Source organism: Pagrus pagrus (genome assembly GCF_965226575.1).
Source record: "Pagrus pagrus genome assembly, chromosome: 10".
Classification (NCBI taxonomy): Eukaryota; Metazoa; Chordata; class Actinopteri; order Spariformes; family Sparidae; genus Pagrus; species Pagrus pagrus.
The window spans coordinates 19,065,168-19,136,218 of NC_140194.1; the positions used below are offsets into that span (position 1 = coordinate 19,065,168).

The following is a 71,051-nucleotide window of genomic DNA, read 5'->3' on the forward strand; positions in this document are numbered from 1 at the left end:
TTAACAGTTAACAAGGCAGGTGTTTTTTATTGCATCTTCTCTGGATGATGCAACCCAAAATGGTCTGTCTCTTACCCCTGGAGTTTTTATATATAAATGAGGAAAAACACTTGTATCTTTGTAATCGTAATCTTTGAATAGAAACTTAATCTAAATTCTTTAAATGTTAAATGTCGTGCGTGTGATGGAGATACTCTGTGACCAAGAAAACTGCACATTTTATTTATTACAACAAATAATTGAGATTTATTTAGGTGTCAAGTGTAAACGCTGTTCAATTTGCAGCTCTGTCAAACACTGCCAACTTCTGTATTCGTGGTATGTAAAGGCCAACAGAGCATATTCCATGCCCCTATTTTGCCGTGGCCTCAAGTAACACAGCAAATATTGCCACACGAACTCATATTTCAGTCATTAGCTGAAATAATAGCAGCCATGGTGGAAAACAGGAGCAATTCCAGTTCTCCTCGGGGGCCTGAGAGAATGTGCTGCTGCTAGACCGGCACTCGAATATCCGAGTGAAGTTTGGCTATCACGGTGCAGATGGAAACTGCCCTCTTGACACGGGCACACGAGATATTATTGTCTGACACGACACTGCCATCCCCCAAAAGAGCCACAGCATTACGACTAACCCAAAATAAAAGCCTCTCTGAGTCCTGCACGCAATGCTTTCCTCTGCGGTCAGACCCCTGCAGCCACTGATGTTTTTGTAGGGGCTTGACTGACACCCAGCCGACATAACAAAAACCCAAGACCACCACATTTCAGGAGAGGGGGCTGTGATCGTGGGTTTGTGGATGTTCAGTGAAAAGCTGCCCCAAGCTCCTGGAAAACAACCAGGAAATTTCTTTGAAATCCCTGTTGTGGTCAGTAATCAAGGGTTGTTAGCATACACACTGATTATAAAATTTGTTTATTTACCACATTCACATGTTTCTGCCATTATGCTCTTCATTTTTTAAACCCAAAAGTTGTATTGTGCCAAATACTGTTTCCAGTGAAACAAAAGAGTCTCGCTAGTGACTCTGTGATGCTGTATTTAGGCACAGTAGTACATTGTGCTGCATGCTAACAATAGCATCAGTGGTGGAAGAAGTTTTCAGATCCTTTCACTCAGTAAAAACAGCAGCACCACACTGTATATGTTCTCCACAACAAGTTAAAGTCCTGAAATCAAAAACGTACTTAAGTAGAGGTAAGTAAGGATCATTTTACTTCAAGTATCAGGTAAACGAACTCATTAGAGAGAGAACTGGTCCCTGTTAGATTTTTACTATTACATATGATGTTTTGGGTTAATATTACTCTTGCTTAAGGTTGTTCTGTGACTACTTTATGTACTGTTGGCTGTAATGAAACCTACCTTAAAATTGAAAAGTAACAAATACGAGCTGCCAGACAAAGGTAGTGGAGTAAAAAGTACAATGTTTGACTCTGAAATGTAGTGGAGTCGGCATATAAAGTTGCATAAAATGAAAATACTCAAGTAAAATATAAGTAGCTTGAATTTGTACTTAAAGGTGCACTATGTAGTTTTGGGGAAGACATTTTAATCAGAAGAGAAAGATCATCATCGAATGAGTTTTATGCCTAAACAAACTAAGTAAGCAAACTCTCTTTGTTTTCATGACTGAATAAGCAAACTGACCTTGAAGGAAAACACAATTTCATGCTGTTTCACTTTGTTTATATTCGGCGGACCCTGCCACCTTTCAAGCTTCAAACAAAATTCATTATTTTCCTCTGAGAACAGCTTGTTTATTCAGTTATGGAAAAAAGTCTGAATTTCTTATACAAAACTACGTAATGCCCCTTTAAGTAACATTGTAGCATGCTGATGATTAGAGTGTTCATTATATTACTTTTGCAAGTTAGCATTAGACATAAAGTACTGTGAAGTCTGGTGGGAGTGTCAATAGTTTGCAGTTATTTGGTCCTAAATCAAAATGTTGGACAAATTAACATTTGACCTGATAATGGTGCCAGGTGGAAAATTAAGGAATCACCAAACTGAATTTGGAGAACATAAATGTCTGAACCACACCACATCCAACAGACAATGTTCACATAGCGGCCCTTTTCCTCTGAAGTCATGTTCAGGGTGGGAAGCTCAAATGCTGTTATCAACAGGATAAGGTTACACTGCTGAGTTCCAGTTTACAAGTTGTTCAAACGCAGGAAATCTGACAAATTACATTGAAGGCAATGAATACTGAAAGACTTCAAGATTTATCCTCTGGGAACCATTAATGTATTTAAAAATTATTCCTGGCAATCATTCTTGCAGTTGTTGAGATACTGCTGTCTGGACCAAAGTGGTGGTCCCACTGACAGACATAGCATTGCTTAAAACTACAATGTATTAAAGGAGGAGCAGCGTTCAGAAAAGCTGAACAATTCTCTGACTTTACACTCAAAAGGCATCTGAAACTCAGTTTGAGTTTGCGTGACCCTGCAAACAGTCAAGTTACATTAATGTTACAGTCACAGCTAAAAGACGATAATCATCTAATGGCACGAATCCCAGATCCGGGATCAACACCAACATCTCATCAGTTGTGGTTTGCCTCAAGTCGAACTCCTCATGCCAGTTAACCCTCAGTTGCCATCCTGTTGTGCTCCACCTTCTCAGTCCTTTCTTACTTTCTTTTCTTTCCATCCATCCACAATCCCACAATGACTGTCCAAACAAGCTGCAGCTCCTCCTGCTACTACAAAGATCAATCTGATTCTGTTCTTCCCTACAAATTTACACGGTGTGGAAACTCAGTTAACGATGTGATGACTCTCACTATTTTCACAATATCAAGTGTCAAAAACATTTTTTCCACATTTGTCACCAACAGAGGTTGAATTGACTCAATTAACTCATCTCTGGTTAAGGTTTGAGTAAAGGTTTTGAATATTTGCATCTTCACTCACCACCGACACTGAACACCATGAATTACAGCTCTGTTTTGGTAAACCCTTCACGCTCAGTCCTTCTCCTCCCTCTCTCATCACTTCGCTGAGCCGTCTTCATTACCATCTAAAATATGCGCTTTGAAAATAGATATGTATCATGGGTTAAAAAAAAATGGCTTGCTTCCTTTTTATGCCACATCGCTAGCATCGGGATGGCAGTGCCGATAAGTCAGTCCACTGCTTTGGTCCATTTCAACTACAGTGATTTACGATTTCAAGAGGATAAATTCTGCTGAGTTTGGTGATCGCCTGGCTTGTTGTCTGGTGCATGAGGTTGACATTCGTGGTTTTAAGTGAAATGTCTCTTTGAGTCTCCAGCAATGAGTCAACTAGCGGCACCAGCAGCTCAAAGTTTTCACATTTCTGTTTCAATATCTCAACATCTACTGAATGGATTGGCATAGTATTTTTGTACAGACACTCATAGTCCCCAGAAGATGACTCCTACTGACTCTGGTGATGCCCTGACTTTTCATTGAGAGCCACCATGTGGTTGATTATTAAGTAAAATGTCTCCCTGACTGTTGAATGATTTGCCATAAAATGTATTATAGCAAATCATTCTCCGCTAAAGATGAATTGAAATGTATTGGGTTAACTTCTAGTTAGCATCTTCTAGCGTCAACATCAGGTCAAAATTAAAATGTATCCAATACTTTAAGACCAAACACTTCCAAAACAAATGACATACCATTTAGCCTCTGCTGTACGTTCTGGTTAGTGCTGATCAGCAAATGTTAGCAATGCTAATATGCGTAACGTGGTAAAGATTTTAGGTGCTGAACGTCATTGTCACTGATTGCCCACATAATCTGGTTTCTCTGAGTAACCTGGTTACTTCAATGCATGCAAACCATAAATGTATGAAACACCTGGATACTAGCGTCCAATTTTGCCCTGTGGTCACTGACGGTATTGCAGCAAAACTTCCCCCATTGCCCACAAAGACTTTCTCCTTCAGACCACCATTATAAAAGAGACCTCGAACTGCAAGCAAGGTCAGTTATGAAGTTCTGATCCATGGAGGTTTTATATTCGTACAACTCTTGAGTTGAGACGATTTTAAATTTGCTGATGTCAGTCTAAGGGCAGTGCGGGAACTTGTGGACCGGGCCAGTGGGAGAAACTCTACCTTGCGTATTCAGTGGGTCACATAACCAGGAAGTAAACCAGAGAGCTGGAAAACTCACCTCGCCAGGTGAGCAATTCTCACTGAAGTCACTGAATTGGCACCATCATAGGGTTCACTATCTAGTTCTGTTTCATGTTGTAAAGTAGCGTGGATTCATGAGAGTTGTCTTCATTGTTAACCAACAACCATTGCCGTGGAAAATCTATCTGACGTTAATGCGGAAGAAATCTGCCTCACAGATGAGGAAATTAAGTAGAAGAAATATGTACCAATTTTGCAAAATGTGTCATAGTTCACAGTACATGTTTTTGACCTGACTAAGAAGGCGGAGAGGATGATGGTGAAGTTAGAGCTAAGCGAGCCAAGTCAGTGACCGTAGTTGAGATATTGAGGATATTTTTGAAGAGGGGCCATGGTGTTTCAACATTTGTAAGCTAGCTCCTTATTTTTAAGGAGACCTGGTGACAATTTCCAGCTGTGTTTTGTGCCTGAAGCTAACCCGACCATAAGCACAGCATTGTCACAACATCATATTGAAACGTCAAGTTGCATCATATCAGTTGTCTCTAGACACGTACATTGCCAGCATTTATTCTGGTGACTGCATTGACTTCCTTCCTCACTCTCTGAAATATCATCTGGTGTTCATGCGAGTGAGATTTCAGATTTCTCTGGGTTGGGACACTGTTCTAAACATTTGGGATAATTTTTTTACTTTTGACTTTAATGTCTGTTTGGATGTTTCTGCTCACAGGACTAAATGAACGATAAATCCACCAACAAATAAACCCTTTTTATATGGATTTCACTGAAACAGTGAAGTTGCTTTATTCCTAAATTAAATTAAACTTAACAGGCTGCGAGGTTAGTCATCAAGGGCTCCTAAAACCCTAAAACCGCCCCTCAGTGTGTCACCGGCTGCAGCCCCCGCTCTCAGCCAGTGTGACAGCCGTTTCCCCTCCCTGTGTGTCTCTAAGTCATTATCTCCCAGTGCGTTTGATGAGAGCAGACCAGTGCTCTTCTCAAAGCCCCAGATGAAAGGTTTTGGCCTGGGGCCCCAAATACCAGCAGCTCCTGTGAACTGCAGGGTGACTGTGGTGTTTGGAGGGGTGTAATTTCTGCAAGGCAGCAACATTCAGGCCCAGAGAGGCGAGCAGAGCCTGGACCTGGAGCCCAGAGAGACAACATGAAAGAGGAAGAGATGACTGAGTGTGCTTACATTTGAGCAGTTTGACTGAAGAGCAAAGCAGTCGATCGTGTCAGTATGCAGTCACACGCTGTCATTAGCAGAGACTCCTCATAGAAAGGTGTGTGAGAGAGTGAGTGTGTGTGGTTTTAGTGTGACTGAAATGATTAGAGAGGAAGGTTTCAATAAAAGACCAACAGGAGAGTGAAGTGCAGGGTTCAGGGTGACAGTTTCCATCTTGATTAAAAGATAGAGGGTAAAATGAGCTGTAATGACAAATAAACACTGCAATTTCCCATCTTTTTGTTACTCAGTGATGTAAGTTTAGCACCGACTAAACATACAGAATGCCAAATAAGGGTGTAGTTATGGTCATGACTATTTTAAAGCCATCATCACCTGTCAAATCAACAGTTTCGGACATTTAATTGAGCAGAAATAACATAGGATTTCCCTTCTTTTAGATGACGTCCCTCGAGATGTTGTCTGTGTTGGTACATACTTGATCTGAAATAGCAGTTGTTTTCCAGGAGTGGATCCTTCCTGCTCGAAACCCGCTGCGGTGCCTCCAGTTTCCTGCCTCCTTTGGCCTGACGCCCTCGGTCCGTCCGTGGCCAGCTGTCATACCAGGAAACCAAATACAGAGAAGCCTGGCACAGAGCTGTTGGAGGTGCAGTCAGTCGGATTAAATTCCTCATATTGTCCAAGACAACTCTAGGAGATATTATGTAATTACAAAGAAAATATGTCTGTATTCGCATTAGCAATTTTGTGTTTAATGACCCTCGTAATGCCTTGGTTTTAATAACAAACTTAGGGAAAAAGGACACTTCTGGTCAGAGAACCAGAAGTGTAAATAAATACTCACAAAATGATATGTTATAGGCTTTTTCACATTTTTTTAGGTATCAAGTCTCTTTTTCCATGGAATATAATCCTTACACGTTTAAACATCTGACACAAGAACAGAACGTTTTTCATTTAATTCAGGGGTGTATCCTATTCTTTTCCAATAAAGTAAAAAGCAGATAAACATAGGCCTATGTAATTTTAGGACAAAAACAAAGTTGTTTATGCAATACTTCTTATACTAGCTCCCCTACAACCTTTTGTTTTCATCAGCAAAAAAAGCAAAAAAGCGACTGATGGCCATCCAATGATTTTATCTGAACATTTTGGTGAAAGTGCATGAGACATTTTTTTCCAATGACAACTCAACAACTCGCTTGAAAAATATCACCAAATGTGGCTGAAATCTTTCACAACAACAAGATGCGTCTTCTATCGGTGTCTTTATTCTTTTTGGTCGTTCAAGCTCTCATTGTAGGAAGCAACTGAAAAAGTTTTCTGGATTGTTTTTCAAGAGCTCCCCAATCGAAACAAAATACTTATAAAAAATGAAATAAAGGGATTGTCCAGCTTACTTGCAAAACAGTCCATGATATATGTAGGCAGTCTGATAATCCGAAGAACTCTGATCCATTTAAATATATATATATATATAAATGTAGTTAAACTACTGTATACCAGAGTGCTGCAAATTCTCAGTCAGAACGCCTACATATAACATGGACAGTCACTGTTTTTTCTTGGTCCTCCTCCTTGAAGAGCACCTAATTCTTTACATCCACATTGCTCCATGTTTACTCCCAGTGCACCACCAGCCGTATTTTTTCAATATTTTTGAGGGTTGGGAATCCAATTAAAGGAGAAGCATATAGAAACAAAACTATCATCCCTCCACTGAATACTGGACCAGTAGGAATTACCCTCCAAGCTGTGCAGAGAAAGGACAATAGGTGGGAAGACAAGATGGAGATTTGGAGGGGACACAGAGGAGAAAGCTGTCATTAGTTCCTGAACACTTTAACTGCCTGCAACTCCAGAGGGAAAAACAGCTGCTCTGTCGGGGAGGGCCGGTGGTAACGAGATGAGCTCATCTGACAACTGTTGTCTTACATGATAATTAGCAGGTATTTGCTAATTGAGCACAAAATGTGACGTAACCAGCCTTTTTTCTCAAATACTACTGCTGTGCTGAAACACGGCACCAACATTATAAAGCGCTTCCTCCATTATTTAACCTTCAAGTATGAATGCATTTTCTGAATATGATGTAGTTCAGAGGATTTCACCACTTTAGTGTGACCTTCACAGACTGTAATGAGACTGCGAAGGAGACTCCTCGGGTGAGGATACCTTTGGAAGATTGCATAGTGGTGTAAAAGAGATTATGCCCCTGGGGTGTTTAAATGCTAAACAGGCAAAACGACCCACAGTGCTTTTGGTCTTTTGATCTCCCACCTTTTTAAATGGAAAACAGCTCCAATTAATTCAGCAATATGATTAATAATATAACCTAAATATTCCATCCATTGACATACAAAGAAGTGCAGACTGCTGTTGTGCTATTCAAGACATTTAGAGTCAGTTAAACATTTTTATTTCTTTATTTATTCTTCATTTTCAGATACAAAGGCCAAACATAAAAGGAATCCTCTTAGAAACACAATACTGGAATAAAAAAAACAACTTCAAATAGAGTTTAAATTCTGTGAGGTCAACAGTCAGTATAGAAAGAAATGAACTCATACCATAAAAACACATCAATGTCATCAATTCTGATAGATCAATCATAGAAAACCTGAACAGCGGGGAAACAAGATATCTACAATACTTTGATACTTTGAATGTTAATGAACACCTAAAGAAAAGAAGCTATGCCACCAATAAATTCAAATCGGTTGAACTTAAACTGAGTAATACTATTCAATAAAATGCATGCATACACGGATAACAGTGGTGACTGCTCGTGGAATCGTCTGCGACAATAATAAATATTGTACAGTGTTTGACACCAACATCTATCCTCGACCTCTCAGTGGCACCGCTATCCCCTCATGCATTTTTTAAGGATATTGAATTAATATTCATTGTTATCAAAACTAACACAGTATAATATTGCACAAGCCCATAATTCATAATTCATGGGGTGGAAAAGGTTTAGAATACTGTGACGGGGGCGGCAGAAGCGGATGATATGGCGGGTCGTGTCACATGTCCAGTCGAACCGTAAAAATCAGTTTTAATTTGGTTTCTCTCTTACAGTCTTATCAGCGGGGCCTCAGCTTTTAACTGGAGGCAGGATGTTGGACCCCAAAAATAGATGGTCGGCAGCAAACATTAACATCTACTAATACGGACAGTTCTCAGTACAGAAGTACTGTATATATGCATGTCACATATTAACACCAAACTCAGACTTTCAAAGCTCAGTTTAATCCAACAAAGAAACTGAACTGCAACTTTATTTTCTTTTTCTCCTATATGTAGTAATGAGTATCTTTACAGTTTGTTCTTTAAAGCACAATACTGTTTTTTTCTTGTTTTTTCTTTTTGGTTTTTAGATATTTCAAATGTCAAAACACGAACATCAAAGTGCCATGAAAAAAGTTTAACTGTGTGAACACAACTAGAAGCACAGCCGAGTGTGTGAGTGAATTAGTAGCGTTTAAGTAGCATTTACTGTACATTAGGAGCAGATCTGCTTTGACCTGAGACGACAACGTACATCATATATTTTAAATATGCAGCCTCTACACTAGTTAATCTCTCAGTTTATGCCTACCAATTAGTGACACAATTATTGGATTGTTATTGATATAATACTGCCATTCTAGTCATTCCAAGAATCTTGTCAGCAATTAAAAATTGATTTGAAATGGAAATGTCGAGATCTGAAGAATTACAGATGGTGAGAAAAATCTCAACGCATGCTTCTTTACAGAATTATTCCACTTCAAACAGCTGTTTAGCCAGACACAGCTATAAACTGACCATAAAGATGATATTTTTTTAACTGAACCAAGTCATGAGATTTGAAACACATCTGCTGTAGCAGCCAGTAACGTAAATACTGAAATAACAGTGCAATGTATAACAAAATTTAGTCAAGAAACTAAAACATAACATTTCAAAAGATGAGTTCTTGTGTCAGATTTTTGTCACACCAGTTCATGTGTGAATCTGTGTGAGTCAATAGCTTTTATTCATTATCCAAAGAGCAATAAAGTGTCTCTTGTCTTTCACTTGACAATGATCTCAAACTCTTTTTGTCCTTTGTTTATAACATCCTGTCTGTCAATGAGGGTGTCTCCTCCAGCTTTGAAATCACATCTGTTTCTCTGTTAAACTGACTGACCGTGAAAGTTTATCAGGTTTATTGACCGATTGTGTCCCACAATGACAGAGATTAATTTATTTTATGACTCTTTTGTTTCGAGTGTCTGTGTCACTGCACCATATACTTTTTTTTATTTCAAATAAACCCACAAAAATAAAAAGATTCAAGGGGGCGTTGGCACAAGATGAGTTTATTACTTAATACTGTTTTGACTTTCAAATGAGTTTGTAGATGACGCTTGGTAAAAGTTTCAATACGCTTCCCTAAACATGTTCAGTTAAAACGAGGAATAGCGTAAATAGTCTGTTATTGGCTGCTACACGTATATGTTTTACTAGCGTGATTACATTGTTTACACCATGGGTGTTAACCTTCTAAAGCAGCGCAAACAAATGTACTTAAGGAAACATGAACTGAGGATTTTACCGTCCAAACCACTGCAGAGAAATACTCTGAATACTGAAGAACACACAGTGACACAGCTTGAGATGTTTAATCTCTTATTTTTGCTCAAACAAAGACAATAATATGCCAAATTGTCTTGTAAATTGATTTGGAATTCAATATTTTTCCCCACTAAAGAGCAACAAGCAAACAAACATGTCTCTTCCCAGATTTAAAGACAAAGGCTTCTTTCCAGAATATTAATCATATTTTTTAATTCACAATTTCTTTTTTTTTGGAAAGAAAAAAATCAACTATAAATGTCAATATGTCTTCTAAAGGTAATATATATTCTGTGTGTCTTGAGCGGAGGTGAATGGTTATAGGACGTGTGCAAGCTATTAAGTGGAGCTTATGTACATCACCAGCCGTGGGTCTTGGAGGTTCAATGTTCCAGGTAGAACTGATCTAGGATCAGAGTCTAGGCAGCACCAACTGATACAGCAGCAGTCCTGTTACCCCTGACCTCCGACACAGGGACGAGGTGGAGTCACCACCTTTTATTTAGCTTGTAGGTGGGATACAAATCTGACCCCAACTGTGCTCAGTGACAAAAAAGATATAGAGTAATTTCTTGAAATGATCACAGATTTGGTTCAGGTGGAAAAGATGAGTGATCGATTCAGGAAATGGATTAAGAAGAGACACAGGAGCTAAACTCAACCAGGGCCCTGATAACAGTGGTTAAGGGTAACATCTCCCACCTCCAACCAGCCAGGGTTGGGGTGGTGGTGTGCTACTCTGGTGTTTGCTGCCCCCTAGGGCTGAGAGCAAGGCAGTGCAGGTGTGGCTCAGGAAAGAGAAGGGAGGGAGGGAAGAGGAGGAGGTAGAGAAAGGGGGAGGAGGAGGAGGAGGGGGAGGTGGGTCCAGGATGGCGCTACTCGTCACAGCCGAGAAGCTCGATTCGCAGGGTGATGCGCTCGTGCCACTCCCATGGCAGGATGCGGACATATCGGCCGTAGAACGGAGGCTCAAAGATGTTCTTTTTGTGAACGTTGTTGTCGCTGTTGCCTGGGAAGATCTGGACAGAGAACAGCAACAAATCAAAACAATACAGATTATAGCTGTTGACAGTTTTAAAAATTCAGATAACAAGACTGTTGATGCTACTTGTTTCCTTAATGACTAAAAATATTGGTCACTTCTGGAGTTAAAGTCAGTTTTTACTTCATTTGACAGCTTGTTTACATTTACTCTTTTGTTGTACGTATATAACTAGATTTTTTTAAAACGTTACTTTTCCGGCTTAAAATAAACTGCTGTCCCAGCTAAATACAAATAAAGTTGTATGACAATAAACTGTGTATATTTTCAGGGATTATTCTCCTATAATAACAATAAGAATGCAACAGAGAGAAACGCATATTAAAGCGCTCTCTGGCCCTCAGGCAGAATGAAATAGGGTTAAAAACTAGTGACCGACTCAAACTTTCTGTGGGAAAAGCAGTGAGAAACAGATCAATCAATAAGTCAACTGAACACAGACATCAGAAAAAATCATGAAATTGACCTTCACAATCAGTAAAACCTTATAAACACATGCAAACATTATTCCATCAAAGACAGATTCAAATCATAAACTGAACTTCAATAACACATATTTCATCGATTAAGTCAGAAAACTGTCACTTGTTCCACATCCTGACTTAATACTTCATCTGGCTGTACTAGGGCGCACATCTGGCAGGTGAATAGACTTTTGGATGCAATATGAAGTGCATACAGAAAACTAATCAAACCCAGCGTCAACCCAATTGCTTCCAGGTGCAGAGACGAGTACGTCAGATAAAAGCCAAGCCCCTTTTTATAGATTCCTTTACAACCACACAAATAAACAACTCTGAAAAAAACTGTATTCTTTACTGTTTTCATCAAATTCAGCAAGATGTTGTTCATTCTATATCAGTGAATATCATCATTATAAGAACATATGTATTTTCTATCAGATGTACAATATTTTTGATTAACTGTATCAACAACATATCTTACATGTCCTCATAATACTGCTATTTTTTTCTTAATTATTAATTTCCACGTGGATCATTTCAGTTTTAGGTTTTTTAATTAACATTTGCAAGCATGTTTCTAAGCACAACTGGACTGACCCTGTCTGTCCTCGTGGTCTCGTCTTTCACGATGGTCCAGGACTGTCCGTCATCACTGTGAGCCACTTTGAAGGCTGTGACAAACTGGATGGAGCCGAAGTCTTTGGCCCCCTGTGTGATGATTCCTGTGATCTTTTTGGGAGACTCCAGGTCCACCTAAAGACACAGACACAGCTTCGCTTAACAAACCTATTAATGGGAAAACAAAAAAAGCAACAAATATCCTGGCCCGTTATGCCTTTCTGTCCTACCTGCAGCCACTCAGATCGGTTGTTCGTGGCGGCGGTCCAGGCGTTGGTCTTGCCCTGTTTGTCCAGCCGGGCGTAGTGTGGGTGCCAGGTGAAGGCTTCGATGCCCCAGGTGCGGAAGGTGCTGGAGGCCGTGATCTGGCGGTTAGACACCAACCGGGACTTCATGCCCATCGGCTCTGAACAACCTGAAGTGTTTGAATACACTGTAGAGGTGAGACCAGACAGAGAGACAGAGGAAGAGACAGAAAAAGAAAGGAATGGAAAGAGAGAGAAAGTATGATAGACAGGGGACGGACAGAAGCAAGCCCAGGCCAGCCAGCGACGATGATGTGAAGTGCGAGCGCAGCAGATGCAGTGGACAGTGATATGGCATGCAGGTGAAACCATAAATGAGCAGCTTTAGGCTTAGCTAAGCTCACATGGAGGAATCTTTAACTGCCTTCAACTGATTTGTTTCCACCATCTGTGGTTCAAGATAATCACACCCACATTATGATATTATGACATTAATGACACAAAGTATTCTCATACTTTCTGTATCATTTCACATGGTCAGTATGAGACGAGTGCAAATCCTTAAATAGAAACAAACTTCTGGAGCTCATTAAAGTCTTCACAGGCAGTAACAGACTTTTTAATGAGTATGAGTTAGTGAAGCAGCCAGGCATGCAGGTCAGATGAACATAGGGTCAAAGACGCATGAAAACTGTACTGTTGAGCTTCGCATGTAGCTGCTATGCAACATCCTTTCTCATTTCCATAACATCATTTTAGAGCAAATGTACTTAAAAGTACAAACATCATTTAAAAAAGGGCCCAATCTCATGCATGATGGCTGTCTTATGCCGGACTGACAGGCGACTGAAAATTTTTGAAACATGCATTGGTGGGAGGAGGACAGACACTGATCTGATGAATGAGACGACAATCAAGAGAGACAAATATTCAGCAGTGTAATGAGGTCGGCGAGTTCAAAAGAATCAAACTACATAAAAGAAACAGCTAGAGGAACAGAAATGTGCTGCATACAGAAGACTTAAAAGAAAATGTATCACATCTGCCTGCTGGGGCGACAATTTTTAGATGTGAATGTGACTTTCAGTCCCTAAATCATTAGCATCCAATGTGCAGTATGCTTGCCAGTATCACTCCAAAATATGGTTTTGATCAATACACATCTGTGTTTCTAAGTTACAAAGTTTAATTACAATCCTCTGAGTAACACCCTTCGAAATATGATCAATCAGTGAAGAGGGCTAAAAACAATTAGTGAGGAAGCATATGACTTGCATACTGGTTTAAAAAAGAAAAAAGACTGTCGGATGACAATTTTTCCCACCTGGAGTTTGAATACTTAAATTGTGAAAAAGCTTGTTTCAGTCACTAACAAAAAGACACTAACAGAAAGATACTGAAAGACAAAAGTGTGTGTTTTGTATGTTTTCTGTGTGAGTTTACCGTTGAGCTCACAGCCCACCATCTCCATGCGCAGGGTGCAGGCCTTGCGACACACCACAGGGACAATGCGGATGTACTGGGCAATGATCGGGGGGTCAAACAGGTTGGTCTTGGTGCCGTCGTTGTCCACGTTTCCAACAAATACCTACAAAGAAAGGAATTAGTAAACTGTGTCAAGTGTACTATTAATTTGTTATTTGAACTGATAAGTGATGCTAATGATAGTCTCCTTACACGGTCCTTCCTCTCTCCTTCTGTTCTGTACAAGGTGTAGGTCTTGCCGTCCAGGCTTGAAGCCACCTTGAAGGCCTTGATGAACTCAGCTGTTCCGATGCGACTGGCACCCTGCGTCACAATACCTGTAAAGCGCATCTTTCTTTGCATATTGATCTGAAATTGTAACGAGAAAGCAGACATTCATAAATGCTGTTTATTTTTCAATGCGACTTCTATCCAAAAGTTTAATTAAAGCATCAAGTGACATACAATGACAGCAGGACATGTGGGGAATGATTAACAAAAGCTTAAGTTCTAATTATTTAATGGTAGACAGACAAGATTTTTCTAGCCTGGTAGATCTACAAACATCCAGACAACAAAGCATTTATCCAACTATGCACTTTACATCTGTCTACACATCTCACCTCTATCCATGGGTTCTTGTCATGTGCAGCAGCACTCCAGGCGTTAACCAGCCCCTTGTTGTTAAGGCGGGCGAGCTCAGGTCCCCAGCGCTGCAGGCCCAGCATGCTGTAACGGACCGATGAGGCTGAGATCTGGGACTCAGCGATGCCCCCTCCCTCCATGCCAAGCAGAGAAATACAGCCTGAAGGGGAGAGGTGGGGGGGCAAATTCTGACATCAGCGGAAGATTTCCTACTGTGACAATAACCTTTCAGAAGCCTAGTAAAAGCACTCATATTTCTTGAGAAAAAATTAGCTTTATTAATTGCTTTACTTTAAAATAAATAGGAATTCTGCTACTGTATATAAATATAGACAACACTTTTACACTAGTAGAGCAGTAGAGAACAATTGCGAGTGCACAATGAGAGGGACTTAGAAAGAGAATCAAAATAATCAAAGTCTAACACACATTCAGCTATAGTTCTTGTGTGCACTACAACCTTCACTGAGCTTTGTAAACCATTAAGTCATTAAGGATGCAGAGCTTTGAATCAGCTTAACTAAATAAAGTATTGATTCCTCATTTGGCAATCTCTCTTAATGCTGCCTATTGATCATCCTAAATTGCAGCAGCTTGGCAGCCTTCCCAGTCCTGTCATCTTCAATGTCTTCCTTCAATCGTACTTCTTTCAATTAATATTTTTCTACCAGCAATAGTACACCATCGCATGTGGATTGATTATGCCTCTGTGTATATGCGTGCAGTTAGTTTACTTGAATAAATGTGAAATTATTGAATTTGTGAAACACATCTAGTTTACACACAGTATAATTAGTTATAATTATTTCCAGGTAAAGATAGTGACAGTGATCAACATGATGTATTTTCAAGGGTTGACTGGTCATACTTACGCAGTTGGCAGTGTTTGCCCACATAAGGGGAGGGACAGTGGCATTTGAAATCTCCGTCCAGGTCCCTGCAGGTGCCACCATTCTCACACGGCTGGCCGGCACAATCGTTTACATCTGCAGAGAGATAAATCACACCGTTACTCACTGAAGTCAAACATAAACAGATTTCCGGTCAACTGTCTTGAAGCCGATCACAGTTAGTGTGAGTGAAGATCACAGGTCATGCTGAAGAGACAAGAGAAGACAGAGGGTTTGATGTTTCTTCAACTGCTTCACACTGAGGTTAGTTGAAGCCATGCCAACAGGACTGCAGGTATAGCAGAGAGGAGGCTAATGGGAGGTGCTTGTTCCTTGTTATTAGACAGTAAGCAAAGTATAGATCAAGATATCAGAGACCAAAGAACCAGCTGCACAAGGAGCTCATTTAGTCAAGATGTGGAGTATATAATGGAAAGCTCCCAGGAGTGAATGTGTTTAGCTGGGTGAGTGTGGAGATGAGCTTTACAAGAAATCCCAAACTGCATGATAAAAGTATAGTTAAGTATTATTGAGGGCCATTTCAGTGCAATGTACTGTACGTTTAATTCCCTTGTAATTCTTTGTTTTGCCTCTTGATGGCTCCCCAACCAACACTATCTGTCCAGCTCAAATGAGTCGCGGTGAGAAAAACAAGTCAGCAGAATGAAATGGGAATCAACTCTAACTCCCTTTCATCTCTCACCCACAAGAACTGTCAGTGTGACTAACCAGCTTTGAACACACTCTGTATTGACCACATAGGACAGGAAAAAGGCACAAATTTAGCTGGTTGTATAGATGACTCCAAACCAAAAGGGGGATTTCAGTGGGTATTTGGAGCTTTAATCCTCAGCGGTTATTATGGAAGAAAATACGCGCAAACAATCCAGACACACCGGTTTTATTTTTCTATCCAACAAACACACACATGGCAGCATCTCCCTACCCACATGCTCTCTCCATAAATAGCTCCGTGTCCAAACGTTCATTTTCACACAGTCGCAGGAGGAATACAGTTATTTTGAAATGTGCATCCACAAACTCTGGATAACGAGGTCCACAGGCATGACACTTCTGGCTCTGAAGCTTACACAAAATCACATTAATATACTTTTTTCTAGCAGCAGCAGCTGAATATTTTACACATCAAGCTCTCTACAAATTGTAAATAAGCTCTTTGATCAATTTAATGTCTTGGAACACATCAGGAGGTAGCAGCTGCCTCTGTCTGAATCCACATATGCTGAATATTCATAATGTCATGGCATCTTTGGGTTTTAAGAATTTACAATGTGAGGGGCTTTTTCCAGGGCTAGAGGCAATTTAACGTGTTTTAATTATTTTAAATTAGGATACTGAATAAGAGTAAAAAAAAAACACTGTTACAAAGTGTAACAAAATAAATTGATTAGGTCAGTTTTGCATTAAGACCAAATACCCTTAGGTCGGAGAATATCATCAGCTAGAAGTTAAAAGGTAACTCATGAAGATGGATGAAATGATTCATTCCAATTTATTTGCTGTATGGGGATCAAATCAAATAACTATTGTAGGTAGTATGGGAGTATTGTTCTAAAGCAATCCTTACTTTAAGAGGTTGACTGGACATATTGTTGACAGGATATCAGGTTACTAACAACCGACCACGTGTTCCTTACCTTGTTGCATACAGACTGAGGCTTCGGAGTAGACACACCATACAACCCAGACACCTATATCAGTAATTGATGACAGACTGATGGAAACCCTGGGCCTGACGTGCGTCAGCTTGTGGTTTTCTCTCCAGTAAGAGGATTGGGCACCAGGACGACCTTATAGCCTGTCTGCCCCAGGGTCTAATCCATTTACCAGAGGAGGGGCAGTTGACGGAGAAGCCTAAAGAGCACATAGCATCACTGAGACAGGTAAAGGAACAGGTGGAGGCAGTACGACTACAAAGGTGTGTAGGTTTGTTTATCAACAGCGCTACACGTGCCTGAAATGTACTCACTCATGGAGTTCTGATCAACTATAATCATGAAATGTCTTACAGAGATGTTTCCGGGTGAAAACTGAGCAACTGTCAGCAACTTCAACCAAGAAAACCAATACTGACATCTAATCAGCTGTTACATACTTAGCAGTATCTGCTATGAGCACACCGTTTGTATATACATATAGATTTTTGGAAGCAGAGCATGTGCTAGACACTCCATGGTCTGTATCCAACAAACCCTGTAGCTTATTATGGAAACAGCACACTACCACAATATTTAGAGCATCAATATCTGTCCCAGCATGAAGCGAAAACCAATACAAATCTCATGCGGCTTGTTTGAAACACAACCCTAATCAATGCAAAGCCAAGGTCAGCTGGCAGTGCATGTGGTGATCAGCAAAGCTATCTACGTCCAGGATCTGTGCTACAGCCGGCAGGATTTGGGACTAAAAAAATGTGTGAGCCTGCGTCTGACGGCCCAAACCTGCTTATGTGTTACTGTGAGAGAAGAGTGTTATACGATACATTCTCCATAACTCACAGTGTGAGGCCTCAGCCCACAAGGTACTCAAACTGAGTTTTAAAATTAAACCATCTGTGGGGTTTGTACACTTTCCTATGAAGTCAAAGAGCAATGACAGTGTGAGAAGTAAAACTTAGAAAAGGTATCTTTTATCCCCACAGACACATTGTCCAACACTGTATTAAAGTATTGAATTTATGGTGTAATTGTTATGAATATCAACGTTCCACATTTTAGATGCAACATTTGTAATGGGACTGTTGCAGAGAAGAAAAGTTGGTCTTTTCTTCCAACCAACGACAACACAAAATAAGGAAATTACATATTTTTAAGCACCACTCTCACCGTTGCCATGGTAGAGCAACCAAGGGGGGGTGCTCTGAAGGCTTTATGGTCACCAAATAAAACCACATTAAAGTAAAAAAAAAAAAGGCTGAAAGGTTTCCAGATGTGTAATTTGCTGTGTACTGTGTGGACAGCCTGCAGTGCACCAAGGAGCACCAGCAGGACCCAGAATAGCTTTTGAATCGGATCTCTGCCAGGGTGTCACTCTCTGCTGGAGGGATGAAGAGCTCTGAGACAAAACTTCTGATGTCATAAAGTTTATTTACAGAGCATGGTATTTAAAGCTCTGTCTCGAAGCGCTCACCCTGAAAAGATCATGGTGACATCAGATCCCGTGTGCTAGAAAATGATAGCTATGGTTCAAGTCTCCAGCATTTAAAATATCTATATTACTATATTTCTTAAGTTTGAACTAAACATTTACTATTTTTGTAAGATAAGCTTACCTAAACTCATAATGTACATTTGCTACAGTAAGGCTAGATATTTCTCTTTTTCTTTATAACGAATATACAGAGGGAACTTTAAGAACATCTGAGTCAGAGAAATAAAGTGTCATAAAACTGACAAAGTCATGACTTTATGTCCTTGTGGGTTAAATAAAAAAGTGAGTCTTAGAAGTTGTACACAATGGATTTTCCCCTTGCTGAACATAGAGTTGCCACCACATTATGGTTAAATATTTACAAACGTGGTTGTTAAATTTTCTGAAGGATCTCAAGCAAGGCACTCAACCCCAGACTGCTTAGTGGTCAACAGAGGAGGAGTTACATATGTGAATATACAGTACTTATGAGTGAATACCAGAATGCTGATGAAAAAGGGTATTTTGACAAGAAAAATCTGACTTCAGTAATCTTTACTTTCTACAGTAAGATTCTTTCTAATACGAACCAACTTGCCAACAACGCACACTAATTAACTGTGAAACTGAATTAAAATCTCAGTTCCACCGTTGAAAACTGTACAGTTCTGTCATATCTGCTGTATTGATTTCATATTCATGAGAGCACCCTATGTGGCTCATTGTTTTAACAGCCCTTATAAGTCTGTTGCTGTTTTCATGTTTATGTTTACCTGTGAAGGCTCAGTCTCATTTGTCAAAACACCTCAAAGATACTTCTGTTACTTCAGATGATGTTGTCATTCCAAGTAAGCAGCTTTGGGGATCTAATAGGACATTCTAGCATGTTTAATGTGGACAATAGTAACCTAGGAAATGCATGCCAGTCTTAGTCAGATCCATGACAGCACTAAGGGATACAGGCATGCATACATACATATATATTATACATACACAAACCCTGTACTCACAGGGGGCATGGAGCCCAGTCTGCCCACGCAACCACATCCTGGGAGGAGCTGAAAATTCTCCCAAAACAACTGAAAACGCAGCAAATGCATGCACACCCCCCTTTGAGACTTCCAAGAAGCAAATAAGTGCCTTAATCTGTTATGAAAATCTGGGATTTGGAGACTGTAAGCAAGAAAAAGACTCCATCTTCCCTCACTTTTTCCATTTGCGTTGGCCCAAAGTGAAGTGAACGGCTATTGACATTTCCCTCTCTCTTTCTCTGCATCTCCATACTTGAGCCTCCCATAAGGACACACACACACACAAACACACACACACACTCTCTCTCTCTCTCTCTGCAACCCATAAAGGCTTTTAGGCCAATTTGACAGGACAGTCAGAAGTGCTGCAGTCAGACCTGAGTAGTGAGTGTGACATTGTCAGGAGGGCAGACTTAATTCATCGTTCCGCCTCCACGTTCACTTTTCCGCCCGGCAACAGTAGCAGTACTGACGTTGCGAACACTCAGCGTGGACCGCCACTTTCTGTTGGCTAGGCTGGCATGAGGGATGAACTGTGTGTGTATGTGATTTCTAAACAGTCTGTATATGAGATCATGAGCTGTGTGTGGTTGTTCATGTGGGATGAGCTGCACTCAAATGATTAAGCTTTTTCCAGTGGAGATTTTCTTGCCCTCTTGATCCGTTTCTCAGAGGAATTCTATTCCTTTAAGGAAAAATTTATTCGCCAATGACATAAATTGTAACTACATATTGGTAAAAAAACATATTTGTCATTTGTTTTTTACTTCATTCCCATACCTGAAAGTAGGCCTCAAAGAGAGGATGGTGCTATTTTCTACCATCTTATTCTATTCCCAACTAGTCCATCTTTCACTTCTTTACTGCTGCGTTATTCTATTTATAGTTTTCTAGATGCAGTGGTTTGTATGAGAACAACTTCTATATCTAACTCCAGTTTGCAAACACCTACTTGTCAGGCTCTGTTTTAGGCAGCTTACTGTAAAAAAAACCAAAAAAACAAAACAAAAAGACAGTTCATCCTCCAATAACAGGCTCCCATAAATTTTCACACTTGACCAGTGAGAGATTGTGGTCACATTTTTGAACTTTTTAATCAATTTCTGAACAGAAAATGTGCATCTCAATATACTTTTTCATGTGTGAAGTAAGTGTCAGGATGCTTGTTAAATGTTTAACTACACTACAACTCCCAGAGCTAACCACAGTCACTGGATTTCTACAGCCTGTCTCTTTCTGTGTATCATACAAACCATAGGAGTTGGCTGCCATGAGCCTCACGCCTTACCCACACCCACACACACACACACACACACAAATTAGAGAGCACTTAAACTGTCACAACACAGTCATCAGTAGCCGTGAATTGAGGGGCACCTCCCTGACCCCGCCGTTCTCAGAGGGGTTCTCAGAAACCAACACGGTCACATAAATTCCCCTCATCATGATCCTTCAGGCATTATCTAATTAGTGTAAATGGCTTCTCTGCAGAGGGCTCTTATTCTGGCTGCTTAGACATAAGTACCTGCCAATGGACTTGTGAATGTATGGATCTTGATGAGCTGTGATTTGTGGTTCTCAGGGGTTAAAGAAAACACAAACCGTAAACCGTGGCTGTATTTTTGATAAGGCTTGAGGGAGTTGAACAACAAATCTTTTAATATGCAAGCACTTCTTCCTGTCAGGGTTGGTGAACTGATAAAAAGGCGGTATATCTAACGTGGAGATTATCTCACTGCCGGTTTTGCTGTTAGCCTTGACTCAGAAACAAGGAGAGATAGTGCTGAACTCAGCGGTTCCCCCATCGGTGAGTGTGTGTGTTTGTATGTGCATACTGTCTATGTGTGTGTATGTGTGTGTTGCTGAATTCCTCAGCCTCCGCATGCAGCCAAGAGAACAGAGAGCACCTGGATCCAAGAAGGATAGGAGACCACAGCACGAAACATAAACACACAGACATCTTTCTCTCCTCAAGTCCCATTTCCACTGTTACCTTTTTGGGAACTTAAATCAGCCCCTTGGACACCTAGGATAAAAAGGCATACATGATCAAACACAAAATATAAATAGGCTTTTCCCTAAAGCCCCAATTGATTCCTGCTAAATTACTTCTTTGTGCACACTTGGCCACTGTTATTCTGCCGCCTTCTCGCGCAAACAGTAGCCATCTGTCTCTGTGTGCTGGGCTGGAGGCAGTTGGAGGAGCACAGCACATGTTCCCACCGTTGCTTCCCTCTGACCCTGATTGAACCAACCTAGTCTGAGTGACGTGTGAATAAAGCTCCCATAAGGACGACAGCTGTCTGTCTGGTGGCCAACACTCACAGCAGCTGTCTGCATGTTAGTGTGTCAGGTTAGACGGATAAACAGGGACCTCATTAGACTTGCTAATTAATTGTATAGGTATGTATATCTGTAAAAAAGGATACAAGCATATCAGAAACATTTTAATTTGGTGTGCTGCTGCAGCTGAAAATAGTGAGGATGCAGTGTAGTGATTAGTAAAAAAGGGGGGAGTTTTCCCCAAATGATCAAGACTAATGATTGTGATTCAAAATCTGTTTCAATACTTTGACAATCAATCTTAATTACACTTAAATTAAAAATAAAATATCTTAAAGAAATTTTGTTGTAATAAGATTGCACCTACTGATGCCCACTGATTCTGACATTTTGCAATGCTGTTATGATGCTATATAATGTATATACAGTGTTTATAATATTCACTCATAGGCAGACTTGCCATTTAGTTATACATTTATACAGTACAGGGGTGCCTTATGGAATGGGAAAAAGGCCTACCAAAATGTAAATACACTGAAAACTTTTAATCTGGCAGTAACAAAAATACTTCCAAACAACAGAACAGAGTTTACATGGATCATGATATAAATACCCAAATATGACTGAGTGTAACTGATGTGGAATTGTGTCAGAACTAAACTACTAGAACCCCTGATCACTTCTAACACAACTGTACAGTTATAAAGCCATTGAGGAGGGAGCACAGACTTACTGTTCTGGCAGTGAACTCCATCAAAGCCCGGCTGGCACTTGCAGACATACTCGCTGAAGACATCACCTCGCCGGGACTGACCGGTCACCTCGCAGATGGCATCATTCTTGCAAGGATTGGGGTTGCAGGGCCCTTTTGTATGAGGAGAGACACAAGTAGGAGAGGTTTAACAGCACTTGAGCAGTAATACGTATTTTTTTCAGGAATTGATCTAGGGCGAAGTCTAAAAAAACAAAACTCAGATCTAACATTCATTTCAACCTCAGGTGCATGGCTTACCAGTCTCAGTCTCATTGCAGGTTTCTCCAGAGAAGCCATCAGGGCAGATACAGATGAACGGAGCTCCTGCCCCAGTCACACAGGTTCCACCATTACTGCACACATTCACCTTGCAGTAATCACCTGAGGAGAGAGAGGGGGGGGGGAGTGACAAAGTGACCACCACACACTTTTTTCTCATTCAGAGAAATCATCTACATTGTTTTAGTCAACGTCTCCTCTTACAAGAGCAAATGTTTAGGGTTAATTTCTAAAAAACAACTAGGAATGTATCAGCTAAGCTTTCACTCAAACCTTTTTGACTGAGGTGTTGGCTGCTTTCATTCATTTAAATGTGTAGTGTTGCAAACAAAATAACGCAAAAGACAGATTCTGTAAAAGAGGAGCATAATGTTAAACTGGTTGTAAATCTGGTTTGATCCAGCTGTGTACTTGGTGTACTTTTCTTTCACATTCATAAACAGCTGACTGCCAGGCATTTCCTGTCGAATCAAATCTGATATTTCCAGGCCCATATTTCAGGACAGGAAGAAAGCGATCAGACTTTGTTGCAGTAGTGACTGTTGGGAGGAGTTCTTGTGCAGTTTTTAGCATTAAAACCAGTTTATGTTATCAATAAGAAGAGTAAGAGATGTTCTGAGACAGTATCAGTTATAATGATATTTTATTCCATTATTAAGTTGTTCACTCCACGCTTTTGTTGTGCTGCTGAGTGAAGAGTAAACAGCCTACTGCAGGTTGGATGTGCTGCTTCGAACAGCTGAGTAAGCCATCACTACACTGTAAACACAACACAAACACTCGATGCTTCCACCAGCATCACAGCCGCTTGGCCTGAACCTGACAATCTGGCAGCTCTCTGGGCATGAGGGAAATCATGTCATCTCTCAGTGGGTGGGGAAAAAAAGGAATGAAGAGGCGTGTAGTGTTTTTCAAAAGCATGAAGATTGAATGAGCTATGATTTACAGTCAGAGAGAGTTTTATTCCAAAAGAAGATTTATTCCCTACAGAAACTATGACAACAATGCTTACAAATCCTAAATGTCAAAAACTGGAAATTAAGTGTCCTACAGTACATGAGTGAGGTAATCTAGGTTCTGACAAATGAATGTATCATCTAGTTTATACAATATATTGAACCAGTAATTACATTTTTCTCAATATAGATACAGCACATAGCATTTTGAGTGCACTTTTCAATTATACCCTGTTTTGACACTTACAGGAAGTAAATAATTGGGAGTCTTTAAACACCCGTGAAGACAGGGAGGACATTTCCAAGTTAAGACTCATCATTTGGATAATTGTTCAGGGAAATTGAGGTTGGACCCCAAGTGTGAAATTGATGGTTATGGTACCACAGTGTCTGTCATACAGGCTAAAAAGGATCTCTGACCCTGTTTTTTTAGTGTTTCAGTGGGGTACCTCCTCCTACCTCAAACAAAGCAGACTCGTGGGAGTAGATAAATATTTTTTTAGACTTCTATAGTAAACGAAAGTGGTGTTTTAGTCCTGCTGAGGATATAATTCAGAGGCCACAAGGCCACGGCTGAAAAAGGCATTTTGAAGAGACTTCTAACTTCCTGTGTATCGCTGCATCCTCCCCATCCATCCTAAGCCCACACATCTGTATAGTTTTCTTGCTCTCAGTGGTTTACTCAGTATGAACTCTGGCAAACACTACAGCATTGTGGAAAAACTGGACTCCATTTATTATCCATTAGCAATCAAGGAGATGAAGGGAGAAGAAGAAAGAAAGATACACTTTGCCAGCATCCTGTTTGGCTGTTTATCTACTGAACTGCACTTCCCACAGATGCCCAGTCTTATCAGTGCTGTATCCAGTATCATGGCCTTCAAATGCTTTCATATCTCATGGGACTGTAAGGCAACAGGCTGGGCTGGCACTGCCAACACATCCGATCCAAAAGCTGCCACTTGTTTATCTTTGGGAAGGAACACAACCTCCCTTCCTTCATTGGCAGACAGCTCCCTTCAGGAAACCCTCAGAGCTGAGAAATTACAATGCTGAATAAATTACCCACCAGGAATATTTTAATGGAACAATCTGATTAAGATAAAATTACAAGATAAGAGAGACAACTGACTTAATTTAACTGTCTCTATGAAAATTGCTTGTGGCCTGCCCTGACTGAGGGGTAATTTAACGGGAAGCTTGTCTGGATTCATGGAGGAAATTAAATTTGTGATGTATTAGTCAAGGTGGTCAGCCAAGAGACAGTGGTCAAACCACCAGAGGACTTAAAATTCCCCGAAGTGATGCCACTGTCTGTAAAAATCACATCTGTATGGAATTACACAGGAATAAAGAAAATATTATTCTCCCCTTTTCACTACACTATACACAGTGTATTTGAAATATGATGGAATTTGCAACACTTTCCACATGTAAAACAAAAGAAGCCTTTGAATTAAAGAGAAAAATATGCAGCATCGAGTTATGTGGTTTCCACCCCACATCAACTGTAAGCTCCACTGCAATGTCAGAGGAAACCAGAGATTTCCCATTAACTAACAGACAACTACAGCTTCAGACAAGCATGAGTTTATATTACAATTCAAATCTGTGGGTGTAGTATCAGTTTAGTCGGGGTGGGGAAATCACTGCTGAAAATTAGGCTCATTTTCAACTTCCACAATCCAAACTGCCAAACCAGTCAGAAACAGAAATGTTGCTGTGGAAAGACAAACAAAACAGCTATTCATCTCCATCATGTTTTGGAGGTAACTGAAATCTCAGGACAAAGTAAATCCAAACTATCTGCATGGATAGATACCAACAGGTATATGTCAGAAATGCTTTTTGTATTTTTTGTAAATTGACCACAAAAAAACGCGGCAGCAACCAAGATAAGAAAAAAGTAACCAAACCAATCTATAATCCAAAAATACATGTATGGGCACTGCTGTTAGTCCAGAGATCTCAATGACCTCTATAATAACCCTATTCAGGCTGGTGAAGTAAAGACTCCTAAATGCCTTTTACAACAACCAAAATGAAAACAAGCCTGAGCATGTTAACATTGTTTTGATATTTCAGTTAATGTGGGCGTGGATCTGTAAACACAAGCTGAATCCCAGAGACAATATATCAGTTGTTTTTATTATGTAAACACACAGATATTTGCTCTTAAAAGTGCAAAAACTACTATGAGTCACCTGAGGTTGCAGCCACAAACATCTATTTTGCAGCATTTAACAATGCATTACAAACATGTTCAATAAATTTGTCAAAATTACACCAGTGCTAAAAGTACTCAACATGGTGCCCAACTTTGTCCTAACCACAGTGACAGATTAGGAAGGTATGCAGAGTTTTGTTTGGCAGGACAAGCCATTTCCACAGGGCATTGTGCTTTTCTCACTCCTTATGAGTCATGGTATGTGCCTTTCCCATGATGCCTCAGCCCAAGAATGAGCTTGGAATACCAGACCATAAACACAGAGCAGTAAGTACCAGAATCACATAATGAGACCCACTAACAGGAAGGTGTATGTGATTGTGCAAAAGCTTCAGTCACAGCTGGGGTAGGGTATCATGTCAGTGCGTGTAGTAATATTTTTATTGCGGATATATCCTAAATTAAAGGAAGTTATCACACTGAATGTAGGTACTTTAGCATCTTATTAGTATCAGTTATAACGATGAGCAACTACTTGATGTGCCAACAGCTTTGCCAATAAAGCAAGTTTGTATTACTGTCCATTGCAACTTTAGCTGAAGAAATGCTCAAAATATTAGCGAAATCGCAATATGACCAGGTGCAATATCCACATCGCAAAGTGTAAAATTTTTTGACAAAGTCAAAATGTGTGACAAACCGGCATTATAATGAAGAAGTAATGCAGTAGTGCTGCAGAGATGTCCTTTTTTGAGTGAAGAATAAAATTATAATGGAAAAATTATCATCCCAACTAATCGTGAATTATATCACGATCACAATATGATTTTCTTTTTAATCATGCAGCTCTCTTGGCTGAGAAAACTTTCACAAAACTGCTCAATAATAAGCAACTGGCATTTGGCTGCAGGTGGCTGGGTTTGGCATGAGTGACCCTGACAAGTCTTGTGCTTACCTCTTAGAAACAAATGAGTGGCAGCACAACACATGGTACATGTTTCCTGTAGGAGCTTCACAGAAGAAGGCGTCACTACAAGATATTTGGCTACTTCTGAGAGGATCAACCAGCGATCTGAGCCAACACACTTGCCCTCTGACCATATTAGAGCCCTGGCGAATAGAGGGAAAGGAAACATAACCCTTATACAAGGCTAAGCAGAAGTCACAACAACAGAGTGAAGCACTTCAGGACTGGATTGGTGAGACCTGCTCTCGGAAGTCATTGAAGGACTCTGCGCCATGACTGAGGATGAAGAAAGGGGAGCCATTTCAGGACATAAAGGGGGGGGGGGAGGTTGTACTCTTTGAGGACACTCACTGCAGCTCATATTAGAGAAACAGCGACTGGTTACAGAGATCAAATAGCACTTTGGACAATATTGACATAAGTGAGCCAGCAATCCTTAATCAGTTTGATGCGAACTACATCAATTAGATAGACAGACAGACAGACAGACAGACAGACAGATAGATAGATAGATAGATAGATAGATAGATAGAAAGAACTTTATTAATCCCTGAAGGGAAATTAGGTTATCATAGCGGCAGGTACATTCAAGTACAAATACAATCAAAATACAAGGGCAAATATAGAAACATTACATGTAGTATATACAATATAAAAAAAACAATATACAATAAAATGCTTAAAATAAAATTTCTGGGCTCAGACGTAGTTTAGAGAGGTCTCACTGACAGAGCATGCTATTTTCTGCTTTAGGAAAATACACACAGTGCACAGCAATGGGCAAGAATCTCTTTCCTCTGAATTATTCTTGAGTTATCAAAGATGACGTGGAATAAATCAGAAGTACATAAAAATGAATACAGTTGGACAGTTTAAGAAGGCTTTGAAGGAATTAGCTTGTGTGTGTGTGTGGTTACGTCACTGCTCATGTCTGATGTGTCCCGAGGCCTCAAAACAGTAACTGCTCTGCCCTCTGCTCTGTCACGCACACACTAACACGCTGGTGCATATAGGCTGGCAGGGGTGGGAACTCAGTGTTCCAGAAAGTCAAGGAGAAGGGCCTGCGTCACGAATACACACACATACAGACACACACTTCCAGCGCTAGTTAACCCTAGTTAAAACTGTTAAGGATGTGCTGAAGGATAATAAGAAGGCTTGAGCCCTGTGGACTGCTGCTCATCCAGTCTGATGTCCCACCACCATCACCTGCTGTGTGCTCTAAAGGCCAAAGGAGAAGGGAACCTGGACATGTGTAACAAGAAGTGGATTTATCAAGGCCTTGTCCTTAAATAACCTGTGTCTTTTCAATATTAAGATCAGCAGGACTCCAGCTGCAGGTGAGCTTTCTGTAATCTGCACGTGCTACTCCAGAGCAACACAGCCATCTGCCGCTGCACGAAAAAATAAAAAAACAAGGGCCAGCCACTAAAAATACACACACGCGTCACAGACCATCAACTAAACAACAAGCTTTTCTCTGAAGTACTGTAACTGAAACAGAGCCTGGAATAGTAACACAGCAGCAGCAGCAGTCTAAAGTGAATGGAGTGAATGTGAATGTACCTATATATCAACACTAATGAAAAGTTAGCAATTTTCTCTGATCGTCTTCCTCTTGGATTCACAGTACCGCCGATTTTGTCCTTGGCTCACTGTTCAGCTCACATGACAGTTTGTAAAATATTAATCATGGCAGATTGGAAAGTGGAGCGACAGACACTAATAAAGTGGCCCGAATTAGAAGATTCTCCATATTGCAATGAAACATTGATAAGGAAGCCATTCAAAATTCAAATTGGAAGAAAAAGAGCCTGTCTTGTCCTGCGGGACTTTGTGGGAAAAGCCACTAATAAAGTCATCAGAGCCAAGGACGACAGCAGCCTGAAGGGAAGACCCACCACAGGCAGATGGTAATGACAGAAACACACACATTCATATTTCTCTCACACACATTCACAAACTTACTGACACTCCGGAAACTCAGTGTAAAAGTACTCACCGAAAAAAACTCACAAAGCTGCAACCAACTATTATTTTCATTTTCTAATAATGTGCAGTTTTTTTCTTGATTAATTGTTTTGTCTGTTAAATGTCATAAATTAGAAAATAAAATGGTCTCATTGCTGTGTCCAACCAACAGTTCAAAACACAAAGATATTCAGTTTTCTATCACACATGACAAAGAAAAGCATTAAATCCTCACATTGTGATATTTTCAGACTATATCCCAATTTTGAGATCTTCTCAAAACAAATGATCACAATATTTTTTACCAAATACCTCAATATTGATGTTAATATTGTGACAATATTGTTGGGATGACTATTGGTACTTTCACAAAATATTAACACAATGAAAATCTTGATAAATAATCATCAGTAATGTGGATATAATAACCAAGTAGGTACTAAGGCTTATAAGTATTAGAACAAGCAGGAAAGTCTGTTAAGTTCAGAAAACAGCACTTGCAGTATCACGACACATGATATCCAAAATCTAAAATGATATATTGTCTCATATCACAATAACGACATAATACTGATATACTGACCAGCCCTAGTACATCAGCAATAAGGAAAACCTTATAGGAAATACTTTAAGCAGAAGACAAGGGCGAGAATAATTTAAATTAAATATAATTCCTCCGTTTCATGACCCCAAATAAAAGTACAAAACTAATTGTCAATTTAACTGTGAATATGAAACATCCATCACATAGGCAGGAAATTAAAATTCCTGGTTAAGTAAGTCCAATAACTGCCTCATATATCAAAATCCTATCTTACACCCACAAGTAAATTTGCACCAATTTCACCTGGAAAGTCTTCATATGCACCTGCCTACCTCCTCAAATTATACACATACACACACTCCTGCCATGCCATTGGCCCAGCTTCCGGCTATATTTAGCCCTGGTTCACTCAGTTGCCCTAAGTGGTCTTGTTGTGAGAAAAGACTGCCTCAGCCCTGACACAGAACTCCATTTTCCACTTCTCTTCCCTCAGCACTAGGCAGAAAGGACAAGTGAGCGACAACCTGCTGAATTGAGCCTAATCAGGTAAAACACAGGGGGAAAAACTCCCCTCAGCTCTTATCCTGCCCTGTAAACAGTCCACATGACACAGCAGCAACAAGTCCCATCCCCCCAGATCCCTGACAGCATGGAAAGCCCTGTTGTGGGTGGAAGTCCACTGGCATGTCTGTGTTGGCGGCTGCATCCGGAAAAGTGACTCAACGTTGTGGTCAGTGCAACCACACCTATTCTCCACGGCTGTCCCATCCCTGAGCATTGAGGAACAAACATGTTGGGATGTGTGCTTCATTTCAGGCTGCATGCTTTTTCAACTTCTATTAAAAAAAAAGTGTATCAAACATTTATGTAAGTGAAGCACCAAGGAAAATCTAGCAGTCTGTCTGTTATGCCGGGCTATATAAGGACATTACAGTAGAAGGAATGGAAATACAGTCCAAATCCAAGTTGATAGTCATCAATTTTGGCCACCCTGTATCTGTTAAGAAATATTTGTTTCTGTTACCTGGTTCCAACATGAGTTAATCTCTAAATTCAACAACTCTCCTTGTCCAGTAATGAAGCCACATGCTTGCATATGCAGCATACAGTGTGTTTGTCAACATAGTGGACCAGCACATGACTCAAAATGTAATAATGGGGCATTGAAATGCAATTTTTATGATCTTGTCAGCTAAAGGGGGTTAAATAGGACTATGTTTCTGATGCAATTCATATAAAAATGTTTTATAAGCAGATTTAATGCAGCATTCGGGTTAAATATGATTATTTTAAGCCCATGTCAGGACTGCTCTAATCACATATCTTACATAATATGATTTACTATTTGCTTTAGTTTTAAATCCCTATCTTATACAATGCTTCCCTGCACATTTATACATAAATCAATGAAGAATGGAAAACATACCTGACCTATGACAGTAAGTGCAAATGCCTGAGGGAGGAAATGTCAATGGTTGGTCTGTTTTGCAACTCAAAAAAGTCAAAAGTCCACGTTTCATTGGCCAAGAAATACACTTTTACACACACTTTTAACCCAAGAACCAAATTCTGCTCTTTGTCAATGTGCAAAAAAAGGCCTAAATGTAACAGGAACATTTCCACATTTGGAAAAAACATCAGCACACCAAGGAAAACATGCTTGTGTGACATGTGATGCCTTCTCCCCAGTGTGTGAGCAGAAAATGAAGGCAGGAGAATCAGGCCATTTTACCCTTTGTCCATCGGCCTAAATGTGTTTGATGCATGGAAATGCAAACAAAGCCCATCGCCAATGGCATGAGGGTAACACCGGGCAAGTATAATAGCCAGTCTGTAGGTTGTGTGTCACGCTCCTTAAAAGGGGCACTCTGCGCACAAAAAAGCCTAAAGGTATTATTTCTGTAACCACACACTTGGTCATGAGCGCCTAGCCTCTAAAACATGAAAAACAAGCGGATATAATCGATTCCAAATTATTATTTGTGATTTCTTAAATTGTGAAACCTCTCTGAATACACAGCTGTCCAATCTTGCAATTTCAGCGCCACCAAACACTGTCTCACTTCTCACATTCCCACACGTCCTGTCAACTTATTCAAGGACCGCTTGAACTTGCCCACCTACAAATGCCCACTGCTCTGTTACTTCGGTGATGAATTGACAGTGCCTCTTGTGCCAGGCTGAGATTAAATCGTCACATACCAAATACACTTTACGAGCGAAAACGAGCTGTCGTACTGAACAACTACCTACACATATTTGAACTGAGTGAATTTGAAAAGAAGAAGACAAAGTCGTGGATAGAAAGCAACTTTAACGTACAACTGTTTGCCCGATTCAGCAACGGTGCGGGGACATTAACAGCGGCGGTTTGAACTGTAAACAAACACAAAAAGGCAACTTACCGTTTACCCCAAGCACCAGGCAAGCTGAGAAAAGTTGCAGCAAAAGGAAAAAACTTGTCTGCTCCTTCATAGCTGCTGTTTTTGTGTGCTATTGTTGAGCTGTAGTTTGTTAGTTAAAGGGACCGTTGACAGGACAGCGACCCTCTCGCGCTCTGGACGTTGTTGCTACTGTGGCTCGTGCCTGTTGTGCGGCTCTAAACTCCCAGGCAGCAGGCGTAGAGCAGGAGCACGTGCGCCTCAGCTTTCAGCCAATCGCAGCCTGGCTTGTAATTGTAGCCCCGCCCCCCCTCATTCCCGCTGTAGATGATGAACAAAGAAGAAATTAAATTACCCTGGAAACAAAAGGAGCTTTTATGGCTAATGTGCTGCACTGACTTGAATCTCTTGATTAAGATCTTTAATATAAGAGCCAGCTGAGGAAAATAATTGCTCCTCTGTTTTGGCAACTGTAGTCACAAAAACCTGTGACCTAATTAAGTGTTTCTATGGGGTTACTTCAGGCAAAGGTCTGGAAGAGGCCAGCAGTGGTGTAATGTAACAAAGAAAAATTACTGAGGCACTGTATTTGAGTATACATTTGAGGAAGTTCAAGTCCCTTTGTGCTTCTACTCCACTACATTTCAGAAGAAAATACCGTGGGCTGCATTTTAGTCACTACCTCTCTATCTGCCATCTTGGCAAGATGGCGCTGTAGAGGCAGGGTGACGTGCAGAGAGCTCTGCAGGATTTTCTTTAGTTATTTAGTGTCTTTTGTAACTTATGAGTGTTATTTAAGCAGTGTTGGGTAGCATGACAAGTAAGATTACTGACATTAAAAAGTAACTTCTTACGGTACTGCATTATCTACTCAAAAGTAACGCGTTAGAGTACTTTTGAGTTACCAAAAATTGTCTAAACAATTTTTTTTATGTCTGAACAAATTAAATAAACTCTCTTCGTTTTCATGACGGAAAAACAAACTGATCTTATAGGACAACACCGTTTCATACTGTTTTACTTTGTTAGCGGACCCTGCCACATTTCTAGCTTCAAACAGTGTTCTGGGGACCTTGTTTTCCTCTGAGAACAGCTTGTTTCTTCAGTTATGGAAAAGATAAATATTTATGCGTTTGTATTTTTACCTCATTACTATTTTAAAGTATTAGTTTTAAAGATATTCATGTTAATAGATCATATTTTTTTTAGCAGACAGTCTGCTTAGAGACTATGGTGGAGTCTCTAAACAAAAGATTTTCACACAAGTATATTTGTACAAAAGGAGCGATGATAAACTTCTTGCATCTTTAATCTAACATTGCATTATGATTTATCAATCTAACTACCCAACAGCAGGCTATATACAAGTACAGTTGAAACATTTGGACAGAATTTACAGAAAATGAATTGCTATCAGTTATTAAAACTTTTTTGTTTATTGTTTAAGTCACATTCATGCAAAATTATTTCATGGTTCCTGCATCTTAAGTGTAATAGAAGTGCATTTAGTACTTGTTATAATATATTTTATACTTTAAGTAGATCTTAAATTTTCCTTATTTTAGCTTACTTACACACTTTTACTTAAATTTTCAATCTAAGACTTTGACTTTATAGTGTGGTATTGGTACTTTTAAATAAAGCAACATTAAGTAAAAATTGGCATTTTGTGTGATTTGTTGTCCCCTGCAGTTTCTGAGTACAACACGACTGTTGTAAATAAAAATCCCAGCTCTGTAACAATTTGTCAGACCGAATGTAGGTGCTAACTACTAACAAAACTCAAAACAATGTTATGTGATGAAAACTTGTATGTTGAAGTAAACATGTATGTAACACTGTAATCCTACCCTCTCACTGAAGCTACAAAGTGCAGAAACAAGTGATAAGGGGGTGGAGTGACTGAGACAGACACCATTCACCCTATTACAATACAATGTACCATCAACATGATTTTGAAGCTGTTATCTTCAGGTAAAAAAGTCACATAATGTTGTCATCAAGGGATCTGAATACTTCCTCCACCGCTGGAGACAACTCATTACAATCATTTCACTTTACATTTACTTTACTTTACAAATTAAGATTTCAGCAAAATATCATGTTCATATTAATAATATGAATCTGTCCCCGGTTATAAATGTGGCTAAATAGTTAAATTATGGCTCACAGTTGTACATGTAGTCCACATAGTGAAATATGTGCTAAAGATGTGTGGATTTATTAACACCTAACACAACCCTAGCTTTTATTGTTCTACATTTATTCTTTATTCTTCTCTTGTATGTGTTTACTCTGCTTAATTCAATCAAACAGGCCAGTAACTGGTTACAACAATGCATCTTTAATCCATAATGTAATTTCTTCATAAAGCCTGTATGCTAAATGTGTTGCTTGCCTTTTCTCTAATAGTTCTGAGAAAGTTCCCGTGACGACGCCATGCATGAATTCCTCCTCTGAAATGCAGATAAAGGCCAGTGTTTTATTGTGGAAAGCCAAAAGGTTCATCCGTGGGCGTTTCTTGAGTCGAGATCCAGCAGTGGGTCAGAGTTGATTTTTGTGCTTCAGAAGGAGTGGGCGGAAGTTGAAGAGTTGTTTTAATGGGTAAGACTTTAAGATTGATGTCTAGCAGAGTACATTTTTCACCTCATTCCTCATTTATGGATGAGTTAGCTGTTCATTTTCATCTTGCTCCAGATTAAGGAGACAAAAAGCAGACTAAATATAACAACAGTCACATGATTGTCAATTTTAGAAGATAAGATACCTGCTTAATGGCCTTGGAAGTATTTTTCTAGCTGTCATCCTTAAATTTCTTCTCATGTAGCAACAATATTCCCAGATGAACTCTACACATTTTTGATTGGCAGGGTAAAATGTACCCCTCTGTAGCCTAGTAACAAGCCAAAGTGATTTAAATGCAGCATAAAGTGATCTCACGCTTGGAGACCAGCTCAAATACAGAAAAGAAAGGCTGCTGTGCTTTGAAGGTCTGTTCTCATCGCATCTCCATGCTTCGTTTGTCGCTCAGTTCTCATGAACAAATCTAGATCAAATGTAGCTGAAAATGATCATGTGTGAAACCTACAGCCCTCCCTCTCACATGCTGGACATAAAAAAAAAAAATCCTTCCCCATTTGACCTTTACACATCAAAGCTCAAGCTATGTGGAGCGATACCAAGCTCCTCTTATATTCCCACTCATTAGTTTGATGAGCAGTAGGTCAAACAGAGGGTGAATATGCTGTTATTTGGGATGAACTCTTACCTCAACTGCTACTTGAGGAGATGAGGATTATAAAAAACAAAGCATATTTCTCTTTGGGAGATCGAATTGAACAGTGAAAAGTTAAATTCCATGTGAATCTAAAGGCAGAAGGTTATCTGAGGTATTTTCTATCGAGGTAAACCAAGGATATGCTGGGAATCCAAACGTACTCAGTAATTCCCTTTATTGAACTATGACTAAAATTCTTAAGAAAGATGAAGGCTGGAAGGTTTCTGTTTAGCAGGTCTGTTTGAGTTACAAGAGGTGCTGTTTTCAACAGTATAAAAAAGATAAATTACATTGTAAAACATCCTAAATAGTTTTCTCCCTCTAAACCACATTTATATTAGATTGTATATGAATCAGAAACAAATAAAACAGTAGTGACCTGGTGTCGCAGGGGTTGAAAACTTTCAACCTGATACAAGTTTGCTGATGAAACATGCTGAGAAAGAGTAAAACCCATGTCTTGTGCTGCCATCTATGGTCCCTGTGAAAAATGTATCATCTCAATCAAAATCTCTTATGCACAACACTGTGAAAGAACCCATTTTAAGTTGTTGAAGGGATCCTTTTCATATCAGATCAGTCTGTAAAATCTGTTTTCCCTTGGTGGTGTGACTGGGGCAGAAACGGTTTTTAAATGAATTGATATCCCATTGCTCTACAAAGATTATTTGTGGGTTTATTGTGTTTATTGGTAGATTTCAAACCAATGTAAAGTTGCGTACCACCACCTCTTGTGGAGTGGTTAGATGCTGCATTTGTTAAGGGATAGAAAGCAGTCTGGCTTCATTTTATTGGCTCTATTTGTGGGCTACAATTTCACAGATAATGATACATAGGCGATACTATACATTTCCCAATATCAATGGCCCAATATAGTTTGTGCATCATTTATCTTTAAGGTACTGACCATGAACTGCAACATCCCCAGTTTGAGTCCAGCTGGGGACTTCTGCTGCATGTCGTCCTCTCTCGCTAAAGTTGGATAATCAACAAGGCAAAGAAAGCAACTCCCTCCAGATTCACTGTGTGGCAGTTAAATTTGATTAATTTGGTAAATTGCAAATCTTTATGTATAAACCACTAATGCACAATATGAACTAAATGGTGAGAGTTAATAATTACTAGATAATCCATGTGAAATGCATAAAGAGATGATAGAAACAGGGGGTCAATAGGGTCCCGCAGCTCATCTTTCCCTCAGGGTCTCCACAGCAAATTAATGTGGTCCTGCTCTCTCCCCTCATTTCCTGTCATGCCTCCACTCTCAGCTATCCAATAAAAACATTTAGATTTTTTTATGAACCAAATAAAACATACCACAGCAGATGCAATAAGCAGCATTTTCCTTCAAGCTCTGTGCTGTCCAGTTTGAATTAAAACCAAAGCTGCCCGTCATAACATTGCACCATGAACTTTGACCCTATTTCGTTCATACATCTGTCGCAGTCCATAGCACATATTTGAAGTTAAAAAGAAAAAGAAGGCATTGACCTGTCATCTGTCTGTGCTCTATAGGCTCAGTCAGAGGATTGTCGATCAGAATGTGAGCGGATGCAGTAGGACATCCTGATATTTTTGGCATACTACATTTGACAATTTATGTACTGGGATATATAAATATTTTTCTGGCATACTAAATAATATGGGTATTGGAACGCAGCCCATATCTCTGTGTATGACTGTATGTATTTATATAGTCTTATACACCTCCAAACACTCAGCCTGTCCCTTAGACTATTATCAGTAAAGTCAGACTTGAGCGCATCATAAAAATGTTACAGCAGGTAACAGCCACCAAAAGCCTCTACCTGATAATGTATTAAGAAATGTGAAAGGACAGTAAAATGCAGGGACAAGAGAGATGTTCCTATCCTTAAGTGGCTGCGCTTTCCTCCTTATGATGATAATGCTTCCATCATGTTGAAGTGTGCTTTAGCAAAGATATTTAAGCCCTTCTTGATTTCTTTTTCGCCTCAGAAAAAGACTGTCAGCAAAATCCCCAAACTGTAAAACTCAACAGGCAGTAACAGAAAGCTGCTTTATCCGTACAGTCATGAAACCATAAGGATAGATTAGACAATCACGTGCACTGTGAGCTGGATAACGTGTAGCAGCCGTCAAATGTGGTGAGACGGCATCCTCTGATGTTCTTCTCCTATCAGACAAAGCTTCTTCTCATGACTGACCTCACTAAGTCTGAGCAAGAGGATGAGGTTAATGATGGTTAGATGGAATTTAAATGTGACAGAAGCCTTTTTGATCCTAATCCTCAATGCGGAGCGCCGCATAATCCTGTAAACTCAAACCTTGTGAAAATGTGGTATAGTTAGAGGGGAATGCCAGTCAAGAAATGTGTCATAGAATTTATAAATCTGTACCTGGTGCGTATCAGGATGTTTCACTTCTGTATTCCAAACAAAAACTACATAAAGTCTCTTTCACTTCCGTCTTTCATCTGGGAACACGAGCGAGGATTCACACTTGTGAAAAACATCACAGATAAAGAAGTGAGAATGATTTTGGTAGGGAGTGTAAATTCCTGTGGCTCTATTTCGTTGGAAGAAAAACAGAGCTACAGTTCAACTGAAACCTCATTTGGTGATCATAGTTCCGACAGATGTTTTTACTCAAAAGGTTCATTAGAACTGTGCCAAACCAAATGGGTGCAACCACAAACTGACATGTAGACTCTCTAGTTTGGGATCAAAGATATACAGTAAAAATATATATATAATCAGAAATAAAACAGCTCTTGTTTTTGCAGGGCAACGTTCATTCTCATTTGTATTATATCTTCACTTGAAATTGGTGTTTCTGTGGCTTTATTTATTTCAAAGATATGTGGCTATATCTGTAAAATGGAATTAAATAGAAATAGAAACTCACTCACACTTCCCTGTGTCTGCCATTTACATTTTATAATCTACACTGATTTTTTCAAGTGTATATTCCTCACATTTTCTCTCCAAGTTTGCATTATTGTGTAAGTGGTTTGGTAATTGTGGAGGTAAATTGCTATGAAACAATGTGATGGGTCTGTTTATTGCATAAAGAACTATAGAATGATACGAGAAAAATATTGGTAATGAATACGTTGAGGGCATAATTAGCTCACTATAAATGAAAATTAAGTTATCACACTGTATGTCCCATTAGTGGATGGCGCCCTCCAGTGGTTAAAATACTTAATAAAAGCGAGTCTGATCACTTTTAAAAAAAATCTGTTTATAGGAATGAAACCCAATGTAAACATGCAATAACACATTTTATAAAGGAATAGGCGTTTTCTGGAGGCCTACTGCCATTTACCATTAACACCGCAATCCTACCTATATATTTAACTTAAAATTCTAATCTCTTGTTTTTTTTTTCTCATATCATTTTAAATGTAGGCCTACAATAAGAATTGGAAGCCCATAGTAAGTTTGCTAAACCTATTCACCTATAATATCCAGATGTTGGTTATAATAGCCAGATGTTGGCCATTATTGTGGGATATTAAGCCAATATTGTTTGTCTAAATTATGTTTGTCTGTTTTTCGTTATAAAATGGAGGTCTACAAGTGTTTACAATAGGCGGACGCATCTGCCCGATGAGGCCGCAGCATGCTCAAGTCATTTAGTCAGCTGTTAGATTCCCTGAAGTAGGAAGTAAGGTACACCGCTGTTTGTCATGCTGCCTTCCTGTGCTATCGGATATCCTGGCTGACGACGAAAGCTGACATAGGCTGTGACTCAAAGCAAGGGAATTAATTGAGTTCTGATAAATAGTTTGAATAGAACAATTCAAGGGCTAAATTGATGTAAAGGGGAAGCTAAACGGTGTTATTTCTTTTTTTTATTACTGAACGTATTTACTGCGGGTGTTACCAGAAATCGGAGCTTTTGTCAGAGCACTTGAACGCACCCTGCTGGTCAGTCAGCTCCTCGGTTGTAAACAGTCGGTGTTCAGAGACGGAGCTCTACTCCGGGTGGATCCGACCAGAACCCGGACAGACTCCGAACCACGCGATGGTAAGACCGGAAATGTCCTCCGTATACTTAAAAAAAACATTATGTACCTTGCGTTGTGTTTGTTGAAGCCTCCAGTTTCACCTCGACCACCTTTAGAAACAGTTTTACCTGAGTGACAGAACAAAAGAGTACAAGAACCTGAGACCAGAGACACTTGTTGTGACTCGTTCTTAAGCTAACCGGAGCACAGCTGGCTAACTCCAATCCTTCAGCTTATTAGTTTTTGTTTTTCCGGTTTTGTCGTCCATGTATTTTAAGTGTATGACAATAGGATCAACTTTCAATAGTTTTTCTTAGTTTGTATGTTTTCCTTGGCCACTGAATCGACCAATTTGTTAGTAAGTTGCCTTTAAAACCTGTAAACACACTTTAATATGTAAAGTTGGTGGAGTTACCCTTTAACTGTGTGTGTTCTCCAGCACTGACCATCATTACACTTTGGGTTCAAAAAGGAGGGACCACAGCAACTGTATCTCCTTCAAAGTCAGACAAGGTGAGTAAAAACTGTTTAAATCAACTGAGAGCATCTCTGCTGGTTTTTAAAAATGTACTTTTTAAAAATGTCAAGAAGGATATGAGGATTTTAGGATACTGTTAGTATAAGCAATTTTGGATTAAAGCGTCAAATACCTGATATTTTGTACCAAGAGACAGTATTCATAGATTTAGAGCTAGATAATGTAGGACTGTAAAGGGTGTGTTAGCAGGATCGGAGACTGTGACTCATTCTTCAGACCAACATGAGAAAGTTAAACTTCCCACTGACGTCAGACTACAGACATTTTTTCAAGGGGAGCAGTTCTCTATGTGTACGAGAACTCATGAATGTCTGTATTCTGATTCATGAATTCATTAGACTTTAGGCTGGTTGATAGCGCCCTAAAAAACTTCAGGAGATTTAATAAAACATGCTTTGTAAAAAAATCCTTTCTTTGCCCATGTTGTAATGCACAGAACCAGCTGACTCTGAGATAGACTGACAGTCAGAAATTAATTTAAAAAAATAAAGGATGTTCAGTTTTACGGACTGTTTTATGGAGATTCTGTCTGGTAGAAATCTACAAAATAGCAGGAGTTGCAAAGATCAAGTCTATCAAGGGGAAACTGATCATAAAACCGAATACATTGGTCTAAATCAATATTTATAGGTAATTCGTCAATCTCAGCAATTTAGATCATTCTAACAGAGCCATAAAACTGGCTAATTCCTCCTTTCACGCTCTTAATAAGTCATGTAAGTTAAGTGTTATCTGTGCATAGGTCCTCTCCTGTGTCCACAATGGCCACCCTCGAGGATGGCTACATGAACACCTTCGGCCCGGAGCTGCCTGCCATGTTTGATGGCATGAAGCTCGCAGCAGTGGCAACTATCCTCTATGTCATCGTCCGCTGTCTGAACCTGAAGAGTACCACAGAACCACCGGGGATCACCTACCAGGACACACCACTCAGCCGTTATCTCCTCAAATCCTGCTCGATGCTAACCAAAGAGTAAGTGTTAATCATTATCCAGTCCAAGTTTTAAAGACTAGGAACACTGGACGACTGAGATACAGACGTCACATCTTTTCAGCAATATCTGAAATCCTACCTGATTGTGTCGTTAATGATAAGCCTACGAGAAAAATTCTATCTTACACCCACTGACAAAAGAGGGAGATAGATGAAGACTGCATACTGTGAGCGTTGTTTACATGGCTTATCAAGACTGCTGTGAAAACAAGCACTGGAAAATCTGGCAGAATAATTTTGAAAAATGGCGTTGTAAATTGAACTGGTTTTCTCAAATGTACAGTTAACAACTGTGGACTTGACAAGATATTAGCAACTCAGACTTGACCTGGAGACTCTGACATGAGCTATGTGACCTTGTTGTGACCATAGAGAGTTTGTTTTCACTCTGTTTTTTAGCAGGAGTAGTTTTCCCACAGAGAGGAGCACCAGGAGAAAAATAGGCAAAACAGAAGGAGATTAATACGTTTGACAAAACAAATCTTCATATCAAATGGCAAATCGACAAAGTTATTTTTTTTTAGAAAGTTAATTGTCATTTGCAAAAAATATACGAATTGAACAAAAAACAGAAAAAATATACATACGAGAGGTGATTTGTTTGGAAACCAAACTGGTCAGCTGACTGTATGAGCTGCCTTATAAGTCAAAATGGATAGCACAGTTTTTTGGTCAGTGTCAGTCAAAAGTTGCAAACTAGCACCTGCAAAACTGTAATAAAGATAAAGGGACTTATTCTTATTCTGTTTTTTTTTAAACTTATTAATAGCAAGACACACCTTTGTTTGTTTTTTGCCTATGTTTGAAGTGGATTTTTTTCCCAGTGTGCTGATTTTTTTCATCTTCAGACTTGTAGTCTTCAGACCCAGTCGATGCAGACTCAAGTGACATCACAATTTATCACAATTTATCAGATCACAAAAGGCTTTATACAACTTTTTGTCACATATGTACTTCTGACCAAGACCTGGAAGCAGACTTGTGTAATCGCCTTTTATCCCTTTAAGTTTCTGCTCTGAGCTTGCAAAGCATTTCTCTTATCTCTAATGTACTGTTTACAGTGGGAGTGTCTGTAGGCGTTTTTTTTTTTTGTCTACGCAGGAATGTGTTTGATAAAGTTAATGCTAAAGCTGAAGTCTCTTTATACCAAACAAACCATGACATTGACTTGCTGTTGCTTGTGAACCTGGGCCTTGATCATTTAAGGCAGTACGTCAATATAAATTCTGCTTAATCTTGTTGGCTTGAGACCAAATCATTTTTAACATATTTACAAGTACTTGAGTGAATACTGTTTCTAGAGTTACATGATTTGGTGAATGAAAATGTCAACCACAAATAAGCAATCTCCTCTAGCTCAGAGATTAAATCCAATTCAACTGGCTGCTCAGTTAAATGAATGATGGTGCCTTGTAGACTTGTCTGCCACCTCCTATAGTTAGAGTGGTATGTGTGCCTGTCTGTGGTGGGATAATCTTTACTAAGACTGTGCTGAAGCATCTTCAGGGTAGCAGTTACAGCTGTAATCTAATATGGAGCTTCTCTTCAGATACATTCCTCCCCTGCTGTGGGGTAAGAGTGGCCATCTCCAGACGGCACTGTATGGCAAGATGGGACGTGTCAACACCCCAACACCCTGCGGGGTCCGCAAGTTCCTCTCAATGCAGGACGGGGCCACAGCGACCTTTGACCTCTTTGAAGCGCTTGGAGACCACAGCACAGGAGGTCAGATACTATTACTGGTCTATCTGGTAAAGCTCCAAAGCTGCTGTCTTTGGATTTACTGCATGTTTAGGATTTAATCACACAACTACTGAACTTCTGTCATACTTTTAAAGCTAGTTTTTTGATGAAGCGTTCACTAATTGTTGTTTTGTAAAGATGTTTTTGTTCACCGGTCTTTACTCCAGAGTTTTATATGCCTGTATGAATTGTGAGCCTTGAGTATCAATCAGCTCTTACTACAGTAAGCATGAGCAGGAAGACCGCTAATGAACTCCCTCGTGCATAAATGCCATGCATTTCAGCAGCCAATTAGATCAACACACACACAGCATCAATTTTACACCCGCACATGACTCCACTTTGTATGTTTATGCATGTGTTCCCTCTTGTTTGTCCGTGTGTGTGCATGTCAGATGACATTACCATGGTAATCTGCCCTGGGATCGGTAACCATAGCGAGAAGAACTACATTCGGACCTTTGTGGATCACTCCCAGCGGCAGGGATACCGCTGTGCTGTCCTCAACCACCTGGGAGCTCTGCCCAACATGGAGCTCACCTCGCCGCGCATGTTCACCTACGGTAACGAGGGAAACATCACATGGTAGTGGGTGACTTACGGGTGTGATTACAACATCTTACAGTCCAAACCACAGAGGGGAAGTTCACTTTAGTACATTTTTTACGTCTGTTCATTAAAGAGAACTAAAGTAAGGGGAAGCAAAGCAAAATAATAAAAAAAAAAAACAATGGTTTCAGTCCTTGACAGTCACAGTTGCAACATTAAATGGGGGAAGTATAGCAGATCTTCATTGAAAGGCCGTATCCGAGCCTCTAAATATAAACACAACTTTATGAAATTATCTAGCCATTTAATTTAATGTGAAACTGAGTTCTAAAAGTGTCTCTCTTTCCCTCAGGTTGTACCTGGGAGTATGCGGCTATGGTGAGCTACGTCAAACGAGCTTTTCCACAGACGCTACTGGTGGTTGTGGGCTTCAGTCTAGGGGGAAACATTGTCTGTAAGTTCCTCGGTGAGAACAGATCGAACCAGGACCGAGTGCTCTGCTGTGTCAGCGTCTGTCAGGGTTACAGTGCCCTCAGGTTAGTGGGATGAAGAGCAAACAAATGAACAGAATGGATATTTCTAAAAATGCACTGATATTTGTATTCGAGCCCCAGCTCTACAGCAGCACTTTTATCAAAACCTTTGAATATACTCTACATGTTATCATAAAAAATGGTCACCTTTAAGCTGCAGGTGTTTTGCTTACTGTAGTGTGTTCATGCATTTTTTATGTGTTTTTAGGGCCCAGGAAACATTCCTTCAGTGGGATCAGTGCCGGAGGCTTTACAACTTTGTGTTGGCAGACAACATGAAGAAACTTATCCTGTCACACAGGTGAAGGAATGCAACAACAGTTTCTGCAGTAACAGATTTACAGTAACGGAAGTATTAATCCATTCAAGTTTATGCCAGTGTCAAAGCACCAAGATAAAAAAATAAATAATTTTTAAATTTATTGAGTTGTTCCTTTACGTTAGTTGTTGCTGTGGATTTGTGCAGCAAGAAAGATAAACATCCATGAAAGGAGGCAACATTTCCTTCACTGTCTGTCGGTGTAATCCTAAAAAATTAGACTACTAGTTTGAATTCCATCAGCAATGATTTGGATATGACTCTGACATTGTCAGATGGGTGTAACAAAGATTTTGATTCCTACTCTGATTTGTCAATAACTCTTAACTGTTTTGATCAACAGGAGCAGTTTGCTTGGCCTGAACTCCAGCAACATTGGCGATGCAGACCTGGGAAGACTGTATGCAGCCACATCTCTGATGCAGATTGATGACAGCATCATGAGGTTTGGATGCATTTTGATTTTGATCCAGCTGCTCTGAAATCTACAGCTGTTCTCTCTTTCACCAATGTTATCACACAATTCCCTCCGGCAGAAAATTTCACGGTTACAGCTCGGTGAAGGAGTACTATGAGCAGGAGAGCTGTGTGCACTACATCCACAACGTGAGTCACCTATGTCTGAGTACTTCTGTACTTTTGATACCATTGTTACTAATGCTACTGCTTTTTACTATCACTACAACAAGTACTACCAGAATATGCTCAAAAAGAAATTTTAAAAAAGACAATTTGAGGTGTTTTTATTGAAGCATATGATACAATTCAATAGCTTCATTTTTCACTGTAAACCAGAAGACAGAACACAGAAGACAGTTTGTGGTTTTAGAGGAAGTTACATGGTGTGACTATTTGTTATGACAATCAACAGTGTTTTCTGTGGGTTACTTGGCAACCACACTACCTTTGTTATTCCCCTAAAACCACAGATTGTCATGATGACCAAGGCTGTCTTCATTCTTGATGCTAAGTAATAGCCTGCCCGCTCTAACCCACACTCTGACTCTGACTCTGACTGACCTATTGCTATAACATCTCTAGTGGTAGTTAATACTACCACTATCACTACTGATGCTGCTTCTTTTCAGAAACGGTGTGTGACAGGCCTTAGAAAGTCATTCAGAAATACACTGTTGTTTCACATGCAGGTCACTGTGCCTCTCCTCCTGGTAAACTCTGCAGACGATCCGCTAGTTCATCAGTCACTTCTGGCTATTCCACGCACACTCGCAGGTTTGTGTTCATAGACAAGAGTCATTCATCAGTGTATATTTCATTGGTCATGATGTAGCAGTAATATCAATTACCATTGGTAAAATGGGTTTTAAGTACACCTGTCGTGACTGTACCCGGTACATTTTCAGTATTTGTGACTACTGTGGAAATGGTTTGAGATGGAATACTAAAAAAAATATAGTTTGTCTTGTCCTCAAGGCTAAATTTGTAAGGCCCTATGCCTTAGTGGACTACAATAATGTACATCTCTTAAAACATAATCATTCACACCTTATTAAAAAACAGCAAGATGGAAGTATGCAAGTATAATCTGATCCTCTACACATCCAACTGTGCAGCGAAGCGTGAAGGGCTAACTAAACTGTTGCTATAATGACTCATATGTTGTTTGTTTTGAATATTTTGCGTGTTTCCTAGTGAACAGTGACTACACCAGGAAAATGTTGTCCTCACAGTGATACAGACTCAGATGAGTGTAGAGCAGATGAATCCATTGTCCTCCCTCCACTGGAGCTGGACACTGGAGCCGGAGTCTTAAGTGTTGATAAAGTCTTGTGGCAGCTATCTGCTCAACACGGCCCAGCAGAGACAGTCTTGTTGAATTTTTCAGGGCCATGTGATCTGCCTAGGCTGTTGGATTATATATATAGAGCAGTGTGCGCGTGTGTGTGTGTGTGTGTGTGTGTGTGTTGCCTTAGTAGGTCACATGCGCCTGTGCCTGCCTGTGTAAATCAGTGTGTATAACATAGATTTTAACAAGTGAAATTCCAAACTTGTCCTCTATTTCAAGAGAAGATCAACGCACAGAATTTACTTTTCAGATGAAAGATTTTGAGGAGTTGGTGTAAATATTCAATATTCTGTGCAAGACGTAAGATGTGAGACACAGAGTTGGTTTTAGTGCCTCATCAGGTAACCTCCAGTACCTAGTTTGTAGTTTGTAGGTGCACACACGCATAAACAGGAGAAAGTGTGTAGGTGGTGTTGATGGCGGAAAGGGAAAGAGGCTGGTGTATTTCTGAGCGGAAACCAACCATCTTGCCAGCTGACCTCACAGTCAGTCACTGAGCCATTTTAACGAGACTGCCACAAAGCAGCAGAGCTTAATTATTTACCTTCGCATTAATGAGATCAGAGTGCCTTTAATTACCAAATGGCTGCAGGTGCTCGACCAGAAAACCAAAGTCAGACAATGATTGTGCCAAATTGTGCCTTGCTAATCCCTGAATGTCCTTTTCACCTTAGTACTGAGTTCACATTCTTGTGCAGAATGTAAATGCGGGGCAATGAAATCAGAAAGTTTTCCATGTAAAAAACCTAGATTGTCACTACTCCTTCATTTATTGAAGGTCAATTAAATCAGTGTTTTGAATATAACACTGTGTTATAAAAAACATGCAAGGTTTTTAATCCATGAACAATTACAACCTAACTTTTAGGCTCTCCCAACCTTTACCTCATTGCTTTGTTTCACCGACTACACATTGACATATTTTACCATTTACATAGACAGTATGAATATAAAACTAACATAGCTGCTTCCAAACAAACTCAAACAAGCAGAGTGTAGCACTGTAGCACACTAGCTGCACAGCACCAGCGGCAGCAGAGGGACAAAGTAAACAAGTGGCTGGTGGAGAAAGTTGAGAATCCAAAGACCCAGATATTTTGCCAGTAGTTGGTGGAGAACAAACTAGACCTATAAAGAGTAGATATTTGATTAATGTTATTCAAATTACATGAAATTTGATTTTAAATGGATGCTCATGTTGTCTGCTGGTTGTGTTAATATGTGGTTGTTTTGATAAGCCAATAATATAGTTTGTCAAGGTTGTGTCTCTGTGTTTTGGAGAATTTGTAGTAGTGGTCAAAAATCCCTTAATGCAGCTTTAAAGTGGCTACAATTGATATTTTTCTAATAACAATGACTATGAATCACTGTTGTTTTCGGCCACAGCGGGCAGCTGTTTTCTGTGCAAAAAGCAACTTAGTTAGCGTCTAGCTGGTGAACATAGTGGAGCATTTGCAGCTAAAGAGGCAGATTTGAGACAGGAGTTGTGAAGACCAAAAAATTAGCTTAAAGTAGAGTGAATATCGGACTTGCATTCATAAAAATCCAAATTAATGCTAATGTTGCTCTGTATCTTTCACATATCTAACTGGGCAAGCATATGCTAACAAGTTTGCCATATCAACTTTATGAACTGCTAATGTGTCAGTATGATGTTACAGTTATTTCTGCTGACCCCAAATGGCCAAAACATCAGTTATTGCAGCTTTAAACAAACCCCCACAGAAGCCAAACACTGTAAAATGTTTAAAAGAGATTTTTACCTATTTTTAAGATTATATTGGTCAGTATGTCCAGAAAGACTAAGTCAAGAGATATTGGACTTACTTTAGATTCTTGAAGATGTTTTATCCAAAAGCCTCTTTCAGTTTGGAGCGAGTGTTTCCATCAGGAGTCATATTGTGTACTGATAAATATGATTTGCTTGTCTGGAGATTGATGTATCTACTCGTTGTACTGAAACTTTACGCATAAGAACTGATGTCATGTTGCTTTGATGATTGGTTCCTGGCATCAGTAGTTTATATGGCTGATTTAATTATGTGTTTACTTTAAAAGTAAATACTGCTGATGAAAAACTCCTTCTCCCTCTGTCTGTAGAAAAGATGCCCAATGTGATATTCGCCCTGACCCAACACGGAGGCCACCTGGGTTTCTTTGAGGGAGCCGTGCTGTTCCCTCAGCCCCTCACCTGGATGGACAAGTTCATAGTCGAGTACACCGATGCCATCTGCCACTGGGAGAAGGACCAGCCGGCTTGCCAGAAGAGCAGCCACCAGGACATGAACTCCTACCTGCAGAGCACAGGGGTAACACTCAGTGGGTAACATACATGGATGTTTGGAAATGAAGCAGAAACACACAGGTACACACTCAGCCTCCTGTATTAATGGCCTTACAGTTTAGTGAGTAATTTTGGGAAATGCAGGGAATCACTAAATGGATTAGAAAAGGAGGCTAAGTGGGAGTGGCTACACCAAGCTGTAACCTGAAACTCACATAAGATAATAATACTGGAACATGTTATATGACACTGTGGTGAATTGTACCTTCCTCTTGTCCCATTTAACCTCCAATATAACACGAGTTCACCCTTTGCTGGTTTTTGGCAGCTGCTGCGTCTTGAGTCTAGACAACAGATTGACCTTTGACCTGCATGTTGAAGGAAAAGTATTTTTATACATGAATTATGACTTCTCTGACTGAAGACGCTTCTCAGTTGAAGGGTTCACTTGCAAAAACAAGACATGTCTGTTTTTATTTATTTTCCTAAATCATGTTTTTTGTGCACTCCAGGGAATCAATCAAACTGGTGATGTTTTGATAAGTAATCTCAAAAATGTACTTAAATCTTGGTTTTTAATGTTTGTGTGCACTCAAGTGGGGTTAGTTTATTAATTTCAGAGTGACATGTATCTGTTTTTGCAAATGAACTCATAGGCCAGCTTACATACAAATTAGACATCTAGTATCAATCTTCTATCAATCTAAAAACTGGAAAATCATCTTAGTTAAGTCTACATTGTTGTGGTTTTTTTTAGCAAACAGTCTGAGGCCTTAAAAGGGGGCAATTCACTTCAAAATCAAAACGCCATATTCTCTTAACTGTAGTGGTATTTATCCATCTGGATTGTTTTGGTGTGAGTTGTCGAGTTTTGGAGATAAAGCGGGCAAAGATGTCTGCCTTCTCTCAAATATTATAGAACTAGAAGGCACTTGGCTTGTGGAGCTCAAAGTGCCAGAGAAATACATTTGAAAAACTCAACAGCAATGTTTCTGTCCAGAAATCATAACCCAGTTACTCAAAATAATCCACAGACCTTGTTGTGAGATGCTTCTTGAAGGAACTACTTCTTTTTTTTTTTTTTTAGATGAAACTACATGCCAACTGTATCAACGCACAGATTGCAGAGTGCGTATATACATAGACAAGAGGCTAGCTAACTGATACCATTTTTAGATATTTTTGGTTAAGTTAGTGGGTAAATCAGCTTAAATTTCACTTTTTCACATTACCAGGAGACGAGCCTGTCTTTCTGTTTTTTCTTTCTGATTAGGATGTTCTCTCACTCATCACAGCCGTTTGGAGCCAGGGCCGATAATACCCATGACTACTGAAGAGTCATTTGACCCAGGACTAAATGACGATTATACACATTTACTTTGAAGACAAAAGCCAGATATTAGCAGGTGTAAGCAGGGTTTTTTCTGGTGTGAAAAGGGTATAAGCTAGCTAACGTAATATCCCAGCCGAGGAGGACGCTATTAATGTTTGCATCTCCCGCTGTTAAGAGCATGAACCTCTCGTCCATGAGCAGATGCACACTTCCTTCTCTACATCTCCTGTCGATGTCTCCAAAACTTGGCAACTCACACCAAAACAACCTAGACGCATAAATAGCACTGCAGATGAAGAAGAAGTATTTTGGGGTGGTCTGTTCCAATAAATTCATAACCATAATATACTTTAAAATACACCTGATGTCCCACATCTGTTATATTTTGAAGCATATTATGGTGATCTATTTAAAAAATCTTTCAGGATTTAATTCATACAGTTCACGACCACATTAAGTGCCTTAATACAAATGTGAATCTGAACAGATTTCTGGCTCCTCATGAATCATTGAGCTACCTCTGATCAGCAGCAGTCTGACATGATTTATGGTTTACAGTGATGATTCCAGCTGATATTAAGGCTTGTGTTCAGTCAAACTAATTTCCTTAATACGATGTAATATCATCTTACTTGTTTCCATCAAGAACGTTGCTGTTCTTGATGGAAGAATGTGTTAATTTAACACCCTGTTTAGTTTATTTATATAGGTTAAGGCATCAAATTTAGCAAATTTTGACACCACTCCAGTTTTTCACTTTGCATTTGCATTGTGTGCCATGGACCATCAGCCTGCATTGTTGCTGCTGACCTATAAAATAAAATCAGGGTCTCTGGTTAAAAGTTTTATAAATAATGAAATTGTTATTTTGATTTAGGGATGTTCTTTCCTTCTGTGTAGTTGAATGGAAAATTGGGCAATTCATATGAACAGATTGTACTCTGCACATTGTACTGCTCCAGCTCAGCTTGTTCTATTCAATGATTTATTCCACAGTACCTTAAACCAGCAGGTAACAGCAGTTGATACCTCCTTTCATAGCACAAGGATGGTCAGGTGGTTTAATTCCCCTAAATGCTGCTCTGATTGTTAACGCTTAAAAGGTCCTTTTAAGAATCGTCCGATTGAGGCCACAAGTTACTGAAGGTGTACACATGACTAAAGGGCTGTTCAGGACAGAGCTGGGTCAAACTGTGTTTACAGAAACGTTTAACTAAAAGGAGAGAAGAGTGCAAATGGGACTCAAACAGTAAGTGTACTAAATACGAAATCCAATTGTGGATTTTCAATTTATGCATTTACAAAACAAACGGACCAAAGCAAGTTTCACTTTTAAATCAAAAAGTAGCTCAACTTTGTTGCTGCGTTTCGGCCACGTGACCTAAAAAAGACACACGGCTGTGGCTCAAATACAATAGAAATCTCACGTTAAATATGACTTTGCACAGGACTAATTGATAAGTTTACTGCAAAGTGAGCTGTAGTGGTATTTTTGGGGGATGTTTTAAGCTGCTTATTGCTACATACAGGATGGGTGGAGATTGTTCCTTAAAACAAATAAATAAATAACATGAACAGAAGAACAATTTTTTGAACTACCACATAAAACTCTGTTCTGTCTCATCTCATGATAAAGATCTCAAACATTGTTAAAAGATGACATTTACTTGCAGAAGTTGTTTTTTGTTTCCTGCGGTTTATTCTGGATCCACCTAAGTGCCTATGGTGTAAATGTTTGATATAAATCATGGTTTCCTGTGACTAACATCCTGCCAGATGCTGTAAATGCAACGGTCTCCACCCAAGTCCACGCTTCTTATTGATCAACTTTTCAACCATTTGCTCTTTATAAGATTAATACAACTTACATTTGCACCATTACTTTGTCTGTATGTGCAATATGTCCTGACTAAGAGATGGACTGTTTAGCCTGCACTTTACTGTTTTTGCAGTTCCTATTTTTCTGTATGGCACTATACTGTAGTATATCAGCAGGATATGGGTGTAACATTTGCAATCTAATCATGGTTTTTTTTTGCTCTGATGGGGTGCAGCTGCGACTGAATAGTCATATTTAAAATGATTAATAAATATTTTTCACATTGATTTGTTTTGGTCTGTTTATTTTTTCCGATTCTGGGTTTTCCTTTACTAGCAATGCTATTGGCATTTGTGTGAAATATTTCAACAACTGTTGTTTGTGCTGTAGTTAAATATGGTAAACACATTCATGTTCCCCTCAGAATAAATTGCTATAGTTTTGGTTATCATGTCCTCTAGTGTCATCATGTGGTATAAACTTCAATTTTCTACTAAACACTTCTCACCAAATACCTTCAAAACCAATGACATTCCCATCAACCTTAACTGTAGTTAATGTTGAGTGCTAATTAGCAGATGTTGGCATGCTAACATGCTAAACGATGATGGTGAACATGATAAACATGCCCACTTAACACCAACTACTGCTGTATAACTTCCCGAGGCAGTAAAAGTAAACACATTCTTTACTCAAGTAAAAGCACAGATACTTGACTCTGGTGAAAGTAGATGCACTGATTCAACTCGAGTAAAAGTAAGAAAGTACAGGCTCTGAAATTTACTTAGTATAAAAGTAAAAAGGACCTCTGAAGGATGTTTCCACCAACTCTGTCTGTGCAAAGCTAACTGAAGCTGAGCCTTTGTCACTACACAACTTTTCCCCCCATTTGAGTCTCCCTATCCGTCTTTCCTTCTTGTTACGTCATTTCATCTTGCTACGTCTGTCGTGCGTGATATTCACTGATAGGTTGAAATCAGTCTTGTGATGTTGGCAAGGCGGCATGTGATGACGAATAATAAAAATAATCAAATGCATTAAAACAAAAGTAAAGAGGCTGTTTTGAAAATGTAAGGAGTAGAAAGTGCAGATATCTGTGTTAAAATGTAGGGAGTTAAAGTAAAAAGTTGTCAGAAAAATACATTTAACTAAAAATCAAGTTGAGTACAGATACCTGAAACATCTACTTGGAGTAACAAAGTATTTTTACTTGGTTTCTTCCCATCTCTGGTAACATTACAGAGCTGCTACCGCTGCAGTCCCTTCTGTTGCCCTATTAAGATCTGAAAATTGATGCAAAGACTACAACTTATATTTAAATACAGTTTATTGTACATTTATTGACATTCTTATTGGTGCACCAGGTAGCACAGTGGGTAAAACCTCATAATATTCATACTGAAGAACAATCTAAAAAACACATGAGAGACAGGCACTTGTTGGAAGATCAGCCTTGTACTTGAAGGAGAGACGGGGGCCAGAGGGTGGAGATTGAGAAAGCTGGAGCCTGCCAGTGTTAATACAAGCTGTGTGGGTGAAGCATGGTCTAGACAAAGCACAACATAACAGAGGCTGTGTTGTTCAAAGCCATCCAGTAAAACACTCTCACTTGGCTTCTCCTGGTTGGATACTTTATAATTTTTTTTCTTTCATGAAATGATATTAAAAGCATTCATATGTTTCTGAATCATGTACAATTTACAGTAACGCTGAATATTTTTCAAATCGTGCCCTACAGACAGCCACTGAAATCTGTGTGACATTTAGTCACCTTTATCTTCAGATCAGTTACAGTGATGCAGTTGTCAGCATCCACTGTTTAGAAAACTTTTCCTTGTTGGTGACTTTCCATGAGCTCTAACATCTCCTGTTTCTGAATCAGTGAAACAAAAGACATTGAAAATAATATTGTAAATTTGGTATCTTGGTGTAATAAAAGTTTTGCTGTTTGCCAGCAAACTGTCAAATCTTCAATATCAGAGCTTCTTTGAACATAAGTGTCAAAACAGCCTCCGCCCAGAACTGCTTAAATGTGTGAAAATGACAAAATAAAGGTGCCGAAATGTTCATCATGATGAATTTCCTGTTTCAAGCCAGTCTTAAGACTAAGAAGGTTGATTTTCACACCAAGCTGGTGTGAAGCGTAGTCAGTGTTGCCTGGGAGGTAGCTAATCAGTTGGAAAAACAATCTACAAATGTGTAAAGTACATGTATACAGTATGGAGTCATTAGTAAATGGACTAGTCTAATCTGCCAGTGCCTCCAGTCCAATGTATAGCATCAATGCTAACAATGAGCGTCAACCAAAGAGCTGAAACAAAGTACTGCAGAGTAGAATAGTGATTGAGGATGAGGCTGCCTCATTCCTGTTAGGTTGTGCTTTACCAGGAGCTCTGAAAACAACATCACTTGAACTTCTCATACACTTCATTCATTACTCTTTTTCCCTCCACCCACACAGCTACATTGGGCTTTAAGTCTCGACAGTCTATGGGGGTTTTGTAATATATAACGGCTCTCCGCCTGGTTGGCGCAAAGAGAGCCAGGACATTTAGTCGAACAGCTTGGCTGCTGTGGCCTTGCCATCGTACTTGGAACCTTTTCCATCAAACTCGGAGGGCAGGATGTCGGCATCAAACTCCTTGTAGTAGTTCTCCAGCTCGTCTCCGTGGACAAACACCTAGAGTAGGAACAGCAGCTGTTAGAGGCCTTTTAGACAGTGGGGATTTTCAGCACCTGACTATCCAACATGTAAATAAGTGGAAAGTCAGTAGAAAGTTTATAAAATCATTGCAAGTGAAATAAAGTATTAATAAAGTATTTTAAAAGCATAAATCTTTGAATCTTGTCTAACTCACTCTCTCTAGCAGCTTGCTCTTCATGAGGGGTTTGACCACATTGTAGGTGGTGGTGAAGTACCAGGGCTGGTGGATGAAGTGCACAGCTTTGAAACGGGCGGGGAATGAATCCTGAAAGAATGAAAAGTCAGATGGATTAGATATGAAACCTTTATCGAAGACATGTACTCTGCATTAAGTTACAGAAAAGGTATGAAGACTTCTCTTTTTCTACTCTTAAGTCACAGCTCATGGACATTTTTCACACCGAGGACCAGACTTCAAACTTTGAATCAATGAGCCGCTCTTCCTTCCTGCCTGGTAAAGTTAACTGTGAAATGCCTTGCTCAGAGGCACCTTGGTGTTAGGAGAGTTAGAAACATGTTTTCCACTTAACTCTTGTATCCATCAGTTTACAATCTTCTAACCTTCTGAAAACTTCAACACAAACTTTTTCATCTGCAGTTTTCAGTTGTAGAATATCCATCTCTCCCACTCTGCAATCTGCCTTTAGTTATAGTTTTCCCACCTGCAACATGTCCACCATCTTCTTGAGCTCGGTGGGTTTGATTCCTGACGCCTGCTGCATGGTGAAGCCCTTGAAGTTCTCGATGATGCAGAACCCGTTGATCTGAGTCTCCTCGTTCTCCAGCAGCTTCTCCAGGATCACACAGTAGGCACGAAGGATCTGAATATACACACATCTATTATTCATATCATATTTAAATCAAAAGTGAGTTTGTTAATATGCCTTCCCAGGAGCATTGTGGGATATGTGGTCTCACGTACCTCATCAAAGGTGATCTCTTCATAGTCCCAGTTCTCGATGTTGAAGAGCAGAACCACACGGCCATACTTGTCTCTGCTGGGCAGGATGCCAGGGTAGCCAGCCTCGATGGTGCTGCGTACGGCCTCTGGGGTCAGATTCTCAAACAGCTCGGGGTAATCCTTCCTGAAACGCACGTAACCTGGGTGGAAAAAACAGACACACATTCTGGGGTCACACCTGGTTGTAAATTTCCCTGTCCCTCGAGCTACTGGAATCATAGTTTTCATCTAAAGGTTTTCAACACTTCAGAATTTTTCTTCACAATTTAAACAGTTTAGTGTTTTTGTCTATTAATGAAGAGGTAAGTTGGGTTACACTGTCTTTAGAGACTGATGATACAACTAAAACTTTTAAATCAGTCTAGGCTTTATTGTCCTATGATGAGCTAAATGGTGCTTCAAAGGCTTTTTTCACCCTGACGATGACAAATATTTGATTGATTTATTTGATTGTAGCATGAAAATGATCAAATATAAACTCAGCTAAATTAGCCTTCAGAGAAACAGAACACTACAGAACATAATCAAGACTCTGAGATCTTCTGGTGAAAGAAAACAGTTGTCAGTATATTCAGTTCTGCCTCTGCTGACGTACCCTTCATGAGCTCGAAGGCTCTGGGCACGTCGTACTTCCTGGCGCGGATGAAGCGGACCAGCAAACTGTCCGGTTTCTCCCCAAAGGTGTCCTGCACCCCCTTGGCCAAGTCATCGCCTCCATCTGCCTTCTCCTTAATAATTCCTCGCAGCTCCTTCACTGCTGCCACCTTCTTCTCATCTGTCTCGTTCAGCTCGTCCTTGGCCTGCAGGGGGAGCCAGAGCAGACAGTTAGCTGACAGTTTGGGTAACTTTGGATGGGACTGACTTGCTTTTGGAGCCAGACTCAAGTTGGAGCAGTTGGAGAAACTGCAGTTTTTTGTATTTTGTACTGATCATCTTTCAGCTCAGGAGATTGTCACTTGGGTTTTATACAGTTTAGTGAAATACTGCCGAAAAGTAAATGTAACTTTAACTTTATCTAATCTCCAATTAGCCTGATATTCAGACTGAATGACTGTTACTTAGCTTAACCTTGCCTTCATGTTAGCTTTCTCATGAATGAAGAGCTCACATTGCACCAGCTAACAATGTATTATCTTTCGTCCTAGGTGTGAGCAGCAGGTGGTTCAATAGCTCGCTAAACTAGCATGCAATGCCTCGCCAGCCTTTCATCCAAAGTCTGCTTTTCCCTATTTTTTAGTGCAGTCATTTAGTACGTTCATTCAGCTACTGTTGTGACAACATGTGGAAAATTAATACAAGTGGACTCTGATAAGAGCAAAACAGTAGCTAGTAAATGTGTCAGCATATCCAGGCTGTCCAGATGTTTCTTGAAGGAACATGTCCGGTCACCTTCTGCTTGGTGTGGTCTGGCAGGCTGGCACATGGTCCAAACACTGGCCCGTGGTCCTTGACGGTGAGACGCTCCAGCTTGGACCTGAGAGCCTGCTCCTCCTCCGACACCATACGGTAAGTTCCGCTCTGAAAAGAGATGCGTCAGTATTAATGAGAACATAGTAAATTTATTTTATGCTTATAATTCAGTTATAGTGAATACGGTTCAAACTTCTCTCAGGCGTGACAGGGCATTGATTTCCTTGCAGCTAATACTACTAATACTAATACTGCAGTAATCTGTAGCTCTGTGTGTAAATACAGTACATCTTCCTTGTGCACTATGGAGTTGATGAATACAGTTACCATGTGCTTTAACATGTTAACAGATACTAAAATAATATCTTCCTGATCTGCAGAAACCATTTTTTCATTTGACAAAAGAGGCCAAAGTTCTTGAATATTGAATGTTGTCTAAGCCAGTGGGAGGCAGGCCTCTGCAGGGGGGCTCCAAACTGTTTTAGAGGAGGAAATGAAAGAAATGACATTATCTAATAGTTTTGGTTCTCGCACATTCCTGTCTATGTTTATGGGATCAGATAACAATCATAATCCCATTGGCATCCAGGAATTGAGCAAGTAAACTAAGTGGGGTTGCAGGGGTGCCTTTTCCCAAGTATAGTCTGAGAGGAGGCCTGCCGTCTCAGACTTTCAAAACCACTGGTCTAAACACTAGCAGGATTTAAATCAGTAAATATGTGATGAATGACTCATGATTCATAGTAAGAAGTAGAGCACTGTTGTTTAGGCCAAATATATTTCTGTTTTTACACATCAACAGTTCACTAATGTCAGAGTAAAGCAGCACTGAATCACATATTGAAGATAACTGTCCCTGCTCTCCATTAGACTGAAACACCTGAATAGATCATTTCCGCAGTTTATCATAGCAGGAAAAGCAGAGCTGTTATTAATGACATTAATAATGGATGAGTTTCATTTAGCTGTGCCAGTCTAAGGGCCAGTTGGTATTGTGGATACTCGCTCATCGGGAACGACTTAATGGCACACAGAATGGAAACAGATCCATCGTTTATGTTATTGGTTACAACAGTGCCTGACCTTCTTAACGAAGGCCAGTTAATGATGTGACAGCAGGTGTTTGGGCCGCTGATGGAAAACACCTGCACGCCGTGACATTGTTTGCAACCGTAACATTTAGTGCGTCCAGAGAGAAATTGCTCTTTTTCTATCTTCTCTGCCTTTGCAGGTTGCTTTGGACAAGAGCTCAATGTCTTACTGTGTTGATATAATTCTCTCACAAGACCTGGTTGTGCTGTGTGAGGTTTAAAACATGTCTAATCCACATGAGACAAAACACACGTCCACCAGTGCTTCAGCAGCATAATCAATAGGCCTCAGTGTTTGATTAATCTCCCTCACGAGTCCAGTAAAGCTTGTAAATACGCGGTAAGGACTGCTAGTGGACCTGAAGCAGGGATCAGAGATTAGCAACTAAAGCTACTGTAGCTGTTGACGGCATCCTAACAATGAGCTTTGCTCTTGAGAAATGTTGAGCTGCAGCCACGTTACAGGAAGATGAATGGGTGTTTGTCTTGGCAATTGTTATTTGTGTGTGAGTGTTACAGCTCAGAAATCCATCCAAAATATCCCCATGGAGCAAAATCAAAGCACAGTTTAAGTTTAAGTAAAAGTGTGATAACTTACAACCACAGCCATATCTCCTGCTCCTTATATCAGCTCCGAACTGTCTGCAAGAAAATGAAAGGGAGTTTGTGATTCACATGAAACAACTGACACACTGTGCTCAACATTAATCCCCCTTCATCCCACCCTCTCTGCTATCACAGGGTACCTTGATTTGGCTATATTTAGCACTCGTCCATTCCTGGATGATTTGTCAGGAGATTTAAGGTCGAGAGTCTTTTGGTTTTATAATCGACAGGCTCACATTTGCTGTCAAGGTTCAAACTCTTTGATAAATTCTGTATAACCGCAAGGATCACCAAACACTTAATGTTCCCTTAAATCTCCTGTGAAGCAGTTTTAAAGTAGATTAAAAAAAAATCTCATAGTGTGATGTAGCATATGCAGTATCTTCTTGTTTTAATCTACTGTTTTCTTTTATAGTTTTTTCTGAGGTTTGTGGAAGAATTTGATGCACACATTCATTAGGGGATTTGTGGGTCCTCCCTCAAGAAATGCTATGTTTTTTTGATTCAAATTATTATATTTGGGTACAAAAAATTGGAAAAACTAGAGCAGATAATAAATACACAAAAAGCATAAAGCAACACAAAACTTGATAAAACTTGCTTTAGTTTTTTTCTCTCCACTTTGATTTTACCTTAATTTGACTTAGGTGGTGCCCAAAATTGCTGCGCCTGAGCCTTATAATGGTGGGGAAAACCCTGATCTGCAACTATTTTGATAATCGATTAAATATTTCCCAAATTAAAAAAACAACAACATCTAGCTCGTGACAGTACACTGAAAATCATTGAATTTTTAGACATTTTCACAGCCAAATTAAACAATTTGAAGTCATCTTGAGCTTTAAGAAATTGTAATGAACACTAAACTGGCATTTAATGCACAAAAAATATTCATTGAGAAAATATCCAGCAGGTTAAAAATAATTGTTAGGAAATTCTCAAAAGTCTTGTGCATCCTTTTATGCACATTCCTCTGTTGTTCCTGCAAAATTTAAGCATTTTCTTCTGATCCTTTTTAGATAAATTGATAGTCCTCCTTCTACTATACTATAGCAGAATATACTATACTATACTATACTCCCTTATATTGAATACAAGTAGGCCTAAAAAGCCTCACACTAAAAGACATCCCACTCGCCACAGTGTCTCTGTTCCATATTTTTTAAAGACTCCTGCGTCACCTTCACAGATATAACTGTGTTATTATTCAATGCAAGCCACTAAGTTGGTGCTCAAATCCAAAGCTTCAGAACCATGAGCACATTTTTGGGAATTTTTGCTCACAGTGGGAATGCAGCTCTGAACCTTGCTTGTGTTAGTCCCATGATGCACCTGCTGAGCACGATATGGACTTCACTTGATTAGATTTAGCACTCAAATACCTCAAAATACAAGAAGAAAATGTTTTTTGGGAGTCAAAGGAAGCAGAATATCCACAGTTTATAAGAGAATATCACTGTTCTCGGTCAAAATCACTGCTGCGTTAACAAAAGTTCAGCTATAGCAGGACCAAGAGGAGCTGCAGAGTTTTACAACATCCGAGGAAGAACAGAGTGTGAAGCAGCACATCAGCAGAGGAGGCTGAGTCTTACCTGAGGCAGATGTGAAGTCGCCGGTGGGCAGTCACAGGGGTCTGTGTGGAGCAAGGTGGACCGGACCTATGTTTTGTAGTGCTGGGATTAGTGGCGTCACACCAGATTACATCCTGCAGATTTCTTTTTCTTTTCAATCAGCATAAAAGTGGCAGAGGGTGGGAAAGACGGGGGAGGAGGGGAGGGAGAGATGGTGAGGGTGTTTGGCCAATGGTGGAGGTGCTCCCATAATGAAAGGCAGGGCCAGGGCACATTTTCATGAATGATGTAATGTTGAGTGCACACTTTAGGTAAGAGGTGGTTTAAGAGGGTGGACGGATTTGATTGCATTACAAAGAGACTCGGGTGGAGTGAAAAGTGACCATTGTGACCACTGGTTTGATTTCTGCAACGTGATTACACTTGGGTGAGAAGAGAGGGGAGCCTGTGTTCTAACGGGCTGTTTCACATGTTTAAAGGCATTAATGGGAGTTCAGTCTGCTTCTAATGTTGTGACATTTCTCCCTGGATCAGCAGCAATATTATCTCTCTTCCTGAATCTTTTTAAGTGAGGTTGATTTCTTTAGTCTGCCAACGAAGGCTGGAATTGATGATATAGTCTTTGTTTCCATGTGACTAAAAAAATAGACAATACAATCCCAGATCCTGATCTGCAGCAAAATCTAATATATAAATCTAATCCACCAAATTTCATGGAGATCTGATTAAACAACAGCACGTTACACGTTATACAATATATGCAACTATGCCCCACTAGCTCTCTGTGTTCAGATTGAACAGCTCGCCTTGCACACATACTAAAACATACAGTAAGATGAAGACACAAAGATACATGAGTAATAAATAGAAAGAGAATCAAATAAAATTTGCCAAAGAGTTCAGTGGAATAAATGAATCTATAATAAACAGAGGATGTTGATCATCAATTAACAGAATAGAAAGAAAAAAGAATAATCTTTTTCTGTATCTTTTGTTTTTACTACATGTTGTATTACCTATATATGATTTTATGAATTTTGTGTTTTCTTTTTAGTTCACTTTTTTTTGAAGCACTGAGCTGAATATGGTGTTTGAAAGGTGCTATATATGCCTTCTTCTTAATCTTCTTATTCTTCCTATTTTCATCACCTGATGGCGGTAAAAAGTTTTAATTAGAACAGGTTCTGCTCAGTAGCTGCAATTAGATTTTGGGTCCGTATGCTCTCATTTTGCATCCAGCTATTCATCCAGATTTGTCAATGAATCGATTGTCAGGGAAACTATTTGTTAATCATGAACTGTTCCCATCTTTTAAGCAAAACATTTAAGGATTCATTGGTTTTCTTTCTTTGATATTGTTGTAACTTGCATATATTTAGGGGGGGGGGGGGTTGATACATGGTCGAATCAAACAGGCAATCTGAAGACGTTAAAGTGGCCTTTTGAAATAGTGATGGTGATGGTTATGGTTGCAATTCTGCACTGCTACAAGGGAAATACAAAGCAAAACAAACACACTAGGAAAAACACAGAGCAAAAGAGAAAAAGCAGCAGAAATATCCAGCAGTTCACCAAATATACAAAAATATTATAAAGAGCTGTCAGACCAGGTTTCTAATTAGGACGTCTCACAAATCAGAAAACAAGAAATCCATCATTCTGACTGAGGAGAAAACCTTCATCTCTTATGTTTTCATGAAGCAGAAATATGTACACAAGCCCACAAGGATTTGGATTTAGACTTAGGTGCATTCATATCAGTTAACATGGTCCTTAAACTACCCACAATTCCCCGGATCAGATTAGTTCTCACATACACATTATACGTCAACACACAACATACTGACACCACGTGCCGGTCACCTTGATAGCTGTGTGTGCTACAGCGAGCATTCATTCATTCAGAGCTGAGAGTGAAGGTTAATATAATAATTCTGTGAGCACTCAATCTAATCGGACACACATGTACTCTGTGTTTATGTCTAATCTCAACAGAGCAAGGCTGAGTAAAAAAAAATCTAGATTTAATCTCACGTAATTGAGCAACAGAGAGGCGTGCATGAAAACGAATTAACAAAGAGCTGGACAGTAAATACAAGAGGGTGCTGTGAATATAGTAAGTGCTTTGGTTTTTGCTTGTTGAGCGAAAATAATCTTATCAATATCGATCATTATGAAAAACAGTGGAACATTAGCAGCGTCTTAAATCAGATTTACAGGGCCTGTGGGAAGTGAGGTGATGGGGCCTCATTTATTCCATCTGTAACAGACATCGGTGTCGATCTATTCACAGCTCAAACACACCTCCGTGCATTAAAGAGAAAATGTGCCACTGTTTATGTGGATGTCCAGTTGGTTTTGATGGTAACATAAGTCAATTAAAGCAATAAACTCCTCAGTGTGTGTTATATTGACCAAGTAAGCTGAGTTATCCTGCTACAAAATCTGATACCAGTGACTCTTTAGCCACCGGGGCATGCTGCTGCTCAGAAACAAAACTTGTTCTCTTGCTTGTAAACTACCTTATAGCAAAAATGGTACCCCAAAATAAAAGTGCAGAGGAACAGAGGATGTTAGTTGACTTTAACTAATCTGGCCATATGTTACACACTGCTCCTTTAAAATTATGAGATATTTTTCAGTGTCTGTGAGAATCACAAAAGGAATTTAAGTCTAAACATGTTGGGCCCTCTATCAAAATTAATGCTCATTTTATTGGGTTTTTCAATTCTTCAACACCCAGAGCCCAAGGACGCAAAATAAAAATTAAAAAGTTTACAACCTCTTATCATCTAATATCTGTAAATTTGACAAAAATTCTTTGTCCTGAATGTGAGGCCCTTGATGTTGCCTTTACACTTCAGCAGTCCATCGCTGCAGCAGGTTGTTCTTTTGTGAGGTGATTTGTGATGTTGGGAAGTCGGCCATTTTCCTCTCTCTGACCCCGGTAGCACTAACGTCACCAACACACGTTTTTCCTCCTGATGCAACGATGAAGGAGCGGGCAGCCGACTAGTAATCTGCTAAATCGGGGCTGATCTGCTCAATAAAGCGATTTGGGGAACAAAATTAGACGGATTGGGCAAACAATGCTACTCTGTTTTCTTCCTACAGAGCTGAGGGGCCAAGTTCAGGCTTTAGATGTGTGTGTGTGTGTGTGTTCATGGGTTTGAGTAAGAAAGCAGGAAGCTGAGACACAAGTACAAATCCATTTACAGAGCCATAATAAAATGTGCAGCTCCACCTGCAGCTCGCTGTGTTTCATGTATAGTTAATGTCAGTTAAATTACATGGGTCATTCCATACCAACTCACCAAGGGCCGAGTTCATGTCATGGATCTTCTTGAAAAAATAATATCCAAACTACTATTAAATTCAAGATACCTTGCAAAATCCTATTGCTCTACTCCAAATGGCCCTCTGAGCTAAATTTCTGCATTTTTGTGATTGTATTGTCTTGTATTCTCCGCCTCACCAATCAATTTTTTTTTTTTACCAGAACAAAGAATCTGTCATTTTCAAAAATTCTCCACTAGTTTTCACATTCTTGCAACCAAATGTTGATTGCATAGTATACAGCCACATACAGCAGCGCAGCATTTGAGTTCAATGACTCACATTTCAGTTGCTGGAATTTAACTGAGTGTGCTGGGAGAGAAGAAAACAAGGATAAGCATTAAAAGTGAAAATGGTGCTTTGTCTGCAGACTGCAGTGTCTTTTCTGGGTCAGCCCACTTTTAATGCAGTGGGTTTTGTAACCTATTTGGACATGGTGCCATTCGATGATTTAAATTCCTGATCCAGTATTTATGAGACTCTGACCTGTTGGTCTGGATGATCCTGAAAATATTTCCCAACTCCAACAGAGCTTTAGTTTCACACATTAATGCTACTGCTGCTGTTAATGCTGATCTGGCTCTGAATCAAGTAGGAGGACCATGACGCCATTGTTTGTTTTTCCTCCACAATTAGCATGATCATTAATGCAATGATTCAGGGCAACAGAAGTAAAAAGGTATAGGACAGCTGACTATACTCTCATCAATGATCTAAATGCAACACTTTTGTTTTTTTGCTCCAATTTTTCACAAGCTGAAGTAAAAGTTAGAAGACTTTTTCTGTGCAGACAAACGATTAACATCTGTCAGATCATGAGCATGTATCCTGCAGTGTGCATGTGTGTCATTGTGTTACGTGATAAAACTCAGTGGCCTTTTATTGTAACCAGCCCAAAGCACGCCTGTGCCACAATCATGCCGTTTCATCAGCATCCTTATTTGCCACACCTGTCAGGTGGATGGATTATCATCACAAAGTGCTCATTAACACCAATTTTAACTAATTTGTGCACAATTAATCAAAACATAGAATCTATTCTTAGAATTTTTAGAAAATAAAAATATCCTGGTATCACATATGAATCACTATTGCTGCTTTTTCTTGTAATTTTTTACTTTACTTTTTTACTGTTCCGACACATTTGTATGTTAAACCATAGCACTCATGTATTTTTTTTCATCGACATGCATGACCCTTTGACATGTTTTAACATCCGTTTTGATTATTTTTGTGTGTAAATAAATCTTAATAAAATGTGTTTTTTAAAAAATGCTCGTCTCAAACCTTTTCAAAGCAAAAAAACTGAAAAGAAACCCCAATTAAAGTGCCCTCAGCAGCACTATGTTACTATGCCACAAACTGTAACTTGAGTTGGCAGCATCTGCAAAGTGAAGTTAAACCAGACCAAAACAATTCTAAAGTCATAAGAGGCACAACAATATGGTAAAACTTTGTTAATATGTTGTTCAATGAAAGCACAAAGTGATAATGTTTAAATTAAACATGATGCCATTTTATTGGGACATTTAAGAGCAGCTTACAATGAGAGGTAATTACATAACACCATTACAACTGAACACAACTGTTAAAACATTAAGGCCACATATACATGGAGGTAACTGCAACAGATTACATTTAAAATGTTTCCCTTTTGCCTTACATATGCAGAAAAACATTTTAAAAAGTGTAACTTGTTCTACTTTGAGTGCTCTCATAGCGGCCACTTTCCTGCCACATAATTTTCATGTTCTTCTATGAATAGAAGACATTTTTTTTTATATAAAGCAATCTCAACTGAAAAATACAGTTGCGCTTTCCAAAACAGCTGCACCTGTGGCCCGTGTCCCATTAATAGTTAACCTTTTTACCTTTCAAGTAAGAGCAGATCAAGTTAGAGAACTCCAAACTCCGCATTTCATAACCTCAAAACTTTAAGAGCACCAATGTCACTCTATTAACATTATCAAGTTAGCCTGATAACTTAGAAACTCTGCAGGCAAACGTCACAGCAAAAAAATATGCTGTTGGGCACTCCAACCATGTTTAACATGTTTTAAAGTAAGTTAAGTGTTTTCATTTAAGCAATAAAGTTATTTTCTCCAAAGTGACACAGTACATCTCCTCATGTGAGACAATGCAGATCATCTCATTATACCCCCCCACATTGTTTATAGTTATCTGAACGTGCTTTGATGACTGTGTCTCTTGAGGTATTTCCCACTAAATGTGCCACATGGGTCATAAACACTCTCATTGGCTGCCAGCTATGACATCATCTGGCCAGTACTCGTCCTGCATGTAGTGGTTTGAGGAGGCGAAGCTCGGCTCATGTGGGGCGTCGTCGTCCCTCAGCTTGTTCTGCAGCTCCTGTTCCCACTCACCCTCCACCAGCTTGTAGAGGTCGAGGGTGGCCTGAGCGTCCTCCACCGAACAGTGACCTCTCCTCCCCATCTGGACAGGGAAACAAAGACAGGGTCAGCGTAACCAATCACATTACAAACATGCTGACAGCAGACTTCAAATACAGATTCAATAGTAGTTACAGTATGTGCACATGAGGAAAATGAGGATCTGTTTTTGATGGCATCACCAAATACAGCTCGACTAGTACTGGTTAATAATAATTTGATAGGAATTATAATTTGGTATTTAAGACAGGGCATTTCACAGTAGAAAAATGAATGTCTCAGCGCTCTCTGGTGGGCAAACATCATGATGACACTTTATTTTCATGATTATTTTTGGACAAAAGATGATGATTGCAAAACAAATTAAATTTATAAACAAATAAGTCTGAAAATGCTTCCGACAGTCAAAGTCTCACCTGTATCCTCCTGTTGAGCAGCTTACTGACCAGGATTTTCAGGGAGGGGCAACGTTCGCGGGGGAAACCAGCCAATCGGCTGAGGAGACGTGTGGTACTCGTGTCCCTGACCATGTGACCTGGATGGAGCATGTCCAACACCTCAAAGTCGTTGTAGACTGAGTGGCCGATGACCACTTTGCCCTCAAGTATGCTGAGGATCTACAGGAAAGAAGCCACATAAATGCATTAGAGGAGAAATATCTGACTTGACAGCTCAAACCACTTTGACGTGTATATAGTAGAGCCCTATGATCTAAAATGAAGAGACAACAATACAGGCATTTTAAACACAGGCGGTATTTCTCAGACCCTCCTCAGGAGGATTTGGACTCATGTGCTACCTGTTAAACCTGAACTACAGCTTCAGCTTTTCTAAACAATACTTCACATTTCTGTACTTTCTCCTGAGGGGCTGTTGGCGTCTCAAAGCTCAATATGGAGCAAAGTAACAGCTGATGCTTTGGAAAGGAGGAGATGATTAGAGAATCATTCGATAGAGCTCAGATCCAAAAGCGAATTGGGTCTCACCTCTTCCCTGGCCTGAGTGAACGGCGTTGCGTTCTGCAGGTGATGCCTCCTGATGCCACTCCAGCGAGTCCTGTAGTCTGTGACTGGCTGACACGGTTGGACATATTTATCATACAATATGTTGCCATGATAGTCCAGGATGCTACAGCGTGCCAGCTCGCTGCAGCGCCCCCCAGGCCCGGTCCCCACCATCTCACAGTCCAACGCTACCACCATGGTTGAGCTGAGGCACGGTGAGCTTCGACCACTGGCTGGAGGACTCGCCTCTGAGCAGAAACCACTGTCCACCTCCCAGTTGTCCCTGAGGGCTGTGGCTAAACTGTGGTGGTCAGCGAATCCAGATTTAGATATGTCAGCACTCCTGTTCTCAGAGTTCAGAGAACTTTGACTTTCCTGCCCTGAATTGCTTGATTTTGTTTTTTTAACAAGTTTATTCGTACCAAGTGGTTCATTGTGGTTGTCCGTTAATTTCCTCTTCATGTTTGGGATCTTCATATTCGGCTGGCATTTCTTCCTTACTTTTGTGTTCTCCATGACTCGAAGCATCAGGGATTTTTTGCACAAATACCGATAGTTGCTGAGAGGCCCCCAAGAGGAGGCTTTACTCCTTTTTGATGGCTCTGCCATCATCAACCACTGAAACCAGCCTTTGCGACATAACTGAGGAAATAAAACACAAAAACAGCCAGATTAACACTAGGAAATAAATTCAATAGGTAGTAAGTAATATGGAAGATTTTATTTTTCTAACATCTAAACATTTTCTCTGAAAAGGGTAGCATTGTCACTGGGGCTGTTGCATAACCTTGGTTATGATCTCACTGTGGCCCATAAAGCAGACTGACATGAGTTAAGTCTAAAGATTATTTTTTTTAATACAATACTTGTAACAATACTTACAGCCCACATAAGATCTCACTGATGTGGCCATGCAGAAATACCACTGACTTTAAGGGGCAGGAGAGTGACAGCAACACACGAGGACACGACAGCCAGTGACACTGTCTTGTTTATCTCATTAATTTAAGTTAGATGAGCTCATCTATGGTTATTAAATTACGTTAAGTCTGGGAAAATGTGGGATGACAAAAGCAGTTCTGTCTTACAGACAATGGCACCAAACTCCATTCAAAATTCTGGCATTTTAATGTTACTTTGTTACTCCCTGACTGCTACTTACTGCCTAACATTTATTTTAATCCTAAATAAATTCACTATTCTATAACATAATATAGCTCGTACATACAGCTATAACAGATTTAAATAACGGAGATTGGTTGAGTTGATCGATTAGGCCGTGATGGGCAGTGTGTTACCCAACTGTCGTACAAAAGCTTACAGTCATTCACAAAGATGTTCTTGGTCAGTTGTAAGTAATCCGACGAACACTGGCACATAAGTGTTTAGAAATGGCGCGGACTTGTGTTTTATGTAGTGTTAAACCGAGGCAGTACCTCCCACAAACAATAATTGCCAGATATTTCAAAGGAGTTTGGCGTCACGTTCCGCTACAACAACTGACATGTAGCTAGCTTGTCCAGCTTTAAAAGCGACGTCAAACAAAGACACTAAATATCATTCCTCGGAGAAAAACACACGAAAAGACTAACGCTAACATGTAAACTTGTTGTCAAAAACACATGAGAATAATGTGACATATAACAGATGAAATCATTTCTACGTTACCTTCTGATGCAGCACGTGTACAGTCTGGACATGCCTGGACAAGCTCGATCTACTCCTCATCTGATTGGCTGTTTCTCTTCTTCGTGTGTTCCCTGACAGGAAGCGTTTGACCGCCAAAACCTGCGGAGTCGCCACCTAATGGTTGGATGTGTTATCGTTTCACAAGTGCGACTTTTCATTGGTCAAACAATTCAGGTTGTGTGGACGATTTATAATCGATTGATGACAGGAAAGCCGTTAAATTAATATCCGAGGTTCATAAAAGCATTTATTAGTGGCTGCACCTCTCCGGTTGGATCACCAAAAGCCTTCAATACTCTAAAAGGTGCAACATGTAAGGACTGGCCATCTGTCAAATTCATACTCCAAACAAACAGGGGGCAGCATATTACCAGAGTAGCCGCTAACTGCTGATAACTCTAGCTGCCCCTTAGCTAGTTAGCTCAGAGGGCTGTGCAGCTAGCTGTTCAGACTGGGAGCTCAGGGACCAGGAGGCTGTTAGTGTTCACAGCGCTACCACAGGGGCTTTGGACTGGGACAGGCTGAGGATAGCTGGTTGCCTGCTTACTGTTGTAGATACAGTATCTGTGCAACATAATACATTGACATCAAATTATGAAAACTGATTTATTCACAGCCTGTTGATGATTTTTGGACATTTTTTTAAACTAAAATCCTTACATGTTGCCCCTTTAAAAGGAAAGAAAAGCCCCTTGTGACTTACTAGGTTACATACAATTTAGACAGAAAGGTGTTTTAAAAATAAATCTATCTTGTACGAATCTAAACCTATCCTGTCCTGCATGTTTTAGATGTTTCTCTGCTTCAACATGCCTGATTCAAATAAGCAATCCGTCATCAAGCTCTGTCGATGACCTTGATGTATTGGCAATATGTTTTCCTATTATGTTATGATGGGAGTAACGTCTTTTTTTCCTTTGACCCCAAATTGTTTGTGTTATAATTTACAGACCAAAGCAAATTCAGTTAAATTCAGAGCAATCCATTTTTTCACACATGACCCAACTTATGACTAAAAAATGAATTTGTCGGTTGCCAAAAAAAAATTATCACCAATTTTAAATAACTGAATTGCTGAACACATTTTATTAATGTAGAGAAAAAAAAATCTAAAATAACTAAAATAACAAAGAAAATATTTTTCTTTAGTGCTTTGTCTCTTAAACACTAAATGCAATGACCTAATACAATATCGGAAATAAATCAGAAACTCAAAAATCAGCCAACAGTATGAGAAAACATTTATATCCATGAATGACATCATACAGTTCCTTTTGGTTTTGTGGGCCTTTTTATTTCACAATCCTTCCAAATGTACAAAAACAAAGACGTGTTACAAAAACAAAAAGAAAAAAAAAGGAATTCACCATTACCATTATCCCCTGTGACGACAACAACAAAAACCAACAGATGACTGGAGACTGCTGTCAAACCAAAGTGCATCAGCCTGAGGTGTGGTAGACAGACCAGGGGAAATAAAAATCTCAATTTTTCAAAAGCGGTCCCCCTCTTCTCTAAAAATGTGTTTTTGTTTTTAAACATTGGGCAGGCCCTGGCCACCACCTCTCCACCGTCCACAGTTTTCCCAGAGCAGCGGAGGACCTAAAAGGGAGCGCCGCATCTTTTCGACTTGGCTTCAGAGCATTCGGTAGTTCACTAAGAGAGTGGAATATAATTTAGTTCTTTCTTTGCATGGATTGATTTCCCCAATCCTCCTCCTCCTGTTGTGGGTGGGATGTTGAGTTCCTGTTTGGAGCTTTTATAGCTCAATCTTGTCGTCATCGTCGTCCCTCTTCTTCTTCTTCTTCTTCTTGGACTCCTCCTGCACTGCCAAGGGATTGGTGGCCTCTCTCTTCAGGTAGGAGACGAAGTCGCTCACCTCGCGACCACCCTGAAACACAAACAGTGAGGGGACGATGAGCAGAGTGGATACAAGCGTGACTTTGATTTAATGAACGCTCAAGCTGACACTCACCTCGTATTTCTTTGGGGTCATCTTACGTCCAGCTGGGGCAAAGTACAGTGTGGGGAAACTAGAAAAGCAAAGGTTGAGGAGATTGATGAGAAATCTCATCATGAGTGAGCAAGATGCCAAAAATGAACCCACAAAACAAAATTAACAGCCCAACTAACACAGGATTTTTAAGGTCGATACAAATGAGTTTTAAAAAATCCTATAACAATGCATTGGCTTGGCCTTTTTATCGCTCTGGCTCTAAATACATTTCAGAACTTCCAGTGAAATACAAAAACTAAATGAACTAGTAAATGGGATATGACAAGGTTTATTTCTTCCTGATAGTAATTGGGAAGTAATGTGTAGATGAAACTGGGTGTTACATTTTCCGTCAAGGCTTTCTGAGGCAGAAGGGAAGTGTGAATATTACACTGAAGTGACCCATGACTCACCCGCTGACTTCATATGGAGATGGCACATCGTTGGCTGTGGCGTCCATCTTCGCAATGACAATGTTGGGATCATCAGCAAGCTTTAAGAGAAGAGGAGAGAAACAGTCAATTGTTTGCAAGCTATTTCACAAAATCTACCTCTAGAGAGTCTGTAAGTTCTGCTCCATTACAACTTTTGCTCAAAGCTAGTAAAACATTGGTCTTATATGCTGGTTTCCATTGTTCTTTTAAATATTATTTTACACTTAAAAGTACAAAACTGAAATGAAAGACAACACTAGGTTCCCTAAACTTTTCAACCTACAATTGTTTCTTGTTCTTGTTTAATCTCTTATAGTGTGTTTAGCCCTTCTTTGATTAAGGTCATTGAAAAGCATTATTTTACAGTATTACCTCAATCTGTTAAATATGGCAACAGTAGTAGATAAGACAGATGTTTATTTATCGTCCGTTCCCTCACCTTCTCCCCCAGCTCGTTGAATTTGGGCTCCAGGCTCTTGCAGTGGCCGCACCATGGAGCGTAGAACTCGATCAGCACGTCTTTGCTGTCGTCGTTGACGATGGAGTCAAAGTTCTCAGCCACCACAACCTGAAGACAAATGACAGATGTCACAATTTGTCATTATGGACCGATGAGCAGCTTTCTGTCAACATTTTTTCAAGATAGCATTGTTATTCCTGAGCACTGCGACTGTAGTTTTACCCCTAATGTTAAATGCTAAATGTTCAATAAAGACCTACTGCAGCTTTTTATGCTCTCAACAAGCACAGTATCTGATCCTAGAAAATAACTGTTAACCAATGTTGATTGGTTAACCAATAACAACAACAACAACAATATGAAAGCAGCATTATGCTACTAATATATCTTGAATGTATACATAATAGTTGCTCAGTCAACTAG

At 39.7% G+C, this 71,051-nt stretch overlaps 5 protein-coding genes across 9 annotated transcripts in view; 1 reads left to right on the top strand and 4 right to left on the bottom strand.

Annotated features, from left to right (window-relative positions):
* Positions 1–7,712: 7,712 nt before the first annotated feature.
* Positions 7,713–31,975, bottom strand: mfge8b (milk fat globule EGF and factor V/VIII domain containing b). 4 transcript variants are annotated; one of them, XM_084364859.1, is made up of 11 exons: positions 31,790–31,975; positions 22,759–22,881; positions 22,480–22,611; positions 21,457–21,489; positions 15,265–15,378; positions 14,371–14,552; positions 13,961–14,116; positions 13,727–13,871; positions 12,269–12,453; positions 12,018–12,173; positions 7,713–10,933 (listed from the first exon to the last, which is right to left on the bottom strand). In XM_084364859.1, exons 1-11 carry the CDS (start codon positions 31,857–31,859, stop codon positions 10,790–10,792), a joined length of 1,440 nt encoding a protein of 479 aa, XP_084220985.1. In that variant the 5' UTR covers positions 31,860–31,975; the 3' UTR covers positions 7,713–10,789. The 4 variants fall into 4 exon arrangements, with proteins under 4 accessions (XP_084220985.1, XP_084220984.1, XP_084220986.1 ...); XM_084364858.1 differs by having other exon boundaries at positions 12,269–12,471; XM_084364860.1 differs by lacking the exon at positions 21,457–21,489 and having other exon boundaries at positions 12,269–12,471.
* A 6,855-nt stretch (positions 31,976–38,830) lies between these two features.
* abhd2b (abhydrolase domain containing 2, acylglycerol lipase b) lies at positions 38,831–51,242 on the top strand. 2 transcript variants are annotated; one of them, XM_084363454.1, is made up of 11 exons: positions 38,831–39,056; positions 39,476–39,549; positions 40,317–40,547; positions 42,118–42,293; positions 42,707–42,874; positions 43,213–43,396; positions 43,602–43,694; positions 44,056–44,157; positions 44,249–44,318; positions 44,861–44,945; positions 47,620–51,242. In XM_084363454.1, the coding sequence occupies exons 3-11, from the start codon at positions 40,336–40,338 to the stop codon at positions 47,844–47,846; spliced, it is 1,317 nt and encodes a 438-aa protein (XP_084219580.1). In that variant the 5' UTR covers positions 38,831–39,056; positions 39,476–39,549; positions 40,317–40,335; the 3' UTR covers positions 47,847–51,242. The 2 variants fall into 2 exon arrangements, with proteins under 2 accessions (XP_084219580.1, XP_084219581.1); XM_084363455.1 differs by lacking the exon at positions 38,831–39,056 and adding an exon at positions 39,141–39,394.
* Positions 51,243–52,309: 1,067 nt separating this feature from the next.
* rlbp1b (retinaldehyde binding protein 1b) lies at positions 52,310–59,367 on the bottom strand. Its single transcript, XM_084363280.1, has 8 exons — positions 59,320–59,367; positions 57,720–57,763; positions 56,010–56,138; positions 55,216–55,420; positions 54,582–54,760; positions 54,322–54,480; positions 53,814–53,924; positions 52,310–53,635 (listed from the first exon to the last, which is right to left on the bottom strand). Exons 2-8 carry the CDS (start codon positions 57,729–57,731, stop codon positions 53,507–53,509), a joined length of 924 nt encoding a protein of 307 aa, XP_084219406.1. The 5' UTR covers positions 57,732–57,763; positions 59,320–59,367; the 3' UTR covers positions 52,310–53,506.
* Positions 59,368–64,123: 4,756 nt separating this feature from the next.
* On the bottom strand, positions 64,124–67,814 carry isg20 (interferon stimulated exonuclease gene). The gene is made up of 4 exons (XM_084365226.1): positions 67,718–67,814; positions 66,032–66,691; positions 65,462–65,662; positions 64,124–65,088 (listed from the first exon to the last, which is right to left on the bottom strand). The coding sequence occupies exons 1-4, from the start codon at positions 67,775–67,777 to the stop codon at positions 64,888–64,890; spliced, it is 1,122 nt and encodes a 373-aa protein (XP_084221352.1). The 5' UTR covers positions 67,778–67,814; the 3' UTR covers positions 64,124–64,887.
* Positions 67,815–68,962: 1,148 nt separating this feature from the next.
* The window catches only part of pdia3 (protein disulfide isomerase family A, member 3), a 7,492-nt gene continuing 5,403 nt past the window's right edge, over positions 68,963–71,051 (bottom strand). Inside the window, exons 10-13 of the mRNA XM_084365192.1 lie at positions 70,608–70,736; positions 70,148–70,227; positions 69,714–69,771; positions 68,963–69,629 (exon numbers count right to left, since the gene is read on the bottom strand). Of these exons, the coding sequence (XP_084221318.1) occupies positions 69,498–69,629; positions 69,714–69,771; positions 70,148–70,227; positions 70,608–70,736 (399 nt within the window). The 3' untranslated portion in view covers positions 68,963–69,497. The remainder of the gene's footprint in view (positions 69,630–69,713; positions 69,772–70,147; positions 70,228–70,607; positions 70,737–71,051) is intronic.

Coding starts and splice junctions, on each gene's coding strand:
- mfge8b (XM_084364858.1), bottom strand. CDS start 31,859: ATGAAGGAGCAGACAAGTTTTTTCCTTTTGCTGCAACTTTTCTCAGCT. Junction 14,117..14,370: donor ACAAGAACCCATGGATAGAG/GTGAGATGTGTA, acceptor TTACAATTTCAG/ATCAATATGCAAAGAAAGAT. Junction 12,174..12,268: donor ACCGATCTGAGTGGCTGCAG/GTAGGACAGAAA, acceptor CTGTGTCTTTAG/GTGGACCTGGAGTCTCCCAA.
- abhd2b (XM_084363454.1), top strand. CDS start 40,336: ATGGCCACCCTCGAGGATGGCTACATGAACACCTTCGGCCCGGAGCTG. Junction 44,319..44,860: donor GTGTGCACTACATCCACAAC/GTGAGTCACCTA, acceptor TTTCACATGCAG/GTCACTGTGCCTCTCCTCCT. Junction 44,946..47,619: donor TATTCCACGCACACTCGCAG/GTTTGTGTTCAT, acceptor CTCTGTCTGTAG/AAAAGATGCCCAATGTGATA.
- rlbp1b (XM_084363280.1), bottom strand. Junction 54,481..54,581: donor AAGAGATCACCTTTGATGAG/GTACGTGAGACC, acceptor GTGTATATTCAG/ATCCTTCGTGCCTACTGTGT. Junction 53,925..54,321: donor AGATGGTGGACATGTTGCAG/GTGGGAAAACTA, acceptor TCATTCTTTCAG/GATTCATTCCCCGCCCGTTT.
- isg20 (XM_084365226.1), bottom strand. CDS start 67,777: ATGAGGAGTAGATCGAGCTTGTCCAGGCATGTCCAGACTGTACACGTG. Junction 65,663..66,031: donor TCACTCAGGCCAGGGAAGAG/GTGAGACCCAAT, acceptor TCTTTCCTGTAG/ATCCTCAGCATACTTGAGGG. Junction 65,089..65,461: donor TGCTCAACAGGAGGATACAG/GTGAGACTTTGA, acceptor TTCCCTGTCCAG/ATGGGGAGGAGAGGTCACTG.